The sequence below is a fragment of the Phaeoacremonium minimum genome (genome assembly GCF_000392275.1).
Source record: "Phaeoacremonium minimum UCRPA7 unplaced genomic scaffold PA7_03_scaffold_389, whole genome shotgun sequence".
Classification (NCBI taxonomy): Eukaryota; Fungi; Ascomycota; class Sordariomycetes; order Togniniales; family Togniniaceae; genus Phaeoacremonium; species Phaeoacremonium minimum.
Window position 1 is genome coordinate 71029 of NW_006921292.1, and position 72089 is coordinate 143117.

General features: G+C 47.8%; 7 protein-coding genes across 7 annotated transcripts; 5 read left to right on the forward strand and 2 right to left on the reverse strand.

The window, feature by feature from the left end:
- Positions 1-1412: 1412 nt before the first annotated feature.
- On the reverse strand, positions 1413-2537 carry UCRPA7_5076 (putative lipase 1 precursor protein; the record flags this gene model as incomplete). Its single annotated transcript, XM_007917624.1, has 1 exon — positions 1413-2537. One exon carries the CDS (start codon positions 2535-2537, stop codon positions 1413-1415), a length of 1125 nt encoding a protein of 374 aa, XP_007915815.1.
- A 3775-nt stretch (positions 2538-6312) lies between these two features.
- Positions 6313-6754, forward strand: UCRPA7_5077 (putative short-chain dehydrogenase reductase family protein; the record flags this gene model as incomplete). Its single annotated transcript, XM_007917625.1, has 2 exons — positions 6313-6572; positions 6628-6754. 2 exons carry the CDS (start codon positions 6313-6315, stop codon positions 6752-6754), a joined length of 387 nt encoding a protein of 128 aa, XP_007915816.1.
- Positions 6755-16370: 9616 nt separating this feature from the next.
- On the forward strand, positions 16371-17796 carry UCRPA7_5078 (putative sugar transporter protein; the record flags this gene model as incomplete). Its single annotated transcript, XM_007917626.1, has 4 exons — positions 16371-16373; positions 16457-16530; positions 16582-16682; positions 16739-17796. 4 exons carry the CDS (start codon positions 16371-16373, stop codon positions 17794-17796), a joined length of 1236 nt encoding a protein of 411 aa, XP_007915817.1.
- Positions 17797-23189: 5393 nt separating this feature from the next.
- On the forward strand, positions 23190-23910 carry UCRPA7_5079 (putative short chain oxidoreductase protein; the record flags this gene model as incomplete). The annotated part of the gene is made up of 3 exons (XM_007917627.1): positions 23190-23278; positions 23331-23404; positions 23522-23910. The coding sequence occupies 3 exons, from the start codon at positions 23190-23192 to the stop codon at positions 23908-23910; spliced, it is 552 nt and encodes a 183-aa protein (XP_007915818.1).
- A 5389-nt stretch (positions 23911-29299) lies between these two features.
- UCRPA7_5080 (putative proteasome component pre2 protein) lies at positions 29300-29767 on the forward strand (the record flags this gene model as incomplete). Its single annotated transcript, XM_007917628.1, has 1 exon — positions 29300-29767. One exon carries the CDS (start codon positions 29300-29302, stop codon positions 29765-29767), a length of 468 nt encoding a protein of 155 aa, XP_007915819.1.
- A 6236-nt stretch (positions 29768-36003) lies between these two features.
- Positions 36004-37899, reverse strand: UCRPA7_5081 (putative neutral amino acid permease protein; the record flags this gene model as incomplete). Its single annotated transcript, XM_007917629.1, has 10 exons — positions 36004-36207; positions 36263-36371; positions 36426-36496; positions 36544-36676; positions 36733-36868; positions 36921-37045; positions 37110-37307; positions 37371-37500; positions 37560-37690; positions 37766-37899. 10 exons carry the CDS (start codon positions 37897-37899, stop codon positions 36004-36006), a joined length of 1371 nt encoding a protein of 456 aa, XP_007915820.1.
- A 26564-nt stretch (positions 37900-64463) lies between these two features.
- UCRPA7_5082 (putative caib baif family enzyme protein) lies at positions 64464-66538 on the forward strand (the record flags this gene model as incomplete). Its single annotated transcript, XM_007917630.1, has 3 exons — positions 64464-64826; positions 65042-65585; positions 65646-66538. 3 exons carry the CDS (start codon positions 64464-64466, stop codon positions 66536-66538), a joined length of 1800 nt encoding a protein of 599 aa, XP_007915821.1.
- Between the last annotated feature and the right edge of the window lie 5551 nt (positions 66539-72089).

Consider the following 72089-nt stretch of genomic DNA (forward strand, 5'->3'; position numbering starts at 1 on the left):
CCACGCACGCTGAGATAATGTTTCACTAGGTCGGGATCACTCGTCACTACATCCACGGGGCTAACCCGAGCGATTGGTCCTGGAAGGTCCGACAGTAAGACGACGATGCTTTGAGTGCGGACGCCCAGCACTTACCATACTTCTGACAGACGTCATAGTAATCCAGATGTGCTCGATCACCAGCGACCTTGCTGACTAACCACAACTTGGAGAAACCCGCGATTGCAGGGCCCTTGATGTGCCGAAGCCGGTAGAATTGCCGAACAGTAATGGCTGCTCGAAACAGGAGAAAGCAAACGATTACAGCACTTGATAACAGGACTGCATTACTTTGTTTCAAATGATTTCTGCCCCATTCAAAGATCGCCATCATTGTACGCCAAGGGTGGTCTAGCCGTGTTCACAGCGAAGCGAAGAAGTGCGATGAGCGTTGGAGAAGAAAGTTGAAGATAAGGGCTGGCGTTTCTTTCTCCAACAGATAGACACCCCACGACGAAGTACCCGTCTAGTGCATCAAAAAGTGGCGAGAGCTAGGCACATCCCGCGCCTATTGTTTTATACTAGGGGTCCCCCCAAACCATCCATCGTCCCCATATTGTAGCTGTTCAGGGATCCAGCCCGGGACACATTATTGAGCTGATCATGGTAGGGGCAATACTAATCGAGTAGCAACAGTTTTCAATAAAGGAACTACTTATATGAGTTAGAATAGAAGGAGGCTCAAGTGTAGATGGTATAGGAGGTGCAATGAGCTTATCATGGCTGCGGCGGTCAAAAAGTTACTGATCATTTCAGCTCCCCCAAGTTTTGCCCCATCGACCGGGTTCAGGCACCCCAACCAGGATATGGCATCCGGGGCACTGCCCAATCACTTATCACCGCGGATGCTTTGTGCCCGTCCCCCAAGAACGGTTATACTAGACCCGCAGGCTACGCGTTCTTTTCAACCCTGTCAAGCGCCAATAATGGCAAGTTGATGCATATTGGTTGCAGAAGTGAGGTTTCTCCCACCGTCTCGCAGCTGACGGAGTTCAACTCGTAGGCGCACACCATAATGTTTATTGCTTTTGACTGCCCAAGATCTGACAATGCACTCGCTGACATAGTCTCTAGGAATGTGGCCGCGGGCAAACATCAGCGGTGGCTTGTCTGGATTGAGTCTGGCCACTTTCACGGCGGCTCTTGGGTGGACAGCAGACAAAGTTGGAAGACCTCTTGTCCAGGTACGTAAGGATATAGCGAATCGGATGGAAATGTCGTGGTTGGACTATAATCTTCAAATATCTGGAGCTAAGGGGGATTTAGAGATCGTAACATTACCGTGTAACGCATCACGTTTGATTTAACCTTTCATGGAAAAATGGCGAACAACGACATATAAGCAGCAGTAAGTTCTGTTCATCAAGACCTTCCTAAGAAGCTGGATCAGTAATGGTCTCGATCCGACATCCAACCTCGACGTGTCCTTGCTCCATGACCGAGACCAGCCACGCCCGTGCTCTCGGGTCACCAGCAACGTACTCGCCAACATGATCGCCTACAGTATTCCTCGTATAGTAAATTGAGGCGCCCACCTCGCAATACCTCTCAATCAGCTTGTCTGTATCGACACCGGCACTTAGCTCGTCATGTATAGCCTTGTAAGCATAGACAGGCATCTGAGGAACGCCGTGGTAGCCCATTATGCCGTCACTATACGTTACGCGCTTGATTAGAGGTGCCTCTAGATCTGCAAGCCCATGCACAAAATATTTGCCCATTTCCTGGTTAACAAAAGTGGCGGCAGACGAAGTTGAGTCAGCAAACCCGAGGAAGGTGCTGGCATTGTAGGGACCATCCTTCTTGAGCACACTGATGAGATACTCCCGCGCATCGGGGAACTGGCTGGTCACACCCAGTAACCAGCCAGGAATCAAAGACGCACTAACTGTATCATCGACGAGACTGAGGATGTTCGTGACGTTTGGCGTCAATCCACCAAGAGCAGCTGCACTGAATGATAGCTCTGGGGCATACTGAACTTGGAGCTCAGTGGCCCATTCGCTCGCCAACGCACCTCCTGAGTATCCCCACAAGGCATACCGAACTGAATCTGAGAACCCCAACGCCCCCTTGCAATCAGAGGAGAGTACAGCCCGAACACCATCTAGTACAGCATGACCGGACATAACACCAGCAGTGAAAGAGGCCAGGGGACCTTCATAGTCGCCTGTTAGTACATGCCGTCCGCGGCCCAGTGCCCATTCAATATCGGGCTGCTCGCTGCCGGTGTAGAGGGTGTAGGAAGGACTCCCATTGACGTCAACTGAATCGTATGCAATCTGATAAGAGAGTAATATTGAAGCTGTCGCCGGGGCGATAGGCACGAAGAGTGTTGCGACTGCCCAGGTGGGCTCGTAACGACTATCTGTAGTGCGGTAGAGAATATTGAAAGCCTCAGAGCTGTTAGTGACAGCGGCCGTCAAGTTTCCCGGCGCCTTTCGAATCCGCACGATGCTCCCTGGTGCCGCAGCATCGAGTTCTGTTGGCGGGGTCATATACCATGGATCATCCTTGGGCGGCCGAGGTGCTAGTTGGTGGCATGTTGAGATTGGGCAAACGCCACGACCGTGAAGCAACGCAGTCGACGATTCCGAGACTGCACTTCCAACGGCTTGGAGAGCAAATGCAAGAGTCGCGATGCAGCCTGAGAGACGCGCCATGATGAAGCGAGATCAGCACACCTGTTAAAAGCCGCAAAACGTTGCAATTGATGGAGGACGAGGTACACTTCTCGGAGCTCTTGCAATATTCTCTCCGGGAATGCGGTGAAGGCCATTTTAATTCAGTTCCTTCAGTCTTCGATCACCCAGGAGACTCAATCAAGCAAGAGTGGGTTCGAACTTTTTCGTAACCTTCTAATGGCGAGTTTGGGTTGTTACTATCGATTTCTAGCAGTCGCTCTAGCAGAATCGCTACGCTACGAGGAGTTCAGGGGAGCTGAAAAGTTCATCAAACCCCTGTCTTCAGCTTGGCGACGAGAAACGCAGTCATGAAATTTTGCCCAATTGAGGTCTTGGGAAGCGCTAAATGTCGATCAAGCCCAATTAAGGAGCCAAACATGCTGCACCACCTTTGACGTTGCCGGATTCCGTATGTTTTAATGTGTAGATGCCGTCAAAATGGTCTTCAGACTAGATATCATGCCTCGTCCAATATTCCTAGCTGGCTTTCAGTCTAATGGCTCACTGTATAATATTGATGGGTAGCATTTCTTGTTGACACTTTTTCTTCCTGGAGATAACAATATCAACACAGCTCCGCTATGTTCTGAACGTATGAAACCGTCGCATTCCCCATGCTAACTGCGTGTACTCGGTCTTGAAGTTGACCAATTCATGGTTCGTGTGTTGCTAGAGGTATGCTCAACGTCGAAAACACGCTCCCCAGCTTGATCGTTGACCATATCTATCCATATAAAGGTCTTCAGAACGTGTCTAGTCTCAGCCCAAGATCTTAAATTCAATGCCAAGGTCTGTTTGATAACGCAATCCTTCAGCCAGTGGTAGTGGGCTGGCGGATTGAGCACTGATATCCTCCCAACATATGCCAACCAGAGGATAAATGCTGGCAACTCTTCATTACTGTGCTGCACCAATGATAGGAGAGCTGTCTTAAACCGCTCAGCCAAGGGCCGATAGTGCAAAATGAATTTGACCCCATTCGTGTCATGGAAGATTGTTGTTGAAAGAGCAAGTAGGGCGAGCCGCAGTACTTCATGCCTTTCACGAGCATCGTATGCTAGATGCTGCAATCGATATTGTATCGAAATCAGTGCCTCTTGGAAAATATCTGGCAAGAGTTTGCGCTGTGTTTGGTGGGCAAGGTTCAATGCCGTTGCCAGCTCGTGAAAATCGAGCCAAACGTTGACCAATCTGATATCTTGAATACCATGACCTCCGTATACCGCATGCACTGCAGGTTTTGCGGGCATCTTTCGAGAATTCAAGAGGAATGTCTTCCATGAGATGTCATTGTTGGAAAAGAACAAGGGCCTATTACCAGTCTTAAGGGCAAATCCTAAATCGATTCTATGGGCAAGATACGTCAATGGAAGTCGACTGCACGGGATAACGGAATACAGACCTGCAACATTTCACCTGCAATAAACGCTTATGGTCGAGACTCTTCAAGCCGCCCCGGATCTCAATTAATTGATGAAGACCATGCATGTGCTTGTCCGTAGTTTCAACATCGTCAACAGTTTGCGACATCATAGCTAACGCCAGGACTGTGAGAACAATAGAGTCGGTAACTATCAAATTCGCCTCTGCCAGCTTTTTTCGTAGCATGACTATGGCATCATTCATGCGAGCAATGGCCGAAGTCCCAAATATTTGACTTCTGGAGAGGTCGAAATAAGCCTGGGAAATGTACAGCATGGTATGACTGTATGCGGGATCTTGTTTCAAGTCGTCGAACCAGCGATCATCCTCTTTGCTCAAATCTAGACAGTGATCGATGGGATACATCGCTTTCTTCATAACAGTAATAACTGTTATCATATGCTGCGTTAGCATCTGTAGCGAAAGGTAACGAGAAGCTAAACATGGGAGACTTAACGCATTTTCGGCGTTGTAAGTGGCAAAAAGTACTTGATCCTTACAATTGTGGACGATCTGCAGCGTTTGCGGTCCCATCTCGACCGCACATCCCATAAAAGGGCTGTCCGAACCATCCAACCGGAACTCCGGCGAAGGGATCAGAGTTGCTTGCCACGGACCTGTCGCAACGAGCTGCGTCTTGTCAGCGTGGCCGCCTTCAGAACTTATCCACGACCCATATGCGGCAGATTGTTGCTGCACATTGATTCTCGACTTTTTGTTCTTCTTGACCTTATTCTTTCCTTTCATGACATGATGGCGGATGAATTTCCTGGCTTGGGCATCGGGGGTGATGCTGTCTCGTCCGGTGGCAATGATAAAAGCGTCAGGGCCGAGACGAGGAGTTGGAGCTGGCGCGCCAAGGCCAAGGCCAAGAGCTCTCTCTCTTTTCGGCATTCCAGGCGATCCAAAATCTGGGCAGGCCATGTTACACGTCACATGTTGCTGGCTGGGAATAACAAACGAAGGATGTGCGTTAATAGCGTCATCCTCGTCCCGAACCGAAATTGAAGGGAGAGTTTGCAAAACATTTCGCATTCCGGGCCCCGAAGTGTTTGAATTGGCACAATGACACGAGTCTCGCTACGATGAGTTAGCGTGTGCGCCACAGACCAATGCCAAGATTTCAATTGGTTTCCTAACTCGGAACAGCGTATGGCGGTGGGACTTTGTGGGGGTTCCCCGAGTCAGTCGAACAACAAGATCATTGGCTTGACGAGAGGCACCAGAGCACAGGACAATTAGTCAATGCTATCAAGATCTGTATGCTTGCGGCTCTACAATGCCAAGCATTTCAATATGCATCCATTTCCAGTAAGTGCCGGACAAGACAAGGCAAAAGACTTGTAGGATCCATATATATATACCAAGTTCCGGTTTCTCCTCCTAAGACCAGCTCCTAGAACAATACAGTATTTATACAGCTGACAAGACGGCTTGCTCCTCTCACATACTACTTTTAAAAAGTAGTAGTCCTTTTCGTATTACACGATAGAAGGCAGCCGTCGTCATCATGACCTCTAAATCGATGCAACTGAGCCATGAGGCGACCACAAGTCTCTGGCGGTCTTTCATCAAATCACAGTTTCGGACTAAGCCTCGCCACGCACCAGCAGATACCAATCTATCCGGAAAAGTGGCAATTGTCACTGGCGGGAGCTCTGGGTTGGGATATCATTGCTCTCGCCATCTGCTATCGTTACAGCTGTCATGCCTTATCCTGGCGGTGCGATCACTAGAAAAAGGCGAGTCCATTGCCAAAAAGCTACGCGTCGATTACCCTTCTGCCAAGATTGACGTCTGGCCCCTTGAAATGACTTCGTACCCGTCTATCCAGGACTTTTGCCGACGGGCAGAAACCAATCTTCCGCGGCTCGATATCACAATCCTGAATGCCGGTGTCATTCTTCCAGAATTTGGACTCTGCTCCACTGGCCATGAAAGAGTCATGCAGGTGAACTATCTTTCGACGTTCCTGCTGGCAATTTTAATGCTCCCAATCTCAAAAACAAAAGCGCCTTCTGGACATCCCGGTCGACTCACGATAGTCAGTTCCGGAGTTGCTCTTTGGGCGAAATTTCCGAATCGCGACAAGCGGCCACTACTCGCGTCGTTTGACAATACCAAAGTTCAAGCATGGGATCCAGTCGAGAGATATTGGACTTCCAAGATGCTTGGTCACTTGTTCTTTGTTCGAATGCTTGAATATCTCAACGCAGACGACGTCATTGTCAACCTCGTCGAGCCGGGTATGTGTAAGGGATCAGGTCTGCACAGAGACATTAGCGGTGGTGCCGGCGTCTTTCTTGACGTCTACAAGTCCCTGACCGGTCGCAAGCCTGAAGATGGAGCATGGACATATGTTGATGCTGCCGTCGTGAAGGGTAAAGAGTCTCATGGGAGCTTCTGCATGGACTGGGAGATTCACCCGTAAGTTGCGCCACAGGTATATTCATTCTGACAAGTCCTAAACTTCATACTCTAGATTCACTCAGTTGGTTTACCTTCCGGAAGGCCAAGCAATCATAGATTCTATATGGGCAGAAACGATGGACGAGTTTGAGTTTGTTGGAGCGCGCGCGATCCTTGAGAAGTTCAAAGGAAAGGGCTAGCCTCGTCAAAGTGTTACTTATCTTCATCAACAGATTGAAAATGGGTTTTAAGAGGCTACGAGTTACTAATCGCCTCTCCCAAAGTTCGCATTTCACCTCGCACTTGTATTGCATCATCTCATGGCGCCTTCCCCGATACGTATTGATAGGTTTCTTAAACCATCGCTATCCCATATCTGATCATGCAGAAGTTCCGCCTTTTACATCTGGCTTTCTCCCGTAGCAAACGTACCTAGATCTGGTCAATGATTCACATGGCCGCTTTAGTCCAGATAGTGTAACTTACATGGGCCAGTATGCATGGATTTTCGGATCTCGGACTTCCTTTCTTGCTTCAGCGCAGTAAACCAGGCATTCCTCTTTGGTCATTCCGAGGCCTCTGGTAAATAGAAACAACGTCAGGCCCTCAAGACCACTGTCAATGTTTGCTAGATTCCACAGCCCTAGCGTCTTATATTTCTTGTCCTTGGGCCACTGGTTGCTCGGCCATTTGAACATATGCTGGTGGATATCATCAAAGCCTGTTTTGACAAACATCTCTTTGTAACCCTCCGTTTGATCAATAGGCCTTCCTAAATTCGCTGCGGCTTCGACTGTCAGGTGACTCATCTTCGTTAGAGCATGCTCCTCAGTCAGAGTTCCGTCATCAGAGGTAACTGGGAGCCCGATATCCCACATTTCAAGATAGCCGCCAGGCTCTAGATTGCTTCGGAAATATTAGCGTGTTTAACAGAGTACTAAAGATATCACTGACTCGAAGCACTTCTGTATTAGGGCTTGATGATCCGCAAATGAACCTCCTAGTGAACGTGCGTAGATGAAATCAAACTTATCACGCCAAGTCCAATCTTTTTCAAGGTCGTCGACCTCAAATTGTACATTTGGTGGTATACTACGCTTTGTTAGTTCCAATTAGGACCTTGCACTCTACGAGACCAAGACGAACAAACTGGGCTGGATAGGGCTGAGGTCTACTCCAATGACCTAATATGTCTTAGTATGATTTCGATGGGTTTGAGATGTTAGATGATTCACCTCTGCTTCAGGGTGCGCATCCGCTGGCATGTTGTAAGCATTTGTTTGCACATGGCCATTGAAGAAAGGTCTTACCGTAATCAATAGCCCAGATGCCTTAGGTATCATAACCGGTCAGAGGAACTCAGGTAGTCACACAGTCCATCTTGCCTTACCTGTACCAGTGCCGAGATCCAAAACTCTTCTTGCAGTGTCATTCTTGGGACAAAGAGCGAGTTTATCATCTAGAGTTAGCAGCATAAGATGATGATGTATGTCTATTAAGATGTTAGAAAACACTTCTCAAACCGCGACTGTACGTCAACTTCATCTCGGCACAAGGGAGGTAGCGATTCTGATACGAAAAGCCACATACCTAAACGATCTCTTTCCTCCTGCCTCGAGATGAGCAAAATGCTGAACTGTTTCAGCGATCACATACCTCGTCGTTTGGAATGAAGTACTCTACTCATGTTAATAAGTTACCTGCTCAAAGTCGAAGAAACTCTTACTTCCGGCACTCAAAGCATGGTATGTCCTTCCATTCTCTTCATGAAATGCTAGTACACTAGATCGTAAGGACGTTAAGGAGGTGTTGTTGATAGACTGGTAATCATGACGTTAGCTTATTCTTGTACACAATTGCTAGCTCCACGCACTACGCCAACAGCAGAATCATCATCGTGGCCGAAATTGTCGGGAGCCTGGAAAAGTGATCAATATCAATGCCAACAGATCGAGATTCACCATTCAAATTACAATCTCTTGGTTGGTATTGTTGTCACTGGACATGTTGACGTATTTTCAGGTTCATCACAGTAGAGTTAGAGAACGCAAGGCAAGGATAGAAACACAACTCAAAGGGATTTTAGGGTCTATAACAAGCTGCGTCAATGTAACCATGCACTTTCTCGGCTCAATCGGACCTATGCAGATAGGTCACTCCCACCAGTCACAATTCGGGCAGCTGTCAGAAGCATCCCACGTTGTTACCTCCAATAAAGTCTTAACTTTTGATTCGACTACAGCTTGGCGAAGGAGGGGATGCGAGGGGTCGAAGCCAATCACGATACGGTTGAGCCGAGCACAATGCTGGACTTCTGTACCATAGACAAGCGAGAGAAATTTTGACAAATGAAAGAATTCGGCCAGGGACACAGGACGGGCATCCCGAACACAGAATCTAGAGTTGAGAATCCTGCAATAATGAATGTAGCTCTGCATTCAGCTAGTGAGAAAACTCAGCAGATCTTATATGCCACAACACGGAGATGGACACGGAGAAGGGTCAGCACGAGTCATAGGCGCGTTCTGTCATTTCCTTGACCCTTAAATATCACAGGCTTGGGCGATTTCAAAACCTGACCATTCATTGTTCTTGTTTACACATGCGACCGACTACCTAGATCTGAATCACATTCCGTTGCTTTGAATGGCCTCCGAGTGTGCCTCGTTGTTAATAGCCTGATCAATAACTTTGGAAACTGCCAAACAAAATTCCTCCTGGTAAGGCAATGTCGCAATTTGCAATCCTAGGGGTGCGTTTTCGAAAACCTCAGGCCCCGTGTCTGTGACAAGAGTTAGCATACAGTGAATCGTGGGGACAAATTACATACACAAACTCTTCATATCTTTATCGTATCGATCGTATGGAAAGTTGGGTATTGGAGGATAGGGTTCTTCCTCATACCACTTCTTGGGTGCTTGGTCCTTCACGAGATCAACCCGCCCGTGTGGAATAGTGGTACAAGGCCAGTCAAGACAATTATACATAGCAGAGATGGCACTGGTAATATACTCTCCATGAGGAGGAGCTGGGTGAGGCATCGGGGCGCTGATGATTGCATCTAGCCCAAGAGCCTGAAATGCTTCGAGATATTGAGTACGCAGCGCCCATCGAGCTCGATGGTTAAGCCAAATTCCCATCGGCGACAGGGGTTCCTCTGACCACCCAGTGCATACACGAGGAACAAGGGGCTCTCCCGACTTCTCCAAGGACTCTCGGATACCAATCCCGCCTTCCTGTGTGTAAATTCGAAACACAATTTCTGCACCCCGTCGATGTAGTTCGGCCCATTCTGGCCCAAGCTCGATAACTTCATGACCTGCAGCACGGAGAATCTCCGCTGACTCCTTCAAACACCGAAGAACCGGGGGTGATAGGTGAACGATCCCGTCATCAAGGAGCAAGCCAAGCTTGATTTTGGTTGGTGCTTTTACGGCCGGATCCCATGGCATAGGAATGACCCGGGGTGTCTTCAACCAAGGCTGACTTGCCAAGACTGTCTCGCAGAATAGGGCGATGCTATCCAAATCGTTGGTTATTGGGCCATATCCTGCAGCACCGCTGTCAGAGTATCCAGAACCCCTACCAAACCCGGGAATCCGTGCAGACGTTGGCTTCAAAGTATACACCCCGTTCCATGAAGCTGGGAGCCGTAGAGATCCACCACCATCGGTTCCGAGACCCATTGGAGACCCACGAAAAGCGACAATAGCTCCCTCCCCACCCGAGCTTCCACCGGCACTCAGGTTTCGATTCCATGGATTCATGACCGTCCCGTAAATGTTATTTGTGGACTCTACCAGGAGGCACCCTTGGGAGACATTGGTCTTGATGAAAGGAATAGCGCCAGCCTCCTTCATGATTGCGACAATAAGGGCATCATTCTGGACAATTTCCTCAACGCGATAAACAAAGCCAGAGCTATTGAGGTGTCCTTTGAGATCGAACACGTCCTTCACGGAAATTGGTAAGCCGTGAAGCGGTCCCTTTGTCTTGCCAGTGGTTTTGAGATATTCATCGTGATCTTTCGCAGTTCTTAGTGCCTCATCGAAAAGCAGCTCCGTTGCACAGTTCAAGGCTTGGTGTGCGAGTGTAGCACGTTTGCAAAACGCGATGACCACCACTAGAGAGCTTAACTTTGCCGTCTGCAACTGTCTTATCAAGTCTCCAGTGTTGAGTTCTGTGATGCTAATCTCCTCAGGCGTGAGTAGGGTACGGATGGATGCATGCTGGGAAACATCAGGCAGCACTTTTGGGGAAGGGAATGTGACTTTCCATTCGTCTGGAATCGAAGCAGCGAGGTCTTTCCGGCGAGCGGCCGCCTTCTGTTCCCACGATGCTCGACTCATGGCTTTTGACCAATTTAGGTTACATTACATATTTGGTGAAGAGTATAGGATTGTCTTTAGATTTCCTGCCTCTTGAGGGCTATATGGTCCACTTTCTGTCTTGATATACGAGAAAACTGGAACATTACGTTGTGTTGAAGTCTGGTGCAAGCTTGATTATCGGCGCCCGCGGGCGATTAACACGACAGTAGAAGTAGCGAATGGTTCCTGCCGGACGTTGAACATTTGCAGGCCAAACCATGTCTAGTGGAGTCAATAATTGGCCGCGGGCCAAGCTCGTTGGGCTGATACTGGAAATCATTGCTGCATAGGTGGGGATTCTTAACGTAGGTGCAAGTGATACTGGAAACGGCCAACATTACTCAGGATTCGAAAGCCTGATCTTGATAGATATTGTTGGTTGGTTCGTTCTTTCAATACCTGTACCGCTCGATGCACAATGTCAGTTGTCAACATCCCCACCGCGTGAGTGTCCATATCCAATGAACAGTCAGTGCGGCAATTAATGTTTTAAGTTAGAAATAATCTCATTTCATCAGCTGAGCTGGCATCTCTGATGACCACTTCAAATATCGCTATTCCGGAACATGAACGCGAAGATTGGCGTGTATTGGTGACCGCAATTGATTCCGCAGCCAAACAGGTTATTGAACATGATGGCAAAACTTAGAATAGGCAGTATCGAAGAGCACAAATAGCTTACCATCAAGTCAAGATTATTTTCCAGGGGCAGACTATGAACTGTACCCACATGAGGACATTCATGATGTAAACGAGGGCGGCTGGGCCACGAAGGTAAGCTTCTCTCTATCACTTCTGGTGAGATCGTTCACAACGGTTATGATGACTGAGCACTATGCAGGCTACCGTCATATGTACAAAACCAAAAAAAAAAAAAAACAGCTTACTGAAAGACAAAACTGTCGCGCTCAAGGACAATATTGCTTTGGCCGGCGTTCGCTGCACAAATGGAACCGCAGCGATGGAGTGGACCCCAGCCATTGACGCTACCGTTGTAACGAGACTTTTGGATGCTGAGGCTATAATCAAGGGAAAGGCTACATACGAGAATGGCTGCATGGGAGTAAATTCTGACACATCGTTAACAGGTCTATGCCATAACCCATATGCTCATGGCTATAGTTGTGGTGGATCTAGTAGTGGAAGCGGTCGACTAGTTGGTACTGGAGAGGTGGACATGTCCGTAGGATGTGACCAAGGAGGCCCGATCCGCTGTCCAGCATCCTTTTCGGGAATTGTTGGGCTGAAGTCGACTTGGGGATTGGTACCTTACACTGGCATCATCAGTTTGGAAGCTACTGTTTGGCCCAATGACGCAAAACGTCCCGGATTGTGCTCTGATGTTGGATGTTTTGGCCGGATATGACGGCATTGATGACCGCACTCCACGAACGCTTGCGCCAGGATCCTTCAACTTTTTGCAGGGCGTTAAAGGCTTCTTGGACCTTCCAAAAGAAGCCTCCTTGAAGGGGAAAAGAATTGGCGTACTGAAAGAGGCATTTTTTCTCAAGCCCAAGACCCGAAAGTCACGAAACTCGTCAGACTTGCAGCAGAGAGCTTCAAGGCTCTCGGCGCTGAAGTGGAAGAGTGCTCGATCCCAATGCATGGTGATCCAGTTGTTCCATCTGCATGGATGTGCGCCCTTGCATTTGCCGGAACCAGACAAGGCATGCTATCTGACATGACGGGGCGGAAGCAGCTGATGATGGCAGACCGTATCCTGAAGTCAGGAAAGCAGCTTACTCAAGGCTCATTTAATGCATTGAGTCCGTATGGTAAAGGGTTTTATCTTCGAGGGCTCTATCTTGACCAAATATACGGTCCAATGATTCATGCACGGTCACAAAACTTGCTGTGGAAGCTAAGTGTGAGCCACCTTTCCGAGACTGTTGTGGACATCTCTCCTAATTCCTCCTATTTTGCAGGATCAATATGACGGAAGGTCTCCCAACATACCACTTACTTGTGATGCCCACAGTACCTGTTCTACCACCTGCTCTTACAACAGAACAGATGGGTCCTTTGGCGAGGGTTTCCAGAACCCTAGGGTACACTTCAAACACAGCACATTCAATTTCTCAGGCCATCCTGCAATTTCCATTCCAGTTGGATTTGCTAGTCCTAAAGAAGCCCCGTGTGTTAATTTTCCAGTCGGGATGCAACTTGTTGGTCGGCATTATGAAGATCTATTGGCCATGCAAGTAGCGGCAGCATGGGAGAATGCTCATGATTGGAGAACCATTTATGAGCCGTAACTTAAAGCTTGCCTATACGTATTTCGTGCTTATGGCTTCCTCTAATATCTCCTTCTATGACATGCTGTCACCTAGCTCTACCATAAGATCCCCTTCGAAGAATCCAGATGCACTTTCTGAAGAAGAATAATCAGTTATGCTCGAGGGGCTATGCGCAAGACTCTCTTCGTTGACAGAACACAGCAGCGACATCCTGGTCGAAGCTAGCTTAGTAACATTGAATCCAAAGCTTTGTAATTCAAGCAAGCGTTTGTAGTCCTTGATTTGCGAAGACCAGTATTCAATATCGTTATCTTCCGTTGAAGTCAATAATAGAAAAAACATGAAACTTCCCGTCAAAGAGAAATGAGTGTTAGAGATTGCTACTTCATGTTAGTGTAATTCGGACATCTCTTCTCTCTGTGAGGCTGGGCAAAAAGGACGTACGGGTCCACCAGTATGCACGTAATTGATTGAGTTGCAGTCTTCCAAGCAAGCTAACCACAGACTCTACGGCACTCTTCGCGTAGAGCCTTACAGCAGAACAATACATTGGGCTGTGAGGAAAGAGATTTCGAAGGGCGGCTCTGCAAAGAGCAATTTCAACGGCATGAAATGCAAGAATGACAGTTCCTAGGATAGACAACTTAGTAGCTCTCGTTTATCCCCCTGGAAGGTCAAATGAGCTCACCTCTGGAGTCAATTACCTCTTCTGTTGCATGTAGAGCATCAATGTGCTCAACTTTGAAGTCTAGTAGTTGCTTCTGAAAAGACACAAAAAGTTTATGGATATCCTGAGGTGTTGTATGGCGCAATTTCTCAACAGATGATAGGGAGTAAAATGTTGACAGCAGCCTAGATAAGATGACTGCAAGAACAGCAAGAGCGATGAAATGCTGGCGCGAGGTCTGTGGTACAAATGGGTCATGTTGATCAAAATGTTCCAATGAAAGTAGCGGCACGCTGGCATTGTCCTCGTTAATGTATGAAGGTCGACCCAAGTTGAACGAGCAGAACTTGTCGAAAATGTACACGGCCCACCAGAGTCGAACCCGGCGATTTCTGTGTTTACTTGTGATATTCCAAGAGGATGGATTAACATTGAGACCCAGCTCATGACACATGCCAACAATGGATCCAATTTCGGCCCACAAGCCTGGAGTAGTCGGAGCTCTGTGAATAATGGCATGTCGCTGAATAAAGATTAGGGCAGCCTCAACTATTTCTATTTTGGGATGTCGACGTTCTATTTGAATGGCTTGAGCCGCATAATAGCTTAATGTTTTCCGCAGTGTGTCGGTTGATTCTGTGGCAAATGGTGCTGCCATGACACACATGGCAGCAAGGAGGACCGGATTTCGCTGTTCTTGCTGCGGAAGCGGTAGCGAGTCTAGCAATGGAAAAGAAGGATGCACCACGTTCAAGTAAGCCAATAGCATGCGACTGTCGTTCTCTTTGATGATAGCCTGAACATCCAGGATAGGATAGTATGACGGCCGTGCATCTAAATGACTATCAGGTACAACCTGAAGCGTTGACTCAGCGGTACATCCATGACGATGGGAGTGCTGATTGGACGGATGAATCCGGTCAGACCGAGTACATGGAGACTTACAGTGAAATGTGCTGGAGCCTCGCCATCCTCGTTGACTCGAAGACAAGCCCAGTCGACTTGTCTATAGCAATTTGCGTCAAAAGCACAGTGTCGCAGAACGAAGGGATCCTGATCTCCGCTGAGGCCAATAAACTGCGTGACCCATCTAGTCGGTTCCGTTAATGCTGTGGCTGTGGTACCTGGACTTCCAAGTGTTGTGTCTTGGTTGGATTGGCTCGTAATCAATGGCCTGGAGTTCTTTTGGGGGGGAACTACTGGCGCGGGATATCTTTTGCTTGGTGACCGACCGCGTTTGGGTTTTGGTATAGAGTTATAGGTACAGCCAACTCGACGGACCTGGCAAAGGCTACAGTTGACAGTCCCAGGAAGCTTGATACAACCGATCCTGCGCTTTCGACATGCATCACAGCTTCACAGCACATTAGTCTGTGCTTGAATTATACAAGCAGAATCCAGGGCTCCATGGATCAAGCAGAAACTTACGGCGGTTGACTCCGTGACTTGTACTTGCGCCCTTGGCCTTGCTGGATGGAATCCATACTCCTGTTGCGGCCCGTTGCCCCGTCCGTCAAGGCGGTAGGTCAAGGGCTGTTAGCACGGATAATCGATGGCTTGAGAGGCGACCAAGAGGGTTCGGTGGATACAACGATAAGCTGACGGCCCGCCAATCAACAATATCGATATCTAAGCGACCCCGGCCTAGGGACACTGCCGAACAGTCGACGAGAGTCGTAGACAAATATCGAAGAATTCGGATGTCAAGTTCACGCCGTTCGGATGTTCCGATCGCCCAGTTTTATAGCCTAGAAACCTGTTCCGTAGGAACGGTGCATCTACCCCTTCCTCTTATCTTGGGGACCCGCTCCACCTACAGCTCCACCCACTACCAGCCGCCATAGATAACAACAAAACTAAGAGAAGCATCCACCAACCTTGGCGCATGTTTGGCAACACCAGCACTGCTCTGTAGTGTCCAGAGAATCACTATTAATGTCGCGTGGCGGTCGCTGTCCAATCCCTCTGGATCGAGTTCATCCCAGACCTTCTTCGACTGGTCAGCAGATTCAACTGTAGCCCCTCGCGAGTCAAGCATATTCAAGATGGGATTTAAGAGCACCTTCAATGACATCGGCATGGTGAGGGAGTTGACTCCTCGACTATTTCTGGTTTATACATTCATGTCTGTGAGTGGACCCCTGGACGGACGCGATCTTGAATTTCAACAGTTAACAAATGACTCGACTTATAGATTGGTGCTGTTGTAAGTATCATAATCCTGACAAGTCTAGTCCTCGCGTTCAATCTCTAACAAACCAAGAACTTTGGATTTGATAATGGGTGGTGGTCCAGCGTCCTCGCCCAGCAGCAATTTGCTGACTCATTTGGGGTGTGGAATGAAGAGAAGGGCAAGAAGGTTCTTCCTTCCACATGGATCTCTGCTGGATCAGGAACTGGAAACGCTGGCATGGCTATCGGTTGCATGATTGCCGGACCTTTTATTTCTAGAGTCGGTCGAAAGAACACTGTTCTCGCAATTCTTGTTCTCGCCTTCATCGGTATGATTATGCAAAACGCCATACCAAGCTACTGGGGAATCATGGTAGGCCGTATGGTCAATGCTGTCTCGATGGTAATCATGCTTTCTGCTCACCACTAAAACACCAACACTAACCTTGTTGATAGGGTCTCGAAGCAAACAATATCCCCATATTCATGTCAGAACTGAGCCCTCCAGCTATTCGAGGATCCTTGATCAAGTATGCCTTCCTTCCCCAGGGCAGCCAAGCATGGCGCTAATACGTGATCAGCTTTTATCAGTGGTGGCAAATCGTCGGGGTTATATTAGCACACATTGTTGTTCTGCAATCCAACAAAATCTGGCCAGACAGCCAATGGGGTTGGCGACTCGGTATGTTTTCTCCCCCAAATGCAGCATATTTCGGAAACGGTCGTTAATCCTCCTAGTCATGGTCGTGCAGATCATTGTTCCCTGCCTCCTGCTAGGCATTTACTGGATTCTCCCCGAATCCCCCAAGTGGCTCATTTCCAAGGGTCGTCATGATGATGCTAAGAAGTCGCTCATGTACATCCGACGGGGTGCCGCAACGGAGGCCGAAGTCGATGAAGAGATGAAATTGACTGAGGCTGCTGTTGCAGAACAAGAAGAGTTTCATCACGTCACTACATACTGGGACTGCTTCAAGGGGACAAACGGCCGAAGGACCCTGATAGCCACCAGCGTTCAGGTCCTGCAACAACTGTCTGGTAATGCCTTCATGAGCTCATACGCGGTCATATTTCTGCAGCAAGCTGGAATCACCAACGTGTTCGTATCATCGCTTGCTAGAACATGTATGGGTCTAGCTGGCGCCACAATGGGTTTCTATCTCCCCGACAAAATCGGCCGCCGGCCCCTCTTCATTGGAACTGCTGCTGTCATGTGGGCTGGACTCTGGATCACATCTGGCATCTCGGCCTGGTGGCCCGGCGGTATTCATGGAGGTGCTGTTGCCCAGGGCCTGCTGGCTCTCCAACTTATCTGGGCAATGATGTCTACTGCGGGTTGGGGTTCTTGCGTCTGGATTACTACGGCCGAAGCTGCCACCGCTCAACTGCGAGAAAAGACTCTTAGTATTGCAACAACTATTAGTTTTATCTGTGTGCTCCTGGTTAGCTACATCAACCCGTTTGTCCAGAATGAACCCGGTAATCTTGGAGCTAAGGTGGGGTTCATCTATGGCAGTTTCTCCCTCATTGCCGTTTTCTGGGTCTTCTTCATCGTACCTGAGATGAAAGGACGCAGTTTGGAAGAACTGGACGAACTGTTCCAAAACAATGTCCCTGCCCGCAGCTTCCGCTCATATCATGCAACCGGCATTGGTGCTCAGATTACAGAGATCTCAAACATCAATGCGGATCCTCACTTGCATATCACCAAAGGCGTCACGCAGGGTGGCCTAGAAGTCACCACTCACGAGGCATGGCCGGAACCAGAGGGCCGATCCAAAGATAATAAGCCTTAAGATGATACGACGAGAATTGGAAATAAGTAAGTATTTGGTTCGACTTATTTTCTCAATTGGAAGATATTGTAGGAAGACAGGAACGAGCGGCCTCTTGGGCTGGCTGGCGTGGCAACTTGATGTCTTGGAAGGGTTGGTAGAATTGAAACAATAGCGACGGAAGATAGTCTAACCTAACATTTTATTTACTCTAACTTGAGGTAGTACACCGTGAGAAATATTTTGACGACATGATACACAAGTTTGCAGAGATGATACAAGAGAAAATCTGATTGAAAAGTTTAGAAGGCTGAAAGTTGCTTTCGTACCACGGCATTGTATGTTTGTCTAGTAATCTCAAGCAGTCGTAAACCCGAGCCGAAAATTGGCTTGCTTTCGAATATTCTTTTGTCCCGCTGTCAGACCCTCCTCATTCTCATCGAATGGGATGAACCCCATTGCTCGAAGACCTTCTTCTGAAAGAATGTTCTCTTTACGAGCACCATGGTCAGGATGTGTATTCTCAAAATCGCCATGCTGATATTTGATGAAGTCACGCGGCGGCACAGCATCTAGAAACGCCTGACGCAGATGTACAAGGCTGTCCAGATTGTAGGGACATAGAGGAATGCAAGGATTATAGCTAACAGATGAATCCAGATCACCAGGGTGGAATCGGTCGACTTCGTGGACAACGTCGCAGTGCCAGAAGACGTAGTCACCTGGCTTGACTGGCGGTATTCCTACTGTAGCCTTTTCCAACCTCAAGTGCGGATGGAGCTCTGGTGTTGGCAGAAATTGAATCTTACCAGGATCAGCCCCTGGGAAAAGTGGCGTTATGTCGTCGAACTCCTCGTCTAGAATGAAGTAGGGTCGAAGTAGTTGATAAGTGGTGGACATCTTCAGCTCGGGTAGGAGGCGAAGAGTCCCCTCTCCTGTATTTGTATGCGAGAGACTGATCCAGCCCTGTAAGGAACGAAATGCCGTGCATGACTTGTCAGAGTAGAGACAAGTCTTTGCCTCAGATCTGAAGTCGGCGTTCCAAGCGTCGTAGTCTTCCCACTTGCCATCGAAAATTGTTTGGTAACATGCTCGGTATAAGGGGTCTTCCCATCGCTCGATGGCGCCACTGTCTTGATGGGCTTTCAAAGTATATTCTTCGTCTAACAAGATGTTTTATTAGTTAGAGCATGCATTGGTTTGTGTTGGTGCTTACTCTTTGTAGGATGCCTAATGCGAAAACGATCTGCATATGCAACTTGTGAAGACAAGTCGAACGGAATGTTCTCGTCTGAGACATGCCAGAGCTGTGATATCGCATTCATTGCCTTCAGCACGTTATTATGACTGCGAATTTGCACTTGTGGTTTTGTCCAGAAGAGACTAAAGTTTTGTGGATCATGTGTTGGGTAGCCCCCTACGCCGGGATGTGACTTGACATAGTCCTTCAGTTCCTTTTCCCACTGAGATGCTTGTTCTTCGCTCACAACACCTCGAATTATAAGACAGCCTGTTGATCTGACATCAGACTCGATGCTTTCAGGAAGCTGGCCGCCGTTTTCTTCGATATCCGTGAAGTTGATTTCAGGAATTGCTTTTGGTCCAAGTTTGGCAATACGTTCGCTTTCGGTTTCTAGAGCCTGCGTAAGTCTATGATAGGACTCGATGACTCGCTCCTTATTTTCAGGCTTAATGATAGATTTCTTCAGCAACGAAAATCTTTCCTCGAGGAGGGCACAGCTAGTATACAAGTTAGGATCTGACGGCAGAGTGTCTGTCGCGGACAAGCATGGTCTGTGTGATAGGGTCTTGAGGATCAATAACATACGGCATCTCCCTTCGAAGCAGTGTCTGCGTTACCGTGGCCATGTTGAAGAAAGTAAAGTTGGGCGCAAGTAGCAGTGCTAGCTTGAGTGCTTGCGATTTCTTGTGATTGCAAAGTCCTCTATTCAAACTGCCCGACAGTGCTATGATTCGCAGCCACGCAAGCATGCTTCTTGAATACTCAAATAACAACCGGCTGATGGTTCTTATCCTATGCTGCACTAAATCTCATCTGTCTTAGACCTGTGATCTGCATGTGCAACACCCCCTAGCTTCGAAACGCCCCGCGGCCAAGCAAATGCGTGTTGGCCTGCGGCCAAGTTCCCCGCGTCACCACTAACTGTTTTGGCCTGTCATATTATGCACCAATCGTCTTCATAGGTACAAGTGTGCACATATTCGAGGGCGTTAAAGTAGGCGATGATAGCTCTTCTCGGTTCGCTACGATTATCAAGTGCAGGGGCTTCATTACACGTGTGATATTGTGCTATTTAGTTTGGCATTTCTGTGGAGCCCTGGCTCCTGCGAATCTTAGCCGCCGTATCTTAGACGGTAGCCTCTTGTTTAGTTGTTTCCCTAAGAATAAAGTAGTCAACAGATGACCGCTCTTCATTATCCCGAACACCTGCTGTGATCACTACCAAGGTGGGAAGGTAATGTGACAATGCGGGGACCCCGCATTCTTACTCTTTTGACGACTAGGGACTCTCAGGCGTTTCCGTAATTTCGCAGTGAATAATCGGCATAGTGCAGCGTCGACAATGCCGGGAAGACTAGATGTGGCGGAAAGCAAGCTCTGCTGGAAGCTGAAATGTGATATATGGATATAAATATTGATCTGTGCTTATCTTAAGCTCCGCACATAGTCATTCCGGGAGTCTTGTAGTTCTCTCGTAAGAAGGCAAGAACAAGCAAAGGAAGCGAATGATAAGCAAGTATAGTCGATACCAATAAATCCATACACAGGATGTCATTTCTTTGTAAAGTCCTTGTCCACGCCTCTCTCATCCTGGCCTTGGATTTCAACGTACCGATCGAAGCAATTCCACCTGTCAATGCATCGGACGTGATCCCAAAGAATTTCCTCTCGTTATCGATTGAGTCGTCCAGTTTCCCTGATTTTGGAGGTCTGCGATTGCCTAAATCGCGTGGTACTTTCATTGGCATACACTAAAATTATCTCTTACCTAGGCAATAATACGAACCCAAATCCCTTCACCAAGAATCTCGTAAGCAATCTAGCTAAAGAAACCGGGGAGCTGCCTATTGTTAGAATAGGTGGTGCTACGGCGTACGTATTCCCAGATACGCCTCACTTGGGAAGATCCGTGTCCTGATGAACTTTAGAGAGAGGAGCCACTTCGTGGCAAGCCAGCTAGAAGCCTTGGTGTCTAATTGGGACTATTCTTACAATCGTGATCAGCCCAGAAATATGACTATTGGCCCTGCATATTGGCAGTCGTTAAGTCAGCTTCAAGAGACTGCACAGTTTGTATTCGATTTGAACTTTGTCAAAAACGGCTCTGACTATATCTATAACTTGCGTTCCTGTGTGAACGAGACCTTCAAACAAGTAAAACATGACAAAATACATCACTGGGAAATAGGCAATGAAAATGATGGGGACGTCAGCCAAAGACTCCGTCCAGCAAATTGGACCGTGGATGATTTTGTCAGGGAATGGGTGAACCGCACTAAGGTAATTAACGAGGAACATGGCAATGAGTTGCGATTCATGGCTCCATCTCTATCGGGCCTCAATGCTGACTTTAGCCCTTACCGTATGCTTGACCCGAACGACTTGGACATGGATCGAGATGGGTGGATAAGCGAGATCTCTCATCACATGTACACGCCTTTTAAGGTAACATATTGATGGTACACTGAATAGCTAATGGTCCTTCAGGTACATAACCGGGGCCCAAAACAAACCCCAGCTACAATGTAAGTTCATCATAAATAAGCAAGAACCAAAGGATTTACTAGCTCACAACAAATGCCTCTGCTCAGCAACGCTGATGAATCACTCGACTCTCATCAAGGCTGCTTACTGGCCGCTTGATTTCGGCAAACGCATGCGTGATGGGGGCCGATTCTACGTTCTTGGAGAATGCAATAGCATATATGGCCAAGGAGCAGTTTCCGTCTCTGATGTGTTCGGTGCGACCCTCTGGAACGTCGACTTCGCTCTATACATGGCAAGCAACGTAAGTATGATACACAGCACTAGACTTGTCCTTTCTGAATGGAGTAAGCAGAATGTTCGCCGTGTCCACATGCATCAAGGAACTTCATACCGGTATGCTTCATGGCTGCCTGTCCAGGTCAATGACACTGCACCTCACGTACGTCCACCATACTATGGCAACCTTTTCGTGTCGCGCTTTATTGGATCGTCAGGCAAAACGCGGGTTGCCAATTTTCCTCTCGATGACCATGTCAATGTAGCGTATGCCGCCTATGATGACGACAAACTGGCGCGAATTGTATTCCTCAATATGAAGGAGTACAATGCCACAAAGACAGATGACGGACATATCGAGTGTCGCCCAGTAACAACATTCCGGTTCCCAGCACCAGAAGGGTATACCCAGGCACGTATAGCCAAGCTCTGGGCACCAAATGCGCACGAAACTACAGGCATTACAATTGACGGTGTATCTTATTCGTATGAGACCCTAGGTAAACCATCAAGGGTAAAGGATGATGCCAAAGTTGTCAAAGCTAAAGATGGAGAGTTTTCAGTCAAGGTCGAGGCAAGTGGAGCGGTGATGATTACGCTGCTATAGTAATCTATTGGCGGAATTCTTTACAGTACAGGCGGCTCTATAATATATCATGGGTGTTCGCCTTTGCGTCGCACGCTTACCCTACCGTGATATGTTGATTTGATTGCAGGACAAAAGACCGAACCATCTCATTAAACCCGATGCGGGTGGCTCTAATCGCCGAAGAAGGAAGTATTTACGTCAAACGTGGTGCCCGCATCCAGTGTCCGAAAGTGTTCGGGAATTTCAAGCAGCGTTCGGGTGATGTAGCATCCCATTGGTCGACCCAGGACGGCTACTGTCCACTTGCCCACCACTAAGCCAATATGGCCTGAAATGTTTCCGGGCCAAGCACCATCAAATTGGAAAGATGAAATGATCAAGAGACGCAAAACTCTGTTCTACAATGCATGTGGTATTGAGGTGCCAAACGCCGCCATTAAATCCGATCGTTGAATTAATCTGTCTCGGTGTGTCTCTTGGACAGTCTCATGAGTATATAGATGGTGACATGTTACGACCTGGCGCTGTATCTATTGCTTTACAAACTCACAAACTCACACCTCAAGTACATCGCAATTTGCCTCTGCTGCAGTCCCTCATCTTCTGTCCAGAATGTCTTCACCAGTGTGGCTTATTACTGGTGTTTCAAATGGCTTCGGCCAAATCTTGGCTCGTCGCGTTCTGCAAGCCGGTCATCGTGTGATTGGCACTGTTCGTAATCGGACCAAATCAGCTCAAGCGGTTCAGGAACTCGAAACCCAGGGCTCAAAAATCATAGAGCTCGATACAACCGAATCACAGCACGTTATCATCAGTAAAATGGAATCTGCCGTTCGTATATATGGCCAGATCGATATCCTTGTCAACAACGCAGCTTATGCCGCTCTTGGTGTTATGGAAGGCTTCTCGTAAGCATACCTGTTGTTTTTAAGCTTCCTACAGCTAACTAGATCACGTTAGAGACACGGATATTGTCACGCAGTATAAGACGAATGTTTTTGGTCCACTGTACGTTATCCAGGGTGTGTTGCCAAGTATGAGGAGCCGAAAGTCTGGCATGGTCGTAAATATGAGTAGCTATGAAGGGCAATATGGTGGGCCGGCAGGTGGCTTGTACGCGTCGAGCAAATTTGCACTTGAAGGACTGACAGAGTCCCTCTCTGAGGAGACATCTGAATTTGGTATCAAGTGGCTTTTGCCCGAATTCGGTGCCTTCAGGACAAACTTTTTGGGCAAAGACGCTTTCGCTTCTCCCACGAAAGGCATTCCCTCCGGATATGAAGGGTCTATCGGAGAAAAGCATTTCAACAACCTCAGCCAGTGGGATAGAAAGCAGCCAGGTGACCCCATCAAAGGCATCGAGCGACTATTTGAGGTCATTACTGGAGCAGAAAATGCCGCGGAGGTGAAGAATAAGGTTCTTCGAGTGATGATTGGTGGTGATGCGGTTGATGTGGTCACCAAGAAGATTGAGAGTCTTAAGCATGATTTAGAGTTGTCTAAGAAGCTGGAGGATGCTCAAAGTACAGTTGCAGAATGATAGCTGTAGTAGTTGACAGAGTCGCCCCAGGACATAGCACTCGTAATACATGCAAACCTGGTCGACCCTCTTCAAGAGCAACAAATTCCCAGCAGGCTAATTTGAACTAGATTGCTTGTAACGTGCTAAAGTTTGACAATGTCATCCACCCCAAAAAGGAAATTGTCAAAGTTGAGACCCTCATCCGGGAAGATATTATCAAGACAAAATTCGTCATGTACATCTAGCGGTATCTCAAAAGAGCTATCTCGTTTTGGCAATCGCGTTTCGAGGATCTTTGTCGAGAGACATTCAAAAGTCCGAATGCACTGTTGAACATACCTGCTCAGATGCTCGTGTGCGCGGAGGGCTGAGATGGTATCGTTCCATGATTGCGATACTGATTCAGTAAACAACTCTGGCCCAAACATTGCCGCGAGAAAGGTTGTCCCTGCAATGTGCAAATAAAAAATCCGATACCACCATGGTATGAGTCCAATTGACTGGTCGGGTTCGAGCGACTCAATAATCAATGATGTGAGGCTCTGTGCTGCCTCAACGCACATCCCTGCACATTCCCTTAGGACTCGGTCACTTAGACTAGAAGTCGTGGGTGCCTGCGCCGTTGAAGAACGGGATCGGATGGAGTAAAAACTCGCAAGCATTGGTTTGTACAAGAAGACTCGATGGAGGACAAGACTACGCCAATAATATCAGAAATCATGTTGATAAGGAGAGACAATCGAACTCGTGAGAGCAACGCAACAAAGATCTTATTTACTTGCCGAATATGTAGTGTGTAACGTTCAGCCCGTGACTTCCTAGTAGGTGCTTCCTTAATATTCTCCAGCTTCCAGTCATTAGGAAGATTGCTCTGCCATTTGTTAAGGCAGCCATCGAGGTGTACGGTTACCGTGTAATACTCATCATGCTGATGGCGACGTGGAAGGCCTAGCTTTGCAGCTAGACTATTTCGGCTTTGCATCTGTGCCAATTGAATCTGATTGCCAATTTCATGCAGCTCCAACTTCCATATGAATTGCTCATCATGCCTAGCATTCTGACTTGTAATGCCTACTGACATTGGATTTGCTTTGCTAGATAATGAGATTATAGATGGTGCTAAAGTCTTTCCAAGAGACCAGGAGACACATCTTGGGAAAAGTTAGTGATGATCGCAGTGACAAATATCGCTGCGCCAATGCTTACCGATCTAAAGCAAGGCAGCTGGCCCAAACCTTTTGTTTGAGCTGTGAGTCACTGCAGGTCTCCTCTGATGAATGACAGCAGATGTTCTGAGCCATTCGCATTGCCAAACCTGCAGTCATCCACGTCTTTTCTTGATTATTGGTACAGTGGAGGTAACGGTTGAATAGCATTAAACATTGTATCATTTCGAGTGACCCAGGTTCCCAAAGTATGGTCGCAGGACGAAGGAGCGCCCATGCTCGCCGAAAATAGCAATGCCCCTCTTCATTTCGGCTTTCTAAAGACACAAATTCTTGTCTTTGCACTGCCAGGGCAAAGATAACGTTAAGTATGCTGAACCAAACATCACGACTCGAGTTCAATTTCGTAAGGGAGCCAGCGTAGGATGCCTCATAGTCGCGAGTAAACGATTCTCGATCCAGAACCGCCTCAGAGGAGTCGATGTAGTCCCAATACGTACATATGAGTTCATCAGCATATGCACGAGGTGGCAAGTCATCAGCCACGGCTATATAAGATGGCTCATGCAAGTCTATCTCTTCGAACAAAGGTGCATCTACCAAAGGGATGACCATTGGAGTAGTACTAGGGCCGAATCCTGCTCTTACATCAATTGCTGCCGCTACGTCACCAGCGAATCGCCCATGAGCGGCGTAGTAGGCGCGATTTTGATCTGGGTTGGGGCCATCCGAAAGGCCCGGAGGCTGTTCAACCTTTGACAGTTTCAATGTCGTCAACTCGGGTATCGCTTCCAGAGAATGATCCCGCGAGATTGGAGGTGAGACTGGCCCAGTGCTCTGGATGCGAATCATAGGTGTGCGATCAATTATAGCCTTGCGCTTGATAGATGGAGTTGGGGTAGAGGGATCTCGGCTAGATATATCTGCCATTCTTCGTGACCTTTTGGCACATGCTGAAGATGCAAAGTCCGTCAGTCTCATACATATTACTCCGCTAAAAGGCTTCTGATAGGGGGGGAAAAATACCGGCGAGATTACCATCACATTTGACCTTCCTTGTGCGACAGGCTTGGCAGGCATTGGGAACCCTCAAGCGCTGCCTACGTAATGGCTGGGTAGTTTTGTTTCGCTTCGGTTCATAGAGGGATTCCATCTTCCCAAGTCTAGCATGGGGACTTCTGGCAGCCTAACACTTGAACGAGGAGATGAGGTATCAAGAATGTCAAGTCCGCAGAAAATATTTGAGCAGGTCAATGACGGAGGCATCGAGGAATACAGGTCTCTAGACCAATCAAGTCGCGCTCCGCTTGCGGTAAAGACATTGATTGGCCACTGTGCATAATTTGGTGGAGAGCCATCTGATGGGTGACAAATCCGCAGACTACAGGGGACTTATACAGAGTAAGCTATTGAAGCGCAATTATCTGATCTCGAAATTCCAGCCAATGCGATGCCTTTCCGTTTCTTTCATGTCGTATGCGAATGTTATGAGCCAATGATCATTGAAATTATTTAAGAACGAAGATGAACCTCACAAAGCCACAGATCAAAATGCTCTATTATTTCCTTTGCATCCGCGTTAAGTGAATCAATTTTTCGAAGCAATGACTTTACAAGTCGAGCCCGAGACCATGCCTGGATCTAGTGAGCTTGAGCAGCCACATATCTATACTAGCCGAGGAAATCTTTCCAACCCTTTTCTCGTCGAATTTGTTAAAGATGATCCCAGGAACCCCATGAATTGGTCTCGGGGAAGGAAATGGTTCATCACAACAATAGTAACCCTATCTGTTTTTGCTATCACATTCACTTCATCAGCATACTCCGAGTCTTCCAACGAAATCATTCAAGCATTCAACATTAGCACTGAAGTCTTCAATGTTGGTGTCTCGCTCTTTGTTCTCGGCTTCGCAATTGGTCCAGCCGTATGGGGTCCTTTGGTAAGTGAGCCTTTCTACTTCGATGGTACAGACCCACGCTCACAAGCAGCTCGTATCAGTAGGCTTATTTACTGCCCAATGTTCATGGATTATCTAGCCTGACGATATTTACAGATCCGAATTATATGGCCGCCGAATTCTATGGATCGTGAGCCATCTCGCTATGGTCGCCTTCATTGGAGGTTCTGCGGGAAGCCAAAATGTCACTACACTACTTATTCTGCGATTCCTTGCCGGTACTTTTGGCGGGTCTCCACTCGTAAACTCCGGTGGTACTATTGCGGATCTCTTCCCTCCAGCTCAAAGAGGGCTCGCGCTGACCCTCTACTGTGTTGCCCCCTTTCTCGGTCCCATCCTTGGCCCCGTCGTTGGCGGCTTCGTTTCCGAAAATGTTGGGTGGAGGTGGGTCCAAGGGGTTTGCTGTATAATCATAGGGGTAATTGGTATTCTTGGTGTCGCTTTTGTGCCTGAGACGTACGGTCCGGTCTTGTTGGGAAACAAGGCAAAGAAACTATGCAAGGCTGAGGGGAAGGTTTACATCAGTGTTATGGAAAAAAGCCATGGAAAAAAGAAGCCATCTGAAATATTTGGGAGAGCCTTGAGTAGGCCCTGGGTCCTTCTGTTCCGGGAACCTATTGTCTTGGTGGCTTCGCTCTACATGGCTCTCATATATGGTACTGTCTACATGTTTATGGGCGCCATGCCTATCGTTTATAATGAAGAGCGAGGATGGAGCGAGGGAACTGGAGGCCTCGCATTCATGGGAATTGCTGTTGGCACCATCCTGGGTGTGGCTTACGCCATTTACGACAACAGTCATCGTTATATGAAGCTGTTTACATCTGGCGCAGCGACTGCCGAATCTCGGTTACCGCCAGCCATTCTTGGTGCATTCGCCTTACCAATTGGCATGTTTGCGTTTGGATGGACCAATTACCCGACTATTCACTGGTCCATCAGCATCATACTTTCTGCACCTTTTGGCTTCGGCTGCGTTCTTGTTATCCTCCCTTTGGTCAACTATCTTATCGACTCATACACGATCTACGCGGCGTCAGTCCTTGCAGCCGCAGCCATCTTCCGATCAGTCGTCGGCGCCGTATTTCCGCTATTTACCACCCAAATGTATCACACCCTCGGCATTCACTGGGCAACTTCAGTACCCGCCTTCTTGACACTAGCATGCATGCCTTTTCCTTTGGTAATGCATCGTTATGGCCGGGTTTTGAGGATGAAGTGCAAGTATGCTTTCGAAGCAGCTGAAATGTTGAAGCGGATGCAACAGAATAATGTCGTTACGACAAGGAAGGAAGAGTCTTCGTTGGATCAAAGCTGATTAATTAGTTGTGGGGCTGGCACAATGAGGAAAGGCAACAGCAATACCGAGCGAGCCCTAAGGACCCTACTTGGCCACATGAGGGCACATGTGACTCAGCTTCACTCTCGTCCTTAGGCAAGTTGTACCAAATTTACGGATGCGCATTGTATGAAGTGTCGAATTCTCTTACGATCAATTAGCCACCAGAAGTATAACCTGGGGTTCTTGGAAGGGAAACCAGCTCCACTCAAGACAAGGAAGCCTAGGCATACATGGGCCACTAGCACAAGGAGGTAGATGTGTGTGATGCCTGACGACTCTTCCATTAATTAACCTGGTTGGACCCGGGGATTTGACATTATCGGTTTTCTGGTACTAAGGTGGTTGTTCAGCGAGGCAGCCGCCACACTTACGCGGTGGACCTGGAGGACGTAAGCGCCCAGTTACCTTTTACCATTACAACGATATGTCTTCCTTCGGAAACAAAGGATTTACTTTCACATGTTTAACTTTGTAAAGATATCACGAAAATCACACATAACCGTCATGGATATCATCGTTGCGAAATACAATAGGTCACTTGTTTCCCAAAAGAGCCACCTTGTTGCAGACAATACAATTGAGCCCAGCGAAGTTGTCTCAAATCTGAGGTTTGCGTTACCGCCGATATCACAGGTATTGGCTTGTTTTACTTCTCTCCTCTTGCAATTCATAACTGACCTTATCCACGTAAGCCTTCAGCTTGGCTCCGCTTTGTGACAGACAGGTCCAACTCCGATTGTCCTATCAAGATTGCACATGGTACAACAACACTCGCCTTCTGCTTCCGTGATGGTATCATTGTTGCAACAGACTCTCGCTCTACTTCTGGTGAATGGATCGCCTCGCAAACCGTAAGAAAGGTCATCGAGGTCAACTCTTGGCTGTTGGGCACTCTAGCTGGGGGTGCTGCTGACTGCCAATATTGGTTTTCATGGCTGGGTATGCAGTGCCGCCTGTACGAATTACGAAATGGCCGTCGAATTCCGGTTGCTGCCGCCAGCAAGATGCTAGCCAACCTTCTCTTCGAATACAAGGGCACCGGTCTGAGTATGGGTACCATGTGTGCTGGTGTGACCAAAGAGGAAGGACCAGCACTGTACTATACTGATTCGGATGGCACACGAATGGCAGGCAACCTGTTCTGTGTTGGTTCTGGACAGACCTACGCCTATGGTGTGCTCGATGCGGAATACACATATGACCTAAGCGTGGCGGATGCCCTTGACTTAGGCCGTCGAAGCATTCTTGCTGCTACCCATCGAGACGCATATTCTGGAGGTTCAGCGAATGTTTACCATGTGCGAGAGAACACATGGGTGCACCACGAGTTCACTGATACCGGGCAACTGTTCTGGAAAACAAGGTTGGAAATGGGTGAATTTACCAATGTTACGGATGCTGGTGACTAGGTAGTAAAAGCCAGCATGACGGTCCAAAGGAGCGGCGACGGCGATCTCTTCAATGTTTAGAACACGGACATGGAGCATTTGCATCTTAAATGTGGAGTGTGGTAGGTAGTATACTTCGTTTACTATGTCAACTTGATCTTTGCGGTAGTCCTCTACCAGGGTAATGATCATTAGTTCGACAATAATTCTCAATGAGGAATTCCACCCTTGATAGAAGATTGTAGGGCTTTGGTACGAACATAATCTTCGAGACGTTAATGCGTATCATGATTCTCTTCGTTTTGTACTGCGGCTCTTGATGATTGGCGTTTACTACCATGGTAGAGAAGTCGTTCAGTCTTCAGGGCTACCCCTAACACAGTCTGACACACCTGAACAAGTCGGCAATTAGATTTACTTCCGTGTATCGAGCGCTATTGAAAAAAAAAAAAAAAGAACACGATTCCTTGATCCAGATGAAGCCCAGGGGTTTGGTATGTTTTTTTACCTCACTTATTTTCCCCCCTTGGCCAAGGAACATTCTGCGTTTGCTGGCAGGGAGACCAAGCCAATTCGTGGTGCGATTACTTCCTGCAATTACAGCGGCAGTGGCTTGCACATTGAACACCCCGTCTCAATTCCCCATTGGGATCGCCTTTGCCCTTGAATGCCGCTGAGTATAGGTGCTTAAGTGCAACAGCAAATGACTTTCACACATCAACCGATGCATTCCATAATTATCTTTCCCAAGTGGGAAAATTGTAGATCATTGCGCGGCTGGCTTCGTACCAGCGGACTAGTTTAGTGTCGATATCAGTGTATCCGAGGGTCGTCGGTGTTACGCGAGTCACGACTCGCGAATTTCCGACGCTGTACTTCCCTACCAAACCCTCGAATAATTTACCCCAAGGCCAATTCAAATTCGATACATCCACATCCAGGACAATAGTTCCCGACGCTGTACGTGATGGTGATAAAAGACAATGCTCCTCAGGTCTTGAGGCGAATCAGCCTCCGCTGGCTGCCTGAAGCGGCTTTTGAGGACACGGAGACGATTGCACTCAATGTGGGAGGGTTCTTCATGGACCTGCGGGTGTCGACAGCGGACGGCTCACTGCAGTGGAGCCGGGCTGGCCAAAGGATCACTCTTAAGCAAAATCCATGTACGGACGCTGCCCAACTCTTCTTTCTAATGTACCCGGCTAACGGTTGAGACCTGCATCGCAGTGACTTATCGATGGACACGCATCATTGATTCGTTTGGCAGCAGCCAGGCCGATGAGGCGGCATTCACGGAGCTACCGAACGGCGATGATCTCGAGATGGGCACCTTTGTCAAGGATGGAACACCCACTGCCTACGAGGAGGTCTGGCGAGATATTACGCAGGATTTTGGAAATGCCAATGATAGCGCGGCCTGGATCCTCCAAAGCAGCGATGGTCTTTCATTCCTCGGTAGAATCGGCGGGATATATATGGGATTGCATCAGGGGCAAGATGGGACCTTTGCGGTTAGAAAGGAAGTCTATGACGAGGACGCCGAGGGCTGCTGGCGGAACGTGTATGAGAGTGGTCCAACACAACATATTCCAAGCGCTCGGGATGTCCTGCAAGAAGAGTCCCTCATCAGGGGAGCAGCTCTAGGGGACATAGTGCCCACGGCTGGGGGTAAATATGCCGTTCGGGGGTTGCATTCCCCAGTAGTCGCCACCTAACTGTGTAGAGCTTAGCGACCTTCAAAACAGAGCGCCCCACGGCGGCACCGATTTTTGTAGAGCCCCAATGGATTGCCATGCATGAGCCTGACTCGCTCCAACGACTTAGTCTCACACCTCTTTCGTGCATGCTTTTTGACCTACGCAAGGAATGATGTGGTACTCCATGGACTACTCCGTCATCGTCTACAGACCGACGATTGTTTTTTTGCCATGAGCGTACCTGCTCGTCGTGATCGTCGGGATCGTGAGCGGGATCGGTCGAGCAGGCTCCGGCCGACGTTGTCGTGTGCGAGATGCTATCTGATGAAGAAAAAAGTGCCAACCAATCTTCCCATATTACGACTGTCATTTATAATACATTCGCACTAATACTTCATAGTGCGATAAGAAGATACCCTCGTGCTCGCGGTGTGCTCTGGCGGGAACGGCATGTCTCGCTATCAACCGCTCCAGCAAGACCGAGGTCCCTAGAAGTGCTGTGCGCTATCTTGAGAGTAGGTTAGAGGAACTCGAGAGTCATCATCACTCCTCGAGCTCGACGGCTAGTAGGCAGTTCGACAGCCATTATCTTTCATTAGAGTCAATCTATGATCGGGATAATGAAGCTGGAAGAGATTACGACGCCCTTCTTCGAATTGCTACCGCGGCAGTCGGCTCGATCTACTCTTGCTCCGTCTTGAGGAGTGCCTCCCGAATCTACTACGGGGCCAAACTATTTTACGCATCTGAACGTCCACCGCTGAAAATTCCTCTGAATGGCATCTACAACGAACATCCACCCAGAATGGCCAGCCAAGGCTCATCGTTTCGTCTGCCTCGGATGGGTTCTTTAAACATTCCTTTCAACGTAGCCAAAACCCTCTTCGATAATTATATGAACAACATGTTCCCAAGATATCCCTGCTTTATGGAGAGTGATCTCATAGATCAGTTCAACCAATTTTATCCACATGGGTCAAATCCCGAACACGTCTCCTCTGACACCACTTGGTTCATTGTTTGCATGATCCTCGCCATCAGCTCACTCACCTCAAAGGCCCACGATTTCCGGAAAGTTGCTTCTCTAAGCGAATCTCTCCAGCGTGATGCTATGCGGCGCAACTCATTCCTGGCTGAAACCAATCTCAGGTCGCTCCAGGGACTGGTTCTTTTGATACAAATGGCCCTTCTGCTCCCATATACCTCGAACCTCTGGTATTTGAGTGGAGAGGCTATGCGAATGGCCATCGCTTTAGGACTCCACCAAGAAGCCGCGGCGTATATGCACCTGGACCATGCTCAGATCAACCTTCGCAGGAGCATTTTCTGGACAGTGCGTCCCTGAGCCCCGGTTAAACATGCTGCGGACGCTTACAAGTGAATGTATATAGGTATACCAACTCGAAAGGATCGTGTCCATCGCATCTGGATGTCCCCTTGCCATCAGCGACGAACACATAAGCACACAGTTCCCGTCTAACATTCGCATGAGCTCTGTCACGAGTTTCCTAGATACATCCCGGCCGGACGGTAGAATGGCACAATTCCTTAGTCACGTACATCTCTGTCAAATCCAATCAGAGATCCTGGGTATCCAATTCTTCGACCAGGAGCTTCCCAAGGACGCGCCCGAATACGCTGACTGGCTTCAAAAGATGGAAATCACAATACAAACTTGGCAGGATCTCTCAACTTCTCACAGCGAGTCACCAGCATGGTCTACCAATGCGGCAAACCAGTGCCGGCTTCTGCTATACCGACCCTGTTCAAGAATCATTGTACCGCCCGAATCTTCCCTTCATACTGCGTCTGCGCTAGCAATCCAGATCATTAACAGTTCATGGGATATCGTTCAAGCAAGTAACCTGGTGCCTACCTTCCAGTACGTCTTTAGCGTCTTTCAAGCCGGCATGATTCTCCTGTACGCATTGAGAAACCATGGCCCAATGGTCAGAGACTCGGACCTGGGAGAACATGTGCGGCAAGCTCTTGACCTTTTAATATTGTTATTTGTGAGCATCTTTGTCCAGCCCGATACAGTATCCCCGTTTAATCGTTTTCCATTGTGCTTTAGAATGCCCTGGCGACAAGATGGCCTGTCGCTACCGATACTAGTCATTATGTCACAGAGCTCAAGAATACCATTCTACGAAGCGTTGAAACAGGAGAATGCTCAGGCCAGTCAGCTTACGATGTCAACCTGTTAGCGGAACTTGATTTCATGGTCACTCAAAGAAGAATTCACAGTCTGTATCACCGAAATGTCATCTTACCTACACCTGAAGACATGGTGCATTCTGAGCCCTCACCGTGGGCGTCTTTGACCCCAATACCAGACGAGCTATGGCAAGAGTTTATCAACACCAGCTTCGAATTCCTCGGTGATGACTCTTTTGTATACCTTGATCCAAATCAAGGAGAACAGACAACGATGAGCGAGGTGATAGACTCTACAGCCTCCTTAATCAGGCCCGATGTTAACCTGTTGTCACTCGCCGATGTCGAAACGCTGATTGATTCACTTCCTGCCTGTAGCTTCTGTCGCGGGCAGCACATAAAATGTGATCGACAATTTCCCCGTTGTGGGGCATGCAACAGATCTGATCGAGAGTGTCTCTACTACGATGCGACTCTTGAAAAGAACGTGTCGCGCGGGTTAGAATTGCCAGATTAGCCTCCACCGGGAGATATAGCTAACAGGATGCTTGCCTTAGTCATATTCACGATCTATACCAGAGGATTCGATCCCTTGCACAGAATCAAGCTGTACCAACCTCAATATCCGATCCACCATCAAAGCAATTTTCATCCAAGCACGACGTAAACAATGGGCTCTATCTTCCATACTATCGAGTTACGTCCTCTCGGGCTAGTGCAGAAGTACAATTTCAAAAGGAGAATCAGTCAAACGTTCACGACAATTTATTCTTTGGGCAATCGAGCAATCTCGCATCTTTGGGGCGCACTCCTACAACAAGCGCCGGATGGAGTGGATTATGGACCGAACCAACCCTCCAGAGTAGATCAACCTTCACTACACAGTCACTGGACCCCGGGTTTCCCCCTGTCCAAATGGCGCTCTCTCTTTTCCGCATTTTCTCGAACTCGATCAACATATTCTATCCCACTTTAAAAGCTCAGCATGTCGACGAAATTGTAGAGAGTGCTTACAATGACCAAGATTGCACAAGGCTCGGTCAGGACCACGATCTATTTTATTTAATCCTTGCTATTAGCTCCCACGTGGCGAGAAAGTCGGACATAGGGCTACCTTTTACACCAAGTGTCTACTTCGAGAAAGCTATATCACACCTAGAACAAACGCGTCACAGTTGGATTGGACCAAATCAAATTCTCTTACTTCAACGGACGATTCTGATTTGCATCTATCTACTCCTGAACCCATCTTCCGGAGATATATGGCGGAATCTTGGCTTTGCCATCCGCTTCTACTTCGACTTGTCGCATCGTCCGTCTGAACACGATGGCATTGATGAAGATTTGATGTGCATACTAACTAGGACCTTGTACTGTTTGGAATGGTAAGCCTAACCTCCAGCATCAGCAAGCCTGAACTGACAGTCTTCGCTAGCCAGATATCAATCAGTCTAGGCCGACCGAGCCTCCTTGTCATTGGTGACACAATTCGAGATGTAAGCTGTTATTGGGGCCAGATTTCGTGAATTTGAAGGCTGACAATGCCGGATAGAACATTGCTCGACCAGTGAGTGGGGTCGCTGAGGAACGCATTTCCGCTTACTACTACCGCATATCGCTCTTGAAGTTGCAAGTACACAGTAAGATGCTTTATGAGCCGACCTCGCAACAGCATTCAACACCCACAGTGGATGAAAATAACGTTTATCAACGAGAACTGGACGCTTGGATGCTTGAATTAAGGGAAGAAATCATGGGTATGGGTGCAAATAGCGATCCTCCCAACGACGCTGGTCTAGTAGAGAACTGGGCAGCACTCCAGTACCATCACACAGCCCTTTTGATCGATTACTTCCCTGGCATCCCCAATGACGGAAGAATCTACAGATACTCCGAGATTATCAAAGCCTGCAACAATCTCTCACGAATGCAGCAAAAAGCTATGCTTAATATCAGGCCAATGTCGACAATAGACTGGCCATGTCCGATATACCCTGTTCCTTGGACGGTGGCTCACCTGTTATTTTCGATTGGCATGAGCTTGTCAGCTGATGATAAAAGCTATGCAAGTTCTCGTTCACAAGTTATTGGGATTGAGAGACGCTGCTTAGCGGTGCTAGCTCATTTAGAAGCAGATCCACTGAACCTGTCTACAGGCTTCTCGGACGTCATAGAGCGTTTGTATCTTCGACGAGACGGTGAGGATTTGGACGTTATGGCAAATTAAGGGTTAGTTTCGCATATCACTGCACGAGCGGATGGATAAAATATCATATGCGTTTCATGACTATAATCGAGGAGGCACCTAACCACCTTCATTTGACGGTCTATAGTTATCTGTTCTGCATGCAATTAATGTAATGCCGGCCCCAGTATTCAAATGAACATGTCCTCCTCTCACAGTTACGAGCAAGTGAAAGCACCACCAACAGCTCCAGAATTGTAAGCGTCAATGATGCTTTGGATCGTGGTATATGTGCCAGCAACAGTGATGAAGGAGCCCAGGACAACCGTGAAGATGTGGAGGCCACAAATAGCCTTGCTTTTAGCATTGACACCATGCATCCCCTTGTCCATATAAAGGCCCATCAGAGCGGGAATTACAAGCTAAAAGTTAAGAAAATCAGCAGTTGTATATGCTGATCAAGGCAGGTCAGCTTACACAAGTCGGGGCGCAGCACAGTGATCCGATTAAACCAATCAAGTAGCTGAAGAAGGGAATTGCTTCAGCGATGATAAAAGACAGCACAGTGATTCCTAGGGTCGATCCTCTGAAGTGTGTTTTAGTTCCACGTCTACCATAAGAATTCAGACGATGTACTTACAGCCACGTGCCCCAATGGACAATGCTGTTGCTCTGCAAATGCTTGGAGTCTCTAAGGATGCGTACAAGGAGCTGGCCTTGTTAGAAATCATACAAGAGCTTGGAGAACGTCGACTTACAAACTTGGCAGCAAGATGAACCCAAAGTGTAGATGTCATGATGAAGCCGGGAATGGAAACACCGTACGCCACCTTTTCTAAAGTTCCACCGGCGCTCGCCAGTGACGGCGTTGCGACATATTGACCACAGTAACTAAGACATGTTAGATGACATATCAAAATAGTATCGGGAGTGTCAAGTGTACTGACAAATACACAACCAGACCAAAGGCAAGGTAGCAAGCAGCCAGGGCACCTTGAGATGTGAATAAAGCCTTCGGGAAAGACTTGGGTCTTTTCATCTCCGCGATGACTGGCATGAAAGTGGGAGTGGATCCATAACCGGCTGTATCCAGATATCAGCAATGAACGTGTCGTAGCCTAGCTTTTGAACATACCGAAGAGGTTTATCGCAGCAGTGAGGCCGGCAACGAAGCCTGGATGTCCCACAGCAACGACTCCAAGATCGTAAAAGCCTGTCTGTGGTGCGGCGGCGGGCCGGTCGACCTGCGTCACGCCGACACTAACGAGAATATCTGATGAGTCTCCGAAGAGGATGCAGATCATAGAGGTGGTTTGGGACTTACACGACGATAAAAACGGCCGTAAAAATAGAGGCGAAGCCAATCCATGTCAAGATTGCTAGCTTTCCCAGCGTCTGAATGCTAGCAGCCAAAGCAGTACATATGGCTGCGATCATTGTCCAGACTACTGTGCAGACTCGGCCGTTGGCTAGAACTTTGAATCCTTGCGCCAGCCCAATGAATCCCGAACCTGCGGCCAGTCTAAATCATGATGGTCAATGGATGGTTTCTAGAATGCGAAAAGCATCTCAATCATTTACTTACACCCAAGTTAGGAGAAACAAGGCTCCTGCAATCTCTCGTGCAATGGGACCACCAAATGTTGCGGCAGCGTCGGCAATGTTATGGATACCTCGATACTTCATTCGGAATGCGTACATTATGTAAGCGTAATCTGGTTTGAAGATAGATATTAATAACCGTGTATCAATTTGTAGGCCATGTTTCACTTACAAGTTGTCAAAGCGCCCCAGCAAACAAGAAGAATGATTCCCGGTCCGTAGCCTACGACGTTGAGGGCAAAGGGAATTGCTAACACGCCTGTTGCAAAGCAAAGTTTCATCAGGATAATCGCTGCTCGGATCCTACCATGAATGATTTAGTAACTAGTTGACCAAGAGATGCCAGATGTCGACGTGAACCGGTCTTAGGAAACGTACCATCCTAGAGCACGAAACTCGGCCTGGCCGGTATGACTTTTGAAGACTTCTCCGTCATCTTCCAACACCTCGGTCTTCAAGTTTCTGTCGGGCGTGCTCTGACGCTCAAGTCCCGATTCGATCTTCTCGGACATGTTGGGATTGAGTTATACAAAATCGGGGGGGTGCAATGTCGATCCAAGTCTGTCAAACACAAATGTCGACTCTCAAAAGATTTCGAGGAAGACGAATTGCAGGTCAGTTATATATCGGAGGCAAGAGCTTATCGCAATCCCCACCGATCTCTGATAATTGCCGGGACTTCTATACCAAAGTCTGTCTTAATGAACGCATACCTAGTGTGTTGAACCCGGTAAGGGATTTCAATGGAAGGCCTTCATGATTCGGGACTTCGTTGACAAGAACGGCAATCGTTCCAAGTCCCACTACTCTCGACTCGGGCAAGCGTGGTGAAGTTGTGGATTCGACGTATTTTAGTTAGCCAATGGCAGGCTCGTTCCGTGGTCGAGTCATCCTCGCCAAAATCCGACCATCGCTGATTTCCGACTTTACAACAAGTGGCGAGCTGAGTACCGCGCCAAGATATTAGTGGACTGCCCATGTGGAAGAGTCCCCGTGGGGACCGCATCAATGGTCTTTGCGATCCGTCCATCTAAGATATCATGATCTCCGTCTTCGCAAATTTCCGCCACCAGGACCCGACCTAGTAGTTGATACGGCGATTAGGGGCCGATAGTATTCATTCCACCCACTCACATTTGATGATGATAAGGTAGGTAATATACAATTGGCCTCATACAAGGAAACGGTGACTAACCCTACCTATCTTACGATGATTCCATATCCTTTTGTTAAGATACAGCGCGGATAGCCTTTCTACACAGCGTATATAGTACTCCCCAATTAAGGCCCGGTTTGAGGTATATAATACTTTGTTTACTCGAGGCTCAATGCATTGGAATGCTTCACTTTCTACCCGATCTCCTCATTACAGCCGATTTACGTCATCCAGCTCTTAGTATTGGGCCCCATCACCATTCAGTGAAGTATGTACAGCCGATTTGCCCGATCTAGCTATTGGCATTGGGTCCCATTGACACTCAAAGAAGGCTGATTGGGGCTCAGTTGAGCCATAAGCCACCCTTTGAACACAGAAACTCCAAAAGTGACAGGATAAACAAGTTTGTAAAAACAGGTCAACCCTCCTCAAGAGCTCCTGCGATGCTGCTACCACTTGAACGGATGCGACCCAACATATCGTCAACCCATGCAATCTCTCTACTCCAATCGCCTGGCGCATGCTTCCAGAACCCCTTGACTAATGCTAGGGCTGGTAGTACGCTTGCAGGGCCGAATCCACGCATCCTTCGGAGCAGGAAGTGTTCGACTGATTGGCATATATTGTAAGCCGTCGTGCGAGGCCACTCCTCTCGATGAGCTAGAGGTGGCAGTGTCCTCATGCTAAAGTGTTGCAGGCATGGGAGGATTGCATCCGGGACATTGCAGAGACAGGGAAGATTGCTTCGTCCCATTGCATCCAGCGTTGTCAAGAAGCTTGCAATAATCTCATATGTAAAGCATAGATGAGCATGTACACTCATCATAGCGACCCAGAAGTAGACAAGGTTCTGACCAACGAGAAACGTAGGGAAGCAGAATGCTACAGGGAACAGTTTGCCTAACTCGATATCATCGACGATGGTATCGATTCTGGCCAGTTCCGGGTAGTATAAAGGACCAGGTACCGTTGCCTTGAAATTATTATACCAAGACTCTAATGAAGCCTCCATCCTCTCACCCTCGTGTAAGGTATTCACTGCGAGGGAGAGAAATTCATGGGGATCTGAAGTCTTACCTAGATACTTCCGCTGGGCGGACAAATTAGGAAGTACCAGAAGAAGATCGACAAGCTGATCGAAGGGAGCTTTGTTACCTGGTATTTTAGACCAGGGTATATTGCGCCATTCGGGATCGGCCAGGAATGTGTTCTTGAATTCGATGATGCCCTGGAACATCTGATGACCCAAGTCAGTCCAAGTTCAAACGTACGAACATAAGCTTAAGTACCTACCGCATGCATGCGAAGAATTTGAAAGACACTATGCGCAAGGCCAGAAGTGTGAGCTCCGGCCCCACGCACCTGAAGCAGCTTCATGGTTCCCCGATAATGAGCCATATAACCATCAGGCGTTCCTCCTGGACACTCTGTGATCTCGTATAGAAGTAGCGCGAGACAGGCAGCAAGACTTTGTTCGCCTCTAGCCTCCGAAGTATTCGATATGTCCCGCCGTATTTCCAAAAGACCCTTAGTGTACAATTTAAGGCTCTCGTGAACGAGCGTAGGGAGGGCAGCATGCCGGCCTAATCGAGCCATGCATACAGCGAGCAAAGCATGCTCAAGACTAGGTGTCAAGGATGGGAGGTTGATAACATGTGACATCCAATCATTGCGCTCACCAAAAGTGAACCTCACAACGTCACCGGCAGGGAAATCGTACTCTATAAAGAGAGAAAAGAGTTTTTCTCTGAACACATTGCGAGACGGAATGCCACGCGGTAAGACAACTGCGCGAGCTCGCGGCTCAGACGTCGGAAGCTTATCTTTGGATAATGAAACAGTGGACAGCGCGCTGGGATTCGCTCTCCAGCGAGACACCATGACCATACCCGAGCCAGCACCATCAGCGGAAGAGGAGTGGTCAGACGACAGCACCAGCTTTTCAGCAGCCATTTCTTTAGACAAGATGAAAGCATGCTTGCGGTGGTAGCCGGTGCATGTTCGCTTCGATTTTGCACAATTGCGACAACCAGGAAGCTCGCCATCACACTTTGACACAGGATCAGTTTGAATCACACACACACACAACAAGAAAAGGATGTTTCAGTACATACTTTGACTCTTCTAAGCCTGCAGGTGTGGCATGCTGTTGAGCGACCGGGGACTCCCACCATCTTCCTTACAGAGGGGAGGATGTCAATGATAGAAGGAAGCGGCTCCGCCTTGCGCCTCCGGCATCACAGCAAGCCCAAGGAACGCTCAGGTCAATTGCGGGATCCCATCTAGCGTGGATCCAGCGCGGCTGCAGCTCGTTCGTTTTCGCGTTCGTCGCGCCAAATACCAAATGCACAACCGCATTCGCTGGATCATGCCAGTTGCGGAGAAGATCAGAGTATGCAGGCCGGGGTCTAGTGATGACGCGCCCTATCAATTGAAGTGTCAATACCCATCAAGGCAGAAAGTCAAACAGTCTCAAGGTGGTGGTACGTAGTCTAGGAATCAGTTTGTCGTTCAATTAAGACTGAGGCGCAATGCATCTCGCGAAGGAAGAGAAAAGCCAAGTGCGCCTCCAGATGATGAGGGCGCTATGCCGCTTCAGGTCAGAATCCGCGAGAGCAGGGCGACATCTGATTGGCCAAATTCGTGCTACCCGCATCCTGAACAGGAACCCCTTGCTCCCTCCACGACATGTAGCCACACATATAAATCAACCATGGGCACGTTGCTTTCTTATTCATAGACAGACCTACTCATAACGCTCACTTGTCTCTGAGTTACAAGGCTAAACACTTACTTCCTCTCTTTAGCTGTCCCTTCCTGCAACCCCTTTATCTTTGAAAAATTATAAGCGCTCGCTCAGATGAATCCACACACGGCCGCTGCTATTGCGCAGCTCGTTTTCTACGTTCCGATGGCTCCTATTTCCTTGTACTTATGTATTCGGAACTGGAGACACGGGCCTCGGATGGCCTGGTATCCTCCAGTTCCCTTCTCGTTGAGTAAGTCTTTATCCTATCCAAACAGGTCAAACTACAATTAACCCAGTAAACTATAGTACGACTGGTGGGCGCCATCTTGATCATCGTCGAGGAGCAAAACCAAGGGAACCGTGGTCTTATCATTGCAACCATCGTGTTACTCAATATCGGCCTCATCCCACTAATCATGTCTCTTCTCGGCATTGTCCGTCTAGTGTAAGTAATGCCATCCAATTGCTCTACTCGCCTTGATCCATTCTGATAGCCATACTTTAGACTGGAGTCAAACTTCAAAAGTAATAAGCGAGCCAAGATCTTCGTCAGCATTATTCGATACAATATTCTTGGGGCAGTTGGATTGCTGAGCGCGAGCGGAGGCCTTTCTGGTCAACCAGAATACGCCCACACACAGTCGACATTGTCCAAATTCGCCTATATCCAATTCGCATGTGTACTGATAACCCTCGTCGGTCTTTGCTCCGCATTATATATCAGGCAAGAAAACATCAAGGAAAATGACATAATTGTGCGCAACTGCCTCCCAATTGCCTTGATTGCCTGCCAGTTTGTGCTAATATGAGGTACGCAGTACCTCAAGTGGGCATTGATCACGTCTCCTGCTCTCAGCCTACGTACGGTCTTTGGTATCATCAGCGTGTTTGAGGCTGGCGGAAATCGAATCTTGACTTCCATGTGGAGCCCTCTCTTCGGATCTGCGACAGCATTCTCTTTGATGGCACTTGTACCCGAGTATATTACTCTCTGCATATACATCTTCCTAGGATTGCATCGATTACGCACTTGTAAACAAGAAAATCTAGAAGGAGGCAATCAAGAGGAATATCACAGAGAGGACAGGAATGGTGCGCGAAAGGCATTCAATTCAGAGAGCATGGAAAGTACTTGAGAGACACGTAGAACTAGGGACGGAATTTTTTTTTGGTCACGTACGCATGGGTAGTGGCCACTTAGGCGCATTTGATCAACTGCTTATGAACAAGACTGAACCATTTGATCAGGACTAATATTGATCATAGTGATATAGTGTTGTAAGTGTTATATTGTGTCAACGTTTTGGCACTGTGACACCCCCCTTGGGAGTCCAATATGTGAGGATGGGAGGCTATGGAAGTTGACGCATTGCTTTTAAGCATTTGTTACTCTAGAAGAAAATATTGAAAAAGAGACAGAATGACCGCCATGGGAAAGACTTATTCAGATCAATAATATCTCGACGGGCCTAAGTGATTTCATGAGCCCGTTCAAACATTATAAGGGAGAAATGGATGGTCACCATGGAAGCATGCTCACAGGCAGACCATAGGAAGCATCTTCGCGCATGTCCGGGGCCACTTTACGCTACGTCGGAAGTCCAAGTTTCCGAGTCATTCCGTCGATAACGCAGGTGCGGAAGGATTTAGAAGCCAACCTTAACTCCGGCGCCATGATGAACAAACGTCGGTTTAAATCGGATGATGCGATACTCTAATACTCCATTCAACACATTCAGCGATTTCCTTATGAGTTGGCGTCTGCTATATTACGTCGAAACGTCCTGCGCGGCTTGTTTCAGCGGTTCTGTGCACGAGGGTAAACCACGGTGCAAGATTGTCAAGGTGCACGGCTTGGATATATACTTGAGTGAGCCTTCCGACGGAAGAACATCAAAGACGACTATCGTAATCATTCCGGATGCTTTCGGCCTTGAGTTCATCAACAACAAGCTGTTGGCTGATCATTATTCCGACAAGGGAAACTATAGAGTTATCATTCCCGACTTCATGGACGTATGATGGAATTCGGCGAGGCGCTAGCGCGCGATTCAAAGGAACCGTCTGACACATACCAGGCCGCCCGGCACCTGTATGGATGATTGATATCTTCCAACAATTAGAAACTAGCGGGAATTACTTGATGAAGCCGTATGTCTATGTATGAATCACTAGTAAATGATCATACACTAATTTGACCAGATATTACATCTTCTAGGCTATTTGCGGATTTGCCCCCTTCGTTTGGGTGAATCGTTTCGGCCGCTCTTTCCCTCGCGTGAAAGGGTTCTTCGAGGGGCTTCGCAAAGAGCATTCTGCTCCAATTGGCGCCGCAGGTTTCTGTTGGGGCGGCAAGCATGTTTGTCTCCTTGCCGCGCCGGAGAACACAATCGATGGCAAGCCGTTGCTCGACGTTGGCTTTGCCGGTCACCCAAGCATGTTAACCATGCCTCAAGACATCGAAAACATATCTCTACCAATCGGCTTCGCCATTGGTGATTTGGATAACCTGGTTTCGATAGATCAATGTCCACAGATCAAGAAGATCATCGAGAACAAGCCAGACAATCAGATAGGAGAGATCAAAATCTACGACGGTGCAAGTCATGGATTCTGTGTGAGGGTGAACAAAAGCGATAAATACCTCGAGAAGAACGCACTTGAAGCTGAGGATCAGTGTATCTCATGGTTCAACAATTATCCCTGAGATTGAGCTATTATATCTATAATAAGCAGCATCTAAATCGTCATAGAGTCTCACTCCTATTATAATACTTATAGGTAGATTGAGACCAGATCTCACGATCGATTTTATCTGCTCGATGATTCATGACCTTGGAAAGACAACTTACTCCACACATAACTTTCTTATTGAATATTAATTTACAAATAAATCAGATTCAGCAGCACGATTCGGGTGTTGGTTGTTCTGCCTTGCATAAGTCTGAAGAAGATGAATGTCAATGCAACCAAAAGCACAAGTCGGTATAGCAAATATAAATCATCAAACCCATACCCGCTAAGAAATTCTATTTGCTAAGTTATTTATGAAACCTACACATGGTTCCCGAGTCAACGTAACCGCATCGCTGGAACGTGACGACTCTACCTTTCTCGATCCATAGCTACACCATATCTACCCTGGCAGAATCCTTGAATTGATACGGAATATAGAAATCTCAATCCTGTTAGATGGTCCACTCTATTCTGTTCTTGAGAGTATAGGCTCCCATGCAGCGAAGTTCCTACAAGAGATCGCTGTCTGATCGATGATCGATGAATTGACCCCCACGCTTCTTGCCGATGTTATCGATTCCGGCGCCGACACCGTCTTCGACCTCCTGCGACTCGAAAGTTTTGCAACTCACTAAAGTCCACCACGTTGCTCCAAAATTGATTGGTTTCGGCAGCTTCTTGGGTGACAGTTCAGTCTGTGAGAAGACCTTGGACCCAGACACGAGCGAGAGGACTCCGGCCTTGTGGGCAGGAATATGAGCCATCCCAGGCAAGACTTTGGTCCGTTGCAGAGCATCTCGTCTAAAACAGATTTGGGCAGCAACTCTGTACAGAAGGAACAAAGTCCACGTTCCGGACTTGTTGAGAGCCCATGAAGTCGCCCAGGCGACTAGGAATTGTCAGGACGATAATATATAATCAAGCACCAGTCTAGTCGGACCAGATGACGAAGCCATCCGAGGATTAATCATGCAAGTCCTCTTCGTTCAGAAAGCTTTCTGTCTCATTCTTGTCTTGTTGAACTTAGGAATTTATAGGCTTGTGTCGAATAGAACATCAGCTACAAAGTTCAGAACAATTGTTAGTGGTTGTTTCTTAAGGGCTACGAGTGATCTAAAATGTCCTGGACTCTACGGCCTACGTCTGTGTGTAATCGAATGCCATGCCAATAATGACGGCGTTGAGACTCTCCTCCAGAGCCATAGACATATATTCTCCACTTCTTTATGTATAATCTAGAATGAACACATCCTGGTGGGGGAGTTTGCAATATGTGCCTGCTAGCAGACCTCAAATTGATTATCCCAACACTTATATCGATCAATGGTCGGCATGATGAAGACTTCTGATCTGATCCTATAGCATTGATTAGAGTCTCACTGTGTCTATGCGAATGCACAGTGAATGAAAGACACGAAGATGTGCAGCTTACAATCACGAAGACTTTTTCTGGTGCAGGCAGACGAGAGAGTGGAAAAGATGGAATTCTTGTATTATGTCTTGGGAAATCTTAAGGCAGGAGAGAGGATGATAGACTGCGATGTCTGATATCGAAATTCAATAAATATTTGTGATTATGCAAAGCCTAGCAGAAATAGGAGACTTGATAGAGTCAGCTGGAGGCATAGCATTTTGTTGAGGCGAGATGAGTTTTATGAGACTCCGTAGAGGTTATTTCTTGGGACCTGTCTGAGGCTTGAAGCTTGGAGAGGTTATCTGGAGATCTGTGGCTCTGTAGAAATAATACGGAATATACAAACTTCTCTCGCCCTGGGCATAATGCCAAAGAAAGTTCATAGTGATCTGAATGTGGTGTATACTAATGGCTATGGTAGTATTTAAGTAATAAGACTAGTATGGATTTCTCTAATTGAGTTTTATTCATCGTTTCTGCGCCAAAATCGCACGGCGCGGATAACCTTTTCATCCGTTGCAGAGTAACTCCCTAAATCGATATTCATCGAACCAGAGTTTGGTAGATCGATTCTAGCTGTAGGCCAATATAGATCCAAGAAATACAACAAAGAATTTTCAAAGACTATCTGGTATCTCCTATCGATATCTCAATATTTACTCTACTAATCAATAACTACCTAGACTAGCGGAGGCAACCATAACTTTGTCGGTAGTCAAGATTCAGTAGTACCAAATGCCGCTCCACAGGCAGGTTGAAAGATGCCTCCCAATGAACTTGCCAATCTATCAAAGCTTTGATAACCAGACCTACGTAGATACTACTATCGGTACACACAATGTTTAAACGTCGGGCTGATTCATCGCAGCCGTGTCTGAATCATTAAGCCTTGGCAAGGGTCATGAACTTTGGTATGATCCACTAGTAGCCCTGTCAATTTAGTTTGCCAAGTGTTGATTGACCTCATTGCGGGGCAGACAGAATATGGGGTATCAATTGGAGATGTAGCCGATCATTTTCCGGCATGAAACTGTACATTGGATTTGCGTCTTGCACGAAACCCATTTTTATGCGTCTTGACTACTTCCATTGCTCACTCAATAAGCATCCTGCACTAAATCAAAATCTCCTACCATGTCTTCCCCTATAGTAGAATCTTTTGGCGACCCTGAGCCTTGGGCTGAGCCAGCTTGGTATAACGCTCTTGACTCGCCTTACTATGATGAAAGTCACCGAGCTCTGAGAAAGTACATTCGTGCGTATCTCGAGGAGCATGTGATTCCTTTCGCAGAAGACTGGGAGAAGGAGGGAAAGGTACCGCTGAAGGTAAGGTTCAGATACTGAATGCTGCGTCTCGAGCATGAAACTGGTATCCTGATTCAATGAAAGGATACACTAAAATTCGCGAGGGCTGGGCTGGCGTTCCCCGAGATTCCACAAGAGTACCGGCAAGGGATTGACATGCCAGCAGGAATTTCAGATGAAAGTGAGTTATGTCGGCGCTCATACCATGAAGCCGAGCTAAACGTGTACCAGAATGGGACGTCTTCCATCTAATGATCCTCCATGATGAGTGCTCCAAGATCTCGTCGGGAGCTCTATCCGGCCTTACTGGTGGTTCGGTAATCGGGGTTCCCCCCATTCTCAGACATGGGACACGTGAACAAAAACAAAATTGGCTTCCTGGAATATTCACTGGGGAGACCCGTTTCTGTTTTGCTGCGACAGAGCCGACCGGTAAATGCTCAGAATTGCGACCAAATTATACAGATTGACTCAATGTGATCCAGGTGGCTCGGATCTTGCAAACCTCAAAACGATTGCGGAGAAATCGTCGTGCGGGAGATTCTACGTCGTCAACGGCCACAAGGTACCATATCTTAGATAAACGTTTCCAATGCAAAGCCCTGCTCATATAAAATAGAAATGGATAACTGGAGCATTGACATCGACACATATGACTACAGCTGTGAGAACTGGCGGCCCTGGAGCTGGAGGTGTGTCCGTTTTGGTCATCCCTACGGATCTTCCGGGATATTCTGCGAGGAAAATCGAAAACAGTGGCCTTAATGCCGGTGGTAGGAACTTGGCTGTGCAATGATATAGGTCGGATTGCTAAGAATTTACAGCTAGCGCTTGGGTCGAGCTCGAAAATGTCCATGTTCCGGTCGAGAATCTGATCGGCGCTGAGAATCAGGGCTTTAAAGTTCTCATGGGGAGTAACTCTCTCCTAACTTTCAATTCCAGCCAGCGTGCTAAACATTATTGATAGACTTCAATAAAGAACGACTCATCATGGCGACCAACATGAATCGTAAGGCACGACAGAGTATGTCGATTGCCCTTGACTATGCTCAGACGCGCTACACATTTGGCAAGGCTCTGATCTCTCATCAAATCATCCGTCATAAATTCGTGACCATGGCCCGCTATATCGAGTCACATTGGGCCTGGCTAGAACAAATCGCTTATCACATACGTCTCCACGGATGGGATGCCACCGGGGTAGCGAGTCGCATTGCAATGGCTAAGATTCATGGCGGTCGACTGCTTGAGCTTGCTAACCGTGAAGCTCAACAAGTTCTTGGCGGAGCAGGGTATCAACGTGGTGGAATTGGTGGGACCGTAGAACAAATAAGTAGAGATTTGCGGATGCTCGTTGTGGGCGGAGGCAGCGAGGAGATATTGGCTGATCTGGTCATGAAACAGGAGCTGGGAGCGGCGAAAAAGCGGGAATCCAATCTATGAATCGTATTCCTGGGAGAAGGATAGACGTTTGAATTCAACAAAGAATCCAATCTGAGTGATACTACATACTGGCGGACCAATACAGGACATATAAATTACTAAAGGTCGGCTTTGATTGGATCTAATAAATACTTAGAAGACAATCTCGCCCGACTCTGATATGTAAGTAGGTCTCTATGATACGCGCTCTTTGACATCCTCTGGTGTCCTCCCTATAGCTCTAAGCCTTGGGCCCCACAACCAGAGAACGATGACTGTCGGAACCCCAAAGATAACGAACAGGAAGCCCAATAAAGAGTTACCCCAGCCATAGCCAAGCTTGTCGTAAAGCTGGGGTGCGAAAATAGGAAACGCAAATCCTAAAACATAGTTCCATAGACGGGTTGCAGCACTTGCACTTGCAGCGCGTGTACTCGAAAACTCATCCACCTGGTATGCCAAGAGTCCTTGAGAAAATATGAAACTTCCTAAACAGAAAATAAATATTCCCACATCTACCACAGCCCAATGCGCTCGCTTTTCAGCCGCCCATGCATACCAGAATAGGCCAACCATACCAGGAATTAGACCAACAATGATGTACGGCACGCGGTATTCTGGTGTTGGCTCTCGATCGGGCTGGGCTGCATTGATACGGCGCCACATGAAATCCATCAAACGGCCGCCGACCTGTGCGCAAGTAAAAGCGCCGAGGGCAATAGCAATGTAATGTAAACTTGCAGATGTTTCAGACGCGCCATAGTGAGTTGTCCAAAGCGATGCAAATGTCGACAAGACGAGGGTATAAATACCAAAATCGACGGCAATTGCTAGAGCAAGAACTTGGACAATCGGGCGATGCGTGAGGAGTCTTACGGGCTTTGATATCGCCGGACCTACCCGAGTAACAAGGTCTCGGCAGAAGAAAGAAATCCGCGCCACAATGGTTTTGCTCGGCGAGCTACTGTTGACATCTCCTGCAGCCTTGATGCCAGCCTTTCGCCGAAGAAGAACTGGTGCGTAGGACTCGCGTATTACGAAAACTCCCAGTACAAGGAACACGGCGTCGAAGGCTGACAAGATCCAGAATAGCCATGGCCACCAGAGATGCTGAGCGGCTAAACCACCAACAATCGGACCCAGCGCCGGACCAAGGTAGGGTAGCAAGCCCGCAATTGCTAGAGACTTGCCTCTGTCTTTGGCATGATACATATCAGCCAGCGCAGGGCCAGTAAGCTACTGTTGTTAGCTACACTTTGCAAATAGAACATTTCTGAGCCTTACAGTTATGCCCACACTTGCACCGGCAGCTGACATCAATCTTCCGACAATCATCAAGGCAGGAGAAAAGCCAACAGGGCACAGTGAGTTCCAGATAATGTACCAGATATTCCCCACGAACCATACTGGTCTGCGGCCGTATGTCTCCGCGAGAGCTGCGACGAGAAAAGGCGCAAAGCCTAGGCCGAGAAAGAAAACCGAAAACGCGATCTGACCAGCAGATGCACTCATGCCCAAGTCTTTTAAGATCTGATCGAGGGCTGGTGCTATCATACTTGCTGACATTGTCGTGACTAGTTGGCTGGAGGAATACACCAAGGCGACAGTGATTTTGCGCCACGATGGCCAGTTATATGGATTGGCAGGGTCGTCTGCACCGTGCCAGGTGACCTAAGTCAATTAGACTGTGTTAATAATTGTACCTGCAAGGTATCAGGGCTTTTTGTCAAACCTCATGATCGTGAAGTCGAGATTGACCGGTTGGAGGTTCCACATGCGACCCATTTTCAAGATTCGGCTCTGTTTTCTCGTCATTTGAAGACATGTTTGACATACAATCGATCAAAGCTCATCCGGGGCCCGTTAATCTCCAGCGTCTAGGTTCAACAGTGACATATTTATGTTTGTTGAACTGTGCCGCATAATCAACACGAGCCATCTTTAGAACTCCGAATTCCGCACTAGATACGTAACATGGCGCGGGAAGGATTAGCGGTCACTTGCCAGCTTCCGGCAATAAAGGGTTCTATCTCGGAGGCCGAGCACTGGTATTCCGCCTCTGTGGAGCGATCTGTTATAGCCCGTGATCGGCTAACGTCCGGTGAGCGCTAACTAGACAGATTTGGCAGGTCAATTGCTTCACCCTGTCTTTCCTTAGGCAACATCAACACTGATTGATAAGATTAGATGTTCTTGCGTCGGGCTGGCTTTCCAAGCTTGGCCTAGATTCTGGTCACTACATCCCACAGCTCGGAGTCCGATCCATAATTTCAGCATCCCGCCGATGGCATCTCAGCGATCGCTAAGTAGCACCCAGGAGGAAGAGCGAGCGCAAAACACAGGTGCCTGTACAAGGCTATGACACCTAGCTGCCTAATAAATGTTCCTAAGCTACCATCGGTGCACTGATTCTCATGAAATATGACATTATTAAGACTCAACTTCCTTGAACATCTCACGAGTGATGCTAGAGGCAGATCCGCCAAACCAATTGTCCGTCAAAGTCATAATAGAGATTACTTTTACGGCCCTGGTCCCCTTGCGTTCAGTATCTCTGTGTCTCGACAAGAATGCATGATTAAAATCGTATGGGGTTTCAACCTTTCACAAATATCATGATACGATGCGGCGTTTCACCTGCTTCGGAGCAAGGAACGAAGACAGTGGAGAAATGACCTTGACGTGCGGCACTCGTTCAATCACTTGACAGAGTAGGATGATTCCATAAAGCGCAAAGACCATCTTCTGAGGTTCCCATAACTGGGTCCATCCTGGGAGGCAGAACTGTGGGAGGCCTATCATAGACCTCTGCACCCTCTCCTCCTACCGCGAAGTCCCAACCTCCACCATCCTTAGGATATGAGCCCATCATAGTGAATCCAGAAAGTTCAATGCTATCTAACCTTGCCCTGATATCATCCGGCAGCCCGTGGCCATCTCCTGGTGTCAAAAGCTTGAACGAGGCACTGGGCTCAGTATCATAGGTTTTATGAGCTACCCCAGCGGGAATCACAAACACATCTCCAGGCTTAGCCTCAAGTTCAACTCCGCCTGCTTCGTGTCCATTTCCCCAGGTGTTCTTGTCCATGTCTTCGACAGTGTCTGCAACACCGAATCGTATCGTTGCCTTCCCACTTAGCACGACCATGCATTCATGAGCGAGAGAGTGATAGTGGGATTTCTGTGTTGATCCATAGCGGAAGATCCATTGAGCATCCCAGGCGTTGACCGACAAGAGATCGTAGAACTGAGTTGCAATGGATTGAGAGTCTGGCGACAGAAAACCGCGATAGTGAAGGAGCGGATACGTGGAGTTAGGAATGAGTTCTGTCGGAGAGAGGAAATATTTATCAAGTTGAACCATGTCTAAATCACCACTGCCGGGCTATTCTACCTCTGTTGAACGGTCGTCCAGCGGCTTTCGTGGAGACAGCTGGATAGGAGCCACGCGCACTGCTTGAGTACCTCGGAACATTAGTTGATGCAGCTCTGTATATTTTATTCTTTTAGACCGGTCTTACTTAGAATATGCGCTTGGAGTACTTGATGACTTCATTCCTTGGAAAGGTCTGCAAGGAGTCAGGCCGCAAAATGACTTCATCAGCCCCCCATGTGGGGTTAGGTCGGGTCACCCGCCTTATTCTTGGTATCCCTGAGGGCCAAACTATTTTCACAGCAAGCGGGGCAGTTCTACAGATAAGATAACAAGACCATACTGAAGACTTCAGCTGCAGCTTCTTCCCAAGATATTCTATGATAAAGAAACTATTCCTGATCAGATATTGTGGATATAGCATCCATTTCAGATTGAAAAAATGCACGGCCATTTGACAGCTCCGTACACCGATCCGCCGCTACACCGCAACATCACTGAGAGTTTAACCTTCTACATGCTCTTCCATGGTCTTCTCTAAAACGGCAGCATCTACTTTTGCCTTTTCCTCCATTGTGGCATTCGTCAAATCTACTACAACTGTATCGCCAAAAATAGCGTTGATCTCTTCAAGAGAGAGGCGTGCTGTCTGAATACATCAAGTCAGATGTTGAACTTTGTAGAGGCTATTGGCGTCACTCACTTCAGGAATGCAGAAGTACGTAAAAACGAATGCCGCAAAGGAGCAGCAGACAAATACTAAGTAGAATTTCCACCTGTTGCACCTACGTCAGCACATCACCAGACTTGTACTGGTATCACCTACCCAATAGTCTGCATGGCCGTTGCAGCAGGAGTGAGGAATGCAATTGATCCGGTGTAATAGACAAACAAACCGAGCGCCATCCCCTTGGCACGGTACATGGTAGGAAAGATTTCGGCACAGTATACAAATGCTGTACTGTCAATACATAGGCCATACCTATGAAACTATCAGTTATTCTCTCGGTGCACGGTCATCGAGATTCTTCTACTCACACAGCCACGAAGGCAAAGAGAAAGAACACGCCTGCTCCGTTGCCACCCTTGTTGTCACTTCCTGCGTATTGTGATACCAAGGCAGTCTCGCATATCATGATCATGGTGGTACCAAGAAACCCTCCAACTAGGCGAGAGGAAAACCGCTATTAGCACTTTTCAAGACCGGAGTTCATTGCAGCTCATGAGCTTACAAAAGAGGCGACGGCGACCAACCCTATCCATAACGAACGCCGCGATGATATTTGCTGTTGCTCCAACAATTACATAAAAGGCGTACATGAGCAACGGCATACTTCCGGACATGCCTAGTCCTTGGTACAACAGGACTCCATAATCTACCACATTGTCAGTTTTACTTGGCGAAGCATTCGCACTCGCTTACTGTTGATGACGAGCGGCCCACAGGACTGTCCGCCAAATAGAACACCGCAGCCAAGTATGATCCGGCGTCGGAGAGAACGCTTCTTGAACATATACCACATTGATAAGTCTTGTGTACGATCGAACTCAATCTGCTTTCGCATTTGATAAAACTCCTCTCGTGCCTGTATCTGTGTATCGTCAGAAGGATCATGGTGGAGACGTTCAGTGATTGCCCAAGCTTCTTCGGTTCGGTCTTTCCAGAGGACTGTAAGTATTTACACGTTAGACGAATTCGCTCCTTTTCTGTCTGGAAATGAAAGGATGACGTCTTGTTAGACTTACGCCAACGAGGCGATTCTGGAATCCATGGTGATCCAACTAGGAGTATCAGAGGGAAAAGGCACGAAACCGCAAGGGGGAATCGCCAAGCGAAGGTTTCGTTAGTGGCGAAGTAGGTGCCATAACCAACCCTGGGAAACAACAAGAAGTTAGATAGTGGCCATTTGCAAGCGTATGTTTATCACCATACCAGCTCGAGAGAAAATATCCAATGACCAGCCCAACAGCATTCTGGCCAGCAAGCAAGCCCCGACGATGAGGAGGCGCGACCTCGGAAAGATATATTGGAGTGATTGTAATGCATTGTCCTACACCGATACCTTGTAGTAGCCTGACCACTACCATCATTGGAACATTGGCGCTGCCGGCGGTAAGCGCCTGTCACGGTCAGCAGAGAGCACAAGCTGGAGATATGGCAATTCCGTGTACTTACACCACCAACAAGACTTATCGCAGCCGCAACGATAATGGCTCTCTTTCTCCCCAGCCAATCCGGTACCCATGCGATCGAGAGGGCCCCGAAAGCTGCGCCAGCCGAGAAGAGGGCATTGACTGCTCCAAGTATAGATGCCGTGTAACTTGATCCTGGCCCTGAAGCTGCAAGATTGAAGTACCTATAGAATCCTGGCTGCCCGATAGAGGTGCTGAACACAGAGAAGGCATAGCCGTAAGTTAAGCTACTCAGCGCTACAAATAGAACAATCTGTGAGCGTCCTGTTAGTGAGTCATGATTATTGCTTGTATGAAGCGTTACTTAGCCGGTTGCTTCGTACCGAGAGGTTGTATCTTGATGTGGTAACCATCTTGGCTCAGTATCTTAAATCCTACTTATGAAGACAATTCCTATTACCCTACACGCCGCATCTTGTCATTTATCTATCTCATGGCTTATTGAGGACCTGTTGATACATGAGTCTTGAACATATCCCTGTGAAGATTGCAACGGGAAACGATATCCTAGGGCAGGAATAAGGTTATCCGTAGCACCAATTACCCCATGGGGAAGTGATAGACTCCGCAGACCGCCTCATGTCTTGGCCTGACACATAGAATAGGCCAAACCTCAATAGGCTAAGATTCATGCAAGCATGGAGTCATGGGAGAAGGTGAATTGTTGGATAGTTCTCATCAAGCGTACTACAAAGATTTTGGGGTTTGCATCATGAGATCAGATGGCAAGGACGCCACGATGCTGGGAACCGTGATCCGTCCGGATGTGACGGCTGCATGCCTTATTGCAAGCAAGATGTAGCTCAATAAACAGGAACTGCTGGTTTAAACCTAGAATTGATGCTTTTTCGTCTCATGTGCCAAGCTTTTGATAAGATTTAGCTACCCTTTCTAACGATGTATAGACATCATGTTCTCAGCGCAAATATCATTGATTCACTACACAAACAATATGAATAAAGGTTGGGAACAAGCGATTAGAGAGATGCAACTAACACTGTAGACTGAGACATAGCAGGATCTACCTATGGCCCATTGGATCATCGATACGAGCCTTATCAGCGTGGCTAACCATCTTCCTGCGCTTTTAAGGTATTCGCAACACCAAGCAATATCGGCTCCTCCATTTCTTGCCATGCAACAGCAGTTTCTGTCATCATCGGCGATACTTTTTATACGGTGTAGGTCGCTCTGGAAGTGGTATTGAACTTGAATTTGATATGTTACAGACTCTACGGAAGTTGGCTACGGCACCTGTCTATTCAGGTTGTTGACAAACAGGGTAGCTCCAGTCTCGACATCCCGTCATGCTGGATGCTATGCGTCACAGACCTCATTTCCTTTTTCATGGTTCGATTACCCTCTGTACCAAGATTTCGAGCCATCAAAGGAAATGAGCCACCAGATATGACCAGTGTAATACAAGTGCCTTTCTTGAATATATGTGCACAGTCCTGCAGCTCTAGAGATATTGATACATCTCCAGGCTTGGTATTCAAGGCCTGAAATGTCTCTGTGACGTTGTGGGATACACCTTCTATATCAACCTCACTTAGTCGAACCCATAGATCTGCGTAAGGAATATCAGTAGTATGAGTCAGGTGAACAGATGGCCGTCCCATCACCTCTGTATTCTCTATTAAAGGTTGGCCTGTGTAAACCAAGACATCAGAGCGTGATGTGTATGCAGTATCATCAACTCGTCCACCACCGCCGAGAAGACACCCACCCAGTGTCGGCGTAGGATTCTGAGGATCATAAACGAAAGTACCAGCTAGTGGTTCGGCCCCTGAGTCTTGCTTCGATAGGCTCTTGTCGCCTTGCAAGAAGAATGTCATCAGTTCTGTGCTCGGGGGCCATGTTGCTAGATCACGCCATGCCTCAGCTCCAGTGACATAAATCTTTCCAGAACTAACTCGACGTTCTTCTTCTCGGCCAGTAAGGTGATGGCCGAGGAAGTCAAGGACATCGACCATGGAGTGTATACCGCATGCATCGAAATGAGTCCACGATCCCACTGTAAGGTCGACTTTACAACCGCGATCTCTGAGACGTTTGTACTGTGAGAATGTCTGGTAGTTGAAACAGTCGTACCAGCCGCTTCCTAGCAGAATAGGTATATTTACACGATCGAGCGCAGTGCTATGCTTGACAGGACGCCAGTACACATCATCAATATCTGTCGTTGTCATGAATTGTCGCATCCAGGGGGCTTTTCCCTTGAAGAACCCTTCCACGGCATCGATAAGTGGGAGGGCGTTATACACAGCGTCACGCATTTCACCAGCAGCCAAAAAGCGGCCTGCACCAGCGCCAAGCTCTTCTTGAAAAGCAACCAAATAGTTCCAAGCAATGCGATCCATTCGAAAGACACCCTTGTCCCAGTTATGCCGAGCATGGTCATGCGGTGCAGCTAGTATGATGGAAGCGACAAGATCTTCTGGCGGGTTTTGAAGAAGAGCCCATTGCGTGTAACCAAGATAGCTTGCTCCAAAGGTCGCAAACTTTCCAGGGTACCAAGGTTGATTTCGCATCCATTTGACAATATCCTGGCTGTCAGTCTCCTCGCTCATGCCAGGAACGAAAACTCCCTCAGACCCAAACGTCCCTCGAGAACTGGCAAAGAGAACCGTGTAGCCGCGCGCGGCAAAAATAACAGCGTTCATCATAGACATGACACCTCCGCGGCTATAACAGCTAATCACTAGAATGAGTCCATGCGGCTTGGTTGTGGACGGCAATCCCGATGGCTCGTACAGATCGGCAACGAGATTGAGTCCATCTGACATGGGAATGCGAACTTTAGATGTTGTGTACGCACATGATTCTGGAGGAAGGCTCTTATACCAAGCTGAAGAGCGATCGAACTTTTTCTCCATGCTCTATTAGGAGAAGAACGTCAAACTCAAACAAGAGTAATGTTCAGTAGCCGCAAAAACGACTCAACCATATTGTTAATTGAATAAATACCAGATACGCGCAAGGCCGTTCGAACCAGCCGAGGCCACTGGATTTGTGAGTCTTGTTACGCGGATTTTGTTCTTAGTGTTGGGAGGAACCCCTGAAACTTGAACATGGAGTGTCTTTAACAAGATGTCTGAGAAGTCATGGGTCCCTGCGGCATCTAGGAATAAAGACTAAGTCATGAAGGTGCGGGGTAGAAATACGACTCATACGAGATCCCGCGGTCTGTTTGTACACTAACGAGCGCCTCATATGCTATCATCCTAGCCTAATATTTACATGAAACAGTTCGCGAGACGCTTCACAAAAGACCTCGGGCCAGTGTTGCTAGCGAGCATAGCACGCCCTGGTTTTCCCCGAAATCGCTCTGACCTTAAACTGATCTGGCTTAGTATATGGAGGTAACATCCGAGCTTTTACTAGTAGTGTCAAGGCATAGTTGATACTATGATCTCTGCCTCAATTCTCCATTCCCCATGGGGCACACTGGATCAAGACACATGCTTCCCCAAGCTTTTCCCGCGGGATAACTCCAGATTTGGGGCTCGCCGAGATCCGTGAGAACCCTCTCTGTCAGGCTAGGTGTCGCACGATGGAGTTCGGACGTGTAGGCTCGGGCGAGTTCAAGATAGCAATTGGAATATCAAAATCCGGTCAAGCCCTCCCGGTACGCACGCGCCAAGATGGAAGACACCACTGGGTCCCAGCAAATTGCTTCAGAGGCCAAAGTCGGTGCGATGGAGGGCGAACGCCCTCAAAAAGATAATATTGAAATGGACTCCATTAACGAAGTAGCTTTTGGTGATAAGTTCGTTTTCTATGGTTCTCATTAGAGCTGGTCTAGTAAGCATATTGACACTTGATACAGTGTGCCTCCGTGATATTTCTTCAGCGTTCAATTCATTGGAACACTTGTCGCTCTTATCTTAGAAGTCATCTCAACTTACGTTATTTTTGTCATGTCGACTAATGTTTTGATCTACACCATCGCTGACATCGGTTTGTGGAACGCTTAAGGATGCATGATCTAAATTAACGTACAATAGGCCCAAGTAAAAACATCTCCTGAGTGTCGATAGCCCGCACTCTTGGCCAATCCGCCATGTTTTTGATTCAGGGCCGACTTTCGGATCTTTGCGGTCGTCGATGGTTCTTCATTGGTGGAAGTCTAATTGCGCTTCTTGGTGTGATAGTTTCTGCCACTGCGCCGAACGTCATCACTCTGATTGGTGCCTCGGTCATCTACGGGATGGGCGAATACGTCCAGATCAGCTATAGTGTTGCAATAGGAGAGTTGGTTCCGAACAAGTTTCGTCCGGTTATCATGTCTATCATTGCTTTCTCCGCTTTGCCATTTGCAGGCTTCGGCCCAGTCATTGCGAGACGATTTATCGTCGATGGACTAGGTTGGCGTTGGATCTATTATTTAGGAATCATTGTAATTGCAACAGCCACGACACTTCTATACTTTTTCTATCACCCACCGACATTTCACATGCTGCATGAGAGAAACAGCAAGCGCAAACAACTGATGGAACTGGACTACGTTGGCATGGCACTTTGGATAGCTGGGCTCTGTCTATTCCTATTAGGTCTCAGTTGGGGCGGAGGTGTAAGTCTTTCAAAGCACATCTTCACCTGCGATGAGCTAACGACATTTTCAGCTGTACCCTTGGCAGTCTGTTGAAGTTATGACCACTCTAGTTCTTGGCTTCGTGCTTCTCATCGTCTTTGGGGTCTACGAAAGCTACGCGAAACTGAAATACCCAGTCATGCCGATGACATTATTCCTTAACAGAGAATTTATTAGCTTGGTTGCTGTTGGCACCATTGCTTTTATGCTTTACTACGTAGCCACCTTGCTATGGTGTGTTTCCTTGGTCGCTATTAGTCGTTGTAATACCTGACACAATACCAGGCCACAGCAAGTTGCGGCCATGTATACTATAGACGTAATGTATGCTGGGTGGCTTTCGTGCACAATTCCCGCCGGTATCATGCTCGGCACGGGTTTGGGTGGTCTTGCTCTTCGTTACAGTAGAGACACAAGATTCTGGGTCGTCTCTTCCACAGTTGCCATGGTCGCATTCGTTTCTAGCCTTGCTGCGTTAACCCCAGAGAACAAAAATGTCGGTGTGACCTTCACTATCCTCGGCCCATTCATGGTTGGCGTAATCGAGATGGCAAGTTTATCGCTTGCTCCTCTCTACTGTCGCCCGGAAGACCTCAGATTGGCCACAGGCACGTTATCTAGTTCAGATCTGCTGGTGCCAGCATTGCAATGGCTGTATATACCACAGTTCTCAACAACCGCCTCACCACCACCCTTACGTCAAGTGTTGGCAAGGCAGCCATCAATGCTGTTTTGAGTCATGATGAAATCCCAGCACTCGTCGCCGCAATTAAAGCTGGAACATGGGCCAAATTTCCCGGATTGACAATTACACTGAAAGCAGCTATCGCCGGCCAGATGCCAATTAGCTACGGGCAGGCGTTCAAGACTGTTTATCTGGCCAGCATTGGATTTGGTGGTATTGCAATCATCGGAAGTTCATTTACCCTAGACGCAAGGCAATATCTTACTGACAAAGGTTAGTGATTAACAGCTAGAAACCCAAAAAAAAAAAAAACGGGTGTACTAACTCGTTGTATTATAGTCGAGCGCCGTCTACATGGCAGGTTTGTTGGAGGAGAGCTACAGGCACCAGCACCGAAGACGATTGTAGAAGAATAGTTTCCATTCGAAGATGAATAAGAGGACGTACATGTACATTGCTGAACGGAATTGATAAGTATTCCGAGAGCATGTTGCAGCTGGAGACTTAACGTTTCTATGACCAATGTGTCAACATCGTGTCTCCCTCAATAACCTTTGCATGGCGAATACTGTCTCTCTAATGCAGTTCCCTACTATCACTATTCTCAACTTCTTTGCTGGGCGAGCATGGTTCAATTCCGTTCAAGTAGACTTCCTTCGGTCGGTCACCCAGTGTTGCTGTGTCCAGTGCAGCGTACAACATATCGTTCGCAGATTTTGTTGTTGTGCGTAAAAGTCCATTGGGTGAGAAGTATAATTCAATTAGGTTAAGGATAGGCATCAAAACCTTGATTGAGATTACTCTTATAAAAAACGAAAAATCTCGCTGGCATATATCTGTGGGCATAGCTCCTGGATCCACGCCCAAGACAGCTATGCTAGACAATATTGGATCCCTATCAAGTCTTTGTTGGAGTTCACGCCTAAAATTGACAGTTAAATAAGTCCGAGATAGGTTCGATGGAAACTTACATGAACATGACTTCCAGTAAATGTGCTGCCCGTATCTTCGCTGACCTGAGAGCGCAGACGCGTCTTCCTCCAGAGACACCCAAGTTCCCCTTGCTAACGACTCAGTATCCTGGAAGAGAATCTTGTAATTGCCGTCTTTATAGATTCCCGAAGCCTCGTCTCGAAGATCCTCCGTACTATCCTTTCCATTAGGGACTCAAAAAGGCTCCTAGCAATTGATTAGTACTCACTCATGATTCATGCCGCTAACGATCACAATCCAACCTCACTCCTTATTCAAACTTTGTAGCAGGAGTAATACAAGCAAAAACTGCGAGAGGTAGTTGACTTGAAATTTCATATCAAAATCTTCGGTGATTGTCTGGGTCACGAATTCTTGAAACCCAGCACTCAGGACGATGGCCCGGATTGGCCGTGTCGAAACTCTAGACACTCGAACACCGATGTTTACTGCCCTCTCGCCGACGGAGAAGTTTCTCAAGGTCGATTGATACTATATCGTGCCGAGAGCCATCTGGAGCCTGGCTAAGTATACTTTCAAAATCGTGGCTGTGTCGATATTTCTGCCAATGAACACACCATGGTAGTCAGATGAGAGATCAGCCCTTTGTGTGACTTGTCTGACGATTGCAGATCTTAGGCCATCATTCGACCCTGTAACAAGTATCGTGCCGTGAGTCGACACCATCGTCTTGTTTGTAGTGAAATCAAGACATCATTCCTGAATTAAAGCGAGCACCACCTGCTAGGGATATGCTGTAGAAAGTATCTCAATCTTTTCAAAGGATGATAAGTCTAAACCAATTCTTTCTGGCGTGACACGCCAAGTAACGATTAATGGAGCAGGCTTTCCAGGGTGCCTCATTGCAATGGACCACGCGACATCAACCTCCAAGCAGCGGGTTTTTGGCTGCACGGCACAGTCAAATGATAGAGTTACGCGTGTAGTCTCCGGAGTTAGCAGAGTTTCAGTCTCCGGCACAGTTTCGTTCTTCAATGTTTACTATGCTAGAGTGGTCAATGCCCGTGGTTATGGATAAAGATTCCCAGCAAGGGGGTAGGAGAAAGCAATAGATGAAGTGTCTCGTTGATAAGACACTATATATCCGTGGCGTACTCCGCGAATAGAGGTAGCAAAAAGTGATGGACACCATACTAGCAAATGATAAGACACGTCAATGATCATCATTAACAATCTATTTGTTTTATGTGATACAAAATCATCTCACATTCTATAATGAGCACCATATCAATTCCCTGTTATTACTCTTCATGCCCAACCATCGCTGAGCTATCGCCTTCGAGGTCCTTTTTCGCCCTCGCGTTGAGGTCTAGGCATGAGATAACATGATCTGTCGACATGACATCCCCAAAGATGGAGTAGAAGGAGGTAAGTGAGGCATTATGCTCGTCATCATTGGCTGCGGCATTTCCGTCGCTAACCATGATGGTTTTGTAGTTCAACATCATGGCATCTCTCGCAGTTGACTCACAGCACACATTGGTAACCGTACCAGTGATAAGAAGTGTATCTACTCCATGACCTTGAAGCACTTGGTGTAGATTTGACGATCCTTGGATGAACGCGCTAAAGCGCACCTTCTCGACAACAAGATCTTCCGCCTGCGCATCAAGTTCTTCCCACAACTCCCAGCCTTTACTGCCACGAGAGAGCGCCTTCACACGCTTCGTTGTCCACTGAGGCAAAGACATCCTGTCCAGAACGGACCACTCGATGCGCTGGTCCTCCTTCCAAACTGTCTTGATCCAAACAACCAAGCCGCCTGTACGCCGAACGGCTGCGGCTAGGTGGTTGATATTAGGTACGATATCCTGCGATGTCTTTACGTAGGCATGAGCAACTCCTTCAAGCATGAACGCGTTTTGCATATCGACAACGACCAACGCTGTCTTGGACGGCTCAATGTCGTCGAAGATGTGTTCTTTACCACACCGTAATATGACGCGGTCAATGACCCTCTGAGGAATTGTGACTTTATGCATCTCAACTCCCAAGTTTGGATGAGAAATGCTGGATTTGAGGTTGGCGATCATGTCCTCTTATCGCCGTCTCGTTGTGGTTGACGGAAATCCGGAATCGGGCCCATCGGAAGCGAGCATCCGCTTACGTGCTCGGCATCACTCTGGGACTCGAAAACTCATGCAAGATAAGTGGCCCCCCCTAAATCGGACTAATCAGACAAGAGCAACTTGAATTTAATAGACTGTTAACAACAGATCAAAACACTAGTGCTAAACATTCCGTTCCCTGATCTACTTCGCTCCAGAGAGTTGGTCATATCTCGACGTCCCTCATTATCTTGCGAGAGCTACAAGGAAACTAAATGGATTGCTTAATTTTGATCATGCATCTTTATAGTTGGAACATGACATCCGGGTGATGATGGCTAATGTCATCAACCGTAAATCTTTCCCTGTCGCGTTGTGCATCATCTAAGTCTAAAGACGTCACTTTCTTCGAGTTGAGATGCCGGTAGCAGAATACAATACCAATAGAGATCATGCTAGTCAGAGCCAGTATGCCTGTAGCTGCTCCATTTCCTTTTCGATATAGAGGCGGGTCATCGTATGCTTGATTGCCACTGATGGAAATACACTGCGAAACCATGTTTGTGATGGCTACTGCTGCAGCCCGGCTGGTATACCCTGGGTTGTTAATAGATGTCCATGCTTGGACGATAACCACATTGGGATAGACCGAAGCAGCAACTATACAAATAGCTAGGAGTCGGGGGACGGAACCCTTCAGTGCAAGCAACATTGCATAACCCACTGCTGCAATTGCCGAATTGATGCAGATGATGGTTCCACGGCGGCCAAGTCGATCGGATAGATTGGACCAGAAGTTGATCCCTACTAAAGCACTGGCATAGACAATGACAGACATGAGTTGCGAATGAACGGATGACCACCCGAAGCCATGCAGGATGCTAGGTAGGAAGTTTGACAGAGTGCTGACACAAAAGTGCTGACCCATGTTCACGATAGCCAGAAGCCAAAACAGTGGATCCAGCAGCAGATTGAGAATCAATCGTCGCCGAATCTTTGAAGTTCCGACGTTATGGGCGTGTCGTGAGCGGCGGATGATGGTGTCTTTCTCGTGGGCCGTGAAATACAGCTTCGGGGCTGTTTCGGGTGTACGCGGTAGGATGAGAATCACAAAGAATGCCCAACCAACGGGCACAATTCCCTCAATAAAAAAGATCAAGCGCCAAGATGCCCAACAGTGAACACCGTCGAGGGTTTGCTGTGCCGCGTAGGCAAGTAAACCATTGAATGAGCCTGCAAGCGCAGATGTGGAGTAGAATATACCAGAACGAGTGGCGAGTTCTTTGTATGAGTACCAGGATGTAAGGTAGGAGACGGTGCCTTGAATAAAGGCTTCAAAACAGCCAATAATTATACGAGTCGCTAGTAGGCTTCCATAACTAGTCACAATAACTGTGAGAGTTGTGACAATACCCCATAACATTGTAGCAAGGCCGAACTTCATATGCGTCAGCGTTGAGTCTAGGTATCATTGTATCACTCGATGGGTTTTGAGTCACATACCTGCAGAGGTGGCCCGACTTTTCGTATGAGCACTGTTCCTGGCAACTAGATCATGATGTATCCAACGAGGAAAATGCTAGCGACGTTCGAGTATTGTTTTGGGCTTAGGTATAGGTCTTGGTCTATACTAGCTATTTTGGCATTACCTAGATCCGATCGCCCCTGACAACAAAATCAACGCAAAACGTTATAATCAAGACAGGATAACGAACCATCTGTGCGAGGAAGTAGACTGAGGATAGGAGAAGCAAAATGATCAGATCCAACTTCCATACTACCTTTCTCTCAGCTTTCCGGTGAGAAGCCAAGTCTCCCGGCGACATTTGAAGGCCATATAAAGTATTTTCAACGTCCGTAGTACTAAATGGCTTCCATGTGGACGGCTACTGCCGGAAGGTCTGCGCCTTCATGTTTTGGGGGTCCTGGGGCCGGCATGGTGATATTGCAAATGAAGCAAAGATGATGATCAACGTAATTGAGACCACAAGTAATTTGAAGAGGGCTATGGATGTTTTCTGGTGTATGCACTCGATACTTATAGCCCGACCGTTCTGATGGCTCTCCATCGCCGGGATCCTTTGCTTCCCCAGATTTGAGGGATTTGTGGGGTTTCGTGTGGGGTGTAAGTCAACCTGTCTTTCAAAGAGCGAGGTTATGTGCGAATGTCGCTTTTACCATCAAGGCCGAGGCGACGCTCGCACATAACAACAACATACGAGCGAGGTTCGCGTTCTCAATCAGAAACTGTTGAATGGAGTCAGAAAAACTCGAAGTAATTTGAAAAAAATAGACAAATGCTTGTCCTTTTCCGAATACTCAAATCGAACAATCTTGTGAAAGTAGTTGTCCAGCTTCAACCGCTTTAGAGATCTAACCTATTCCAATTCCACACACATCACACCATGTCGCATTCCACCCACAAGAAATCGCAGCCGCTCTGTCACATTGTGACATCGGTAGGCATGCTTGGCTATGGCATTAATGCGGGCCAGACCAATGCCGCATTGGAACGATTCACCTCGACTGGTATACCTACCGCAATGATCTTGGAGTCTGGTTCGACGGACAGTGGACCACAGAAGCTGGCACTTGGGGGTATGACCGTTCCTTTGGGATCATATATTCGGGATCTACGCAAGTTGCTTGCATCGGCATGCCGTTACAATATGCCGTTGATCTTCAGTTCGGCAGGAGGTAGTGGCACTGATCACAACACACGTGAGCTAGCAGAGGTGATTAAGAGTCTTGCAGCCGAGATAGACACGGTAATATGATTCTCTCAAATGTAGTGAGGATGGTGATAGCTGACCATTGGCTTTTCGTCAGGGGCCGGGACCTCAAAATTGTCTGCATCTTCTCCGACATACCAAAAGATACCGTGAAACAACGATTGCGAAACGGCTTGATTACAGCCTGCGGGAAGGTGGTTCCACAATTGACCGAGGATGACATAGAAGCGTGCCCTGTAATTGTTGCTCAGATGGGGCTTGAGCCTTTCCTTGATGCCCTCTCTGAGCATCCAGACTTGCACGTGCTTGTCGGTGGCCTAGCCTATGACCCAGCACCGTTTGTCGCGTTTGCGCAGCATTGCTATTCGAAACTTGGACTTGGACCAGCAGACGAAAATGAGCATCTTATCGGTGGATTTACACATATCGGCAAGATCATGGAGTGCGCGGGACTCTGTGCAATTCCAAAAGACGGTGGCGCTACTGCAACTGTCTATGTTGATGGGACATTTGACGTGGTTCCAATGGCACCGACATCCAAGTGCACAACTCTCTCAGTTGCAGCACATACTCTGTATGAGAAGAGCCGTCCCGACAAGCTGTACGGTCCGGGTGGGTATCTAAATCTTACAGAAGCTGAATCTACGCAACTTGATGATCAGCGCACCGTCCGCGTTCGTGGCGGGCGATTCGTTTGGTCTGCTGAGGATTCTGAAGCGGGAGTTTATCAAGTCAAACTCGAGGGTGCCAAGGCTGTAGGTTACCGGGCCATGTACGTGGGAGCCATCAAAGATCGTAAGTTGTCAGAACTCTTTCAAAATGCGAAGGCACTGACGACATTCCTGTTTGTGACAGACATTCTTCTTGGCCAGATCGACGAGTTTCTTGGCAACGTGCGCGACTTTGTCGCGAGCGAGCATGCTGATATCGAAGGCTACTGGGACCTTCAGTGGCATGTCTATGGTAATGCTGATTCTTCTGATGCCCCCAAGGTCTGTATCATCGGCGAGGCTTTAGCATCTACGCAAGAGCTTGCCACAAACCTTGTAGCAAATGCTAAAGTAGGCACTATCCATACTCCGTATGAGAATCAGAAGGCGACAAGTGGGAATCTCGCTCATGGAATCGGTGGCATCTACACCGTTCCTCTAGGCCCATGCGCCGAATTCTGCGTGTACCACCTGAAGGGTTTGGAGCCCCAGGAGAAGAGAGGAGGCTCGAGAGGGACTCTATTCTGGACCGAGAGCTTCATAATCGCCCGTCAGGAGGGATCTTCAATCAATACTAAAGGAAGCCACACCCAGCCTCTTGGAAAGACGAAGGTCAAGAAACGTTTTCAGAACGGAAATCTTTCGAATGAACAGGTTCTAGGTAAGAATCCGGTCTTGGGGAACATTGCGCAGGTAATTCGATCCAAGAACTCTGGGCCATATGAGATTACGTTTGATGTGTTGTTTGCTCGGGAAGATGTATATCGTGCTATCAAAGAGGCTTCACTCCTGGACACTAACACCGTAGCGAAGCTCTATGGCATCAACCCGGAGCAAGTGATTTGGTCTGGGTTCTTTGACCAAGCTCGGGCATACAAAGCAACAATCCCGCGTATGAGACAAGGCCAACCTGCAGCCGCTGGTGGTTTTATGGAGGACGATGTCCATGGCTCGCAGATGTACATGCCTCTGTTGAGATTGCCGATCCCGGAAGAGCTGGTATCAGAACTCAAGTCAATATTGAAAGTGACGGAGTGATAAGAGCTTGACGGAACTTGGTGGGATGAAGGTGTGAGTTAAAGTTGTATGAAAAGTCGCCATAAAATTAGATAATTAGCTGAATATCACTGCCCCAGCGAATAATTCTCCAGAAAGTTCCATCATGTCTAAATCCAGGTGTTCCAGCCAGACTTCAGGAAGATTTGTGAAATATTCTCCATTGTCTGTAGCGAGTTCCCCACAATTCTGCCCAGGGGTTGCGTTGGAGAACCTGCCAAAGCCGGTTGTATTTGATGAGTTGGTCTTGACCGGCATTGTCTGTTGTGGCTGCTCCTGGTCATTGAGTAGTCGCACCGGCCTCGCACGAAGCTCGTTGGCCCGAGTGAGCGCATCGTAGAATATGGAAGCACCAAGCCTTTCTTGAATCCTAATGGGGCCCATGCTTTCACTTGGAAGCGTCACTGTAAACTCGTTCAATGTTTCAATGACGGCAGCTGCCCGGCCTCACTCGTCCTTCGGGCGTGAGGATTGTGACCGCAAATAATCGCGAGCGACGTTGACATGCTTCCGTGCGAGTTGCCAGTCAGTCACAAAGGCCAGGCTCTTAGATATATGAGACCGTAGGAGATAAAATGCCGCGAACAGCACAGCCCGAAAATATAATTTGGGGAGGCCGCGCATGTATATCTTGTTGAGTGGTGTGACATGCCTTAACAGTGGATTGGGTAGCGGGACTGGGGCTTCACCAAGGCAAACAATCTGGATAAGTCGCACGGCACAAGAAAGACCATCTGAGAGTGCCACTAGTAGCTGAGGGTCGGGAGAAAGATGATGGGAACCACCTCTTGCCAAACCAAGCTGCTTCCCATGACTAACAGCTAGGGTCGCAATAAGGTGTAGCTTAGCATCAAGGAGCACGAATTCGATGTCCAGATTCCAGTCGACAGCAAATCGGTGCTTTATGTGGACGAGCTCGTGGATGAACGCTCGCTCCAATGCAGTCCCCAGATGACACACTGTACTATCAGATACCAATGATGTGTACTTGGCGACACAGATCTAAATTTCAACGCGAGCAGCCAGTTCTCTAGTTATCGCCTCGTCGGGGGCAATGCGGGACAATGCGGCGAGGTCATCTGACGAACGGAGAGTCGGCGGGACGCCAATCGATTGACTGAGGCTGTCAACTGTTAGCCGGAAAGCGAGCTAGGTATGCACGGGCTTGGTACTTTGTTGACAGGTAGAAGCTGGCCAGCCAGAGCGAGGACCGTGTCTGGCTGCTGGTATCGACAAAAACTCCGACCGAGCGGAGGGATTGCGGATGCGTCGGTGTGTGGAGGCCAGAGTACAACGCAGCGTTGAGTGCAATTGCAATGAGCGTCCAGCTTTGATCCCTCGCTTGATAATCCACGGAAAGTGGCCATGTACAGAGATAGAGGAGGGCCTCGATGGTTGACAAAGTTAGCGGGGTGGCAAGGACGGCTTTCTCTAAGAGGGGCTTGTACGCGACGAGAAGGCCCGAATCTCGCCCTGCGTATGTATCCGGTGTCCTCTGGGCTACAATCATGACGATGGTCCAGAATAGAAAAGGACTTGACTCTTGCAGCTGTTTCGGCATCCGCGCAGGGCCGACGATTGGCAAATGCTGGCGAAAATAGCAATCGAATCTGTAAGAGATCTCAGAGATGGGGACTTCGCGGGTTGCGATGCTGCTTACGTCGAGAAGATTGAGATAAGTTCATCGTAAGTGAAAACACAGTCCCCTAGCTGATCAGCGTCATCGTCGAGCAGTCCAAGGCCAGCCGCACTTGACAATGAGCGAGGAGGCACACTCGATGTCTGGGCCTTGGCAAAGGACTCGGGAAGTTGTGCGTCTTGCAGGGACCTTCTCAGATGATGGACTTCTCGATTCAACTCGTCTAGGCGGCGACGAGTGGGGGTGCGGCGGAAAGTCGCGTCAACGACGCATTCAAATCCTTAGATTGAACACCGGCTACATGGACCGGGTAATGTCTCCTTTGCATCACAGCGAAGCTTTATGAGACATGATAATTAGCTCACACCACAGAGATGTACTAAATGAATGGTCAGGTAAGGAGCGACCGTTTGGAGATGCACACCTTGACTTGTTTGCACTCTGTACAAGACCGAACTGCCCGAGGCTTTCTTCGCTGTGCCATGTCAATCGATTGATCGAGAATGATCGTCGACTATCGCGTTAGATTGATTCTCTTTGCTGGAGAAGCCAGATGAGGCTAGTCCTCACTCATAATACAGGTAGGTTACGGTGTGGAATTCTTCCTTATTACTGTACTAGAGTACATGTACATGGACCCCAGACCACGCGGGGCACACGCGGGGCACCTGTATGTACCGAGCCGCTGGCTCCTACGAATGCACCAAAATTGCGTACTAGAACGATATGTTGAACACAAATTCAAAGAGCTGCTTCAATATACTAAAAATCTCTGTAGAACTCTACCCATGTGAGTATTTCTCCACATACTCGAGAGAAGCAAGGAAAACAAGGCTCATACGTACCCATGGTATCGGATAGTCAACAAGTTAATCTCGTCACCAAGCTAAGTAACGCGAGCTGAGTCGCTTGACTCGATCCTTCAGGCTCTGGGCCATATTGTAGCATGTAGGCATTTCACAAATCAATCTTCAGCTCTGCTTTGAAAATAATTGATTGAGTGGAAAGATTGCCTTGTAATTTATTTGATCAGATTCGGCTCAGATCACCCTGTCCGATACCAGGTACACCAAAGGATACACAATGAGAAATATTAACATTGTCTCTCTTCACAGTAACCAATCTAACACAGTAAATGTTCTCAGTCAATAGTCCTAGATTGCCTTGTAAACAAAGGAACTCCACCGACTACTGTTTAATAACAATCTGTCCTCACTGGTGGTCTTGTCTTTGGACTTTGCGAAATACCGTGTAGGCTGTGTGAAGTGATGGTGTCGAGGTCTAGAACGAGGTTTCGGAGTCGGTGAGAAGCTCCGGCATCACTGTGGCTGAGTCCTCAATGAAACCCTGCTATGGCGTCAGAAGGCAAGCTAGTCCGCCCCAGGTCCTGTCGGCTCTGCGCCCGAACATCATTTGGTGTAGTGATATATTGCACAAGGACTGGCGCAGCTCCTCAGCTTCAGCCACCATATGCTTTAAGACGTCCACCTGGACGATTCCATGAGCGGTGGACGACATCGAGACCATTGCCCGGCGCCACATACCTCATTAGTGAGGAACGGTGCCTGTCATATTCTAGACTGAGAAAAAGGACCCAAACAGCGGTGAAATTTGTTAGAAAGAAACAAAAACGTGGGCACATTTCTATATAGTTAGAGCCGTCCCCAACATTCCGCGCTATCACTTGGGTTCTCAAGGGTTAGCATCTTTGATTTGGCCCATGTATACAAAAAGACACCTTGTCAACAATGGTTTTGCTCTACCTGATTACCTATGTGTCTTGTCTTTTCATCACTCCCGCAAATGGCATGACATGTGAGCTGCTTCCTCCTCTATGGATGCCACTTGGTCCATGTCACCTACCGGGAATTTCGTCCTGGGGGGCACAGGTGGCCATAGGCAACGCCACTCAGCAGATTTGCATCACTCCTTCCACAGTGACAAATTCTACTCTGCTCATGGCACCATCGGTTTGCAGCGAGGCTCAACGGGCTGCTGAAAATATGACATATCCGCAGTGTGCGAGTCGACGTGGAGGCTTCATCAGTTTCGGTACGCTTCCTACTGCGAGTGATGCAGAGCAAGCCAATCTTGATGATTTAAACCCCGGATGGATGACAATTCAAGGGGAGGACGCATTTAAAAGTGCTTTAACGACAGCATTATATTTGCATGGAGGCGTGGAAAGCAATGCAACAATGTTGGATATTGTAATCACTGATGGACGCAACCATACAACATCACAATTAGCTCTCGGTAACCAGTCGGTTTTACTTGATACGCTCGTTAGCTCCAAGCAAATTGGGCGACGAAGCTTTGGTATAAATGTCGGTTCGACAAGCATCACCAATGCTAGAAGTGGAAGCATCGTTTTTGGTGGCTACGACTCTGCTGCCATCAACGGTGCTTTTGTGGAATATCCAATGACATACTCCATTGTTTTGAATGATCGAGTATGCCCCCTACAAGTGAAGATTAGACAACTGACGCTTCGTCAGCCCGGTTTGCAAGATGATGTACTCTTCAGCGAGGAATGGCCGCTCTGGGCATGTATCGAACCATACGACAACTTATTTCGTCTTCCGGACAATCTTGTTAATAATAATTTAGTCCCTACAATGGAAAGAATCACAGGCGCTAAAATAGCTCCACCTCGACCAGATCCAAACATGTGGATCAACGAGCCAGGCCTAATGTTTGGGTTTAACGGCAGTAGTTCGTTCAACGGCAGCCTCATATTCACCTTGGACCAAAACTTTACCGTTGAAATACCTAGCTATGAGATTGTGCGTCCACTAAGAGGTCTAGCCACAAATGGAAGCATGGTTATCAATGACCGCTTTACCGAGCTCCAAGTTTATCCAGTAGAGCCCTTAGACGCAGCGGTACTCGGCAAGATTTTCCTGAGCCAAGTTTATCTTCACGTTGATTATGATCGACAAGTGTTTGAGCTGGCCAACCTCAACACAGACACCGACTCAATCCTTCCTGTCAGCGATGATGAAGCGATGGGAGCCGGATGTTTTGCGACGGCAAGCAGAATTAACCCTACGACTATAGCAGTTGCTATTGGTGTTAACGTTGGACTCCTTTTGTTGCTCGCGGCCCTTATTTGGGTTCTGTTGAACAGGCGGAAAAAACAGAAAAGAATACCTCTTGCACAATTGGTGACGGTTCCAGAAGATCCCAAGAGCGAAAATGCGCCTGAGATTGCTGCTATTGAGCATCCATCTACTATTACCCCACAGACTTCGACCAGAGGTGTGGCAGCCAGTCCGACTGCTCAAGTCCAGCCATGGACTCCAAACTCAAGGGGATCATCGTTACCAGGAATGCCTAATCATCAGCAACCAGACAGTCTCCATCAAGACGATATGAGGGGGCCAGCAACGACCGAGATGCAAGGGACGTCAGTGAATCAAGGGCATATATTGGGTGAATTGCCGAGCCCTTCATCAGATCGTCAAATTGTGGGTGGCCCTATTTCTTATGAATCGAAAGTAAGAACCTTGAGCTATGCATCAGAACTGAGCAATGAACCTTCACGGCCTAATTGAGTAGCTATGTTGATATATGCGAAGCTCAATTTGTTTCCAATTTCATCGCTTGTCTCCAGCTTTCGTGTATTTGAGTATTTTACTCCTCGAATCTGATATTATATTCAATGAGGAGAGCTCCTAACGTAGATCCGGGCCAACTGAACCAGGCTTTACTTGTTGTCTGTCCCGAGTATATATCCACCGCCTCTCCAAACCTCCCATCCCACTGCATCGCTTTCAAAATTCGTCTAGAAACATCTCGTATGGACGGTCTATTGCGCGAGATGTTTGCGTACACCGGCTCCTGGAAATAGCCCAGAGGCCAGGGACCTCTTGAGTCAACGCTTCCCAGGCC